The sequence below is a fragment of the Malania oleifera genome, chromosome 3 (genome assembly GCF_029873635.1).
Source record: "Malania oleifera isolate guangnan ecotype guangnan chromosome 3, ASM2987363v1, whole genome shotgun sequence".
NCBI lineage: Eukaryota > Viridiplantae > Streptophyta > Magnoliopsida > Santalales > Ximeniaceae > Malania > Malania oleifera.
The window spans coordinates 109,100,056-109,172,144 of NC_080419.1; the positions used below are offsets into that span (position 1 = coordinate 109,100,056).

At 37.8% G+C, this 72,089-nt stretch overlaps 1 protein-coding gene across 18 annotated transcripts; it reads right to left on the minus strand.

Moving 5' to 3' along the window:
* Window positions 1-7,679: 7,679 nt before the first annotated feature.
* Window positions 7,680-54,269, minus strand: LOC131152132 (putative RNA methyltransferase At5g10620). 18 transcript variants are annotated; one of them, XR_009135849.1, is made up of 9 exons: window positions 54,090-54,269; window positions 53,932-53,963; window positions 47,852-47,994; window positions 37,781-37,847; window positions 35,084-35,161; window positions 13,600-13,745; window positions 10,198-10,274; window positions 8,679-8,782; window positions 7,680-7,951 (listed from the first exon to the last, which is right to left on the minus strand). XR_009135849.1 is itself a non-coding variant. In XM_058103796.1 (8 exons), the coding sequence occupies exons 1-7, from the start codon at window positions 54,145-54,147 to the stop codon at window positions 10,235-10,237; spliced, it is 567 nt and encodes a 188-aa protein (XP_057959779.1). In that variant the 5' UTR covers window positions 54,148-54,269; the 3' UTR covers window positions 7,680-7,951; window positions 10,198-10,234. The 18 variants fall into 18 exon arrangements, 12 of the variants coding, with proteins under 12 accessions (XP_057959779.1, XP_057959782.1, XP_057959778.1 ...); XR_009135848.1 differs by having other exon boundaries at window positions 37,781-37,850; XR_009135852.1 differs by lacking the exon at window positions 13,600-13,745 and having other exon boundaries at window positions 37,781-37,850.
* Window positions 54,270-72,089: the final 17,820 nt, after the last annotated feature.

Here is a 72,089-nt window from a genome sequence, read left to right on the forward strand (position 1 = left end):
GAAACCCGAAGCTTCCTAGTGATTACGTTGCCAATATGAGCACCCAATACCCTATGGAAATTGAAGCCCCACAACGATACTATTGCCACTACAGTGTAGCGTACACCCATCGGTGACTAGCTAGAACACATAGGTGATATTTCACACCCTCGGATATAGAGCCGGACACTTTCGCCCACGGTAATGAACCGGTACATGGCGTAGCATACGGTAATTAGCCGCCACATAGTTGTTTTAGCGTACGGTAATTAGCTGCCACTAGCTGATTTCACAAAACCTGAAATCATTTTGGAACTCATGTTCCTATACTCATCAGCGTACGGTAATTAGACGCCACTAGCTATTTTACAAAATACCTTGAACAATTACATACAACCATACATTCCACACTTATTTGGTTTATGGCAAATTATATCATTTTCCAATTCAAGCATACAGTTTTATACAAATATGCATAACAGTCATCTCAATAATACAGTTTAAACAAAACAAACAGTTTTTCAAACAAAACAGAGATGATACCCGAAATCCCCAAATTTTCCCCGAAAACTGTAACCTGAAAATCTCATATTTTACCCGATAGATTTTCCCAAATAAGTAGTCAAAACATACATACGATTGTAGCCTACAAGCTTACCGACCCTGATTTCAAAAATAAACTGATATAAACAAAATCCCCTTACCTTAACCCGAATTCCAGCTACGAATTCTACGGTCTCCAAAACTACGTACCAAGACTCCAAAACCTATTAACCACCGTACAATACAAGCTTACAACTCGTACTACTATACATATATCGAATCAAAAAAGAAAATCGAGCCTTACCTCGATTTTAGCGCGGTACCCAAAACTACTCGAAATGAGATTCTGATCCGCTAAAAATGTAAAGAATCCTCCCTTGATCTACGCGATAACGTCAAATTTACGAATCAAGCAACGAACGATGAAGAAACCTAGAGAGAGAGAGTTCTTCAAGTTCTAGAGAGAGAGGGAGAGGATATTCTTGAGATAACTTAGTGATTAAGCAAAGGAAAGTGATATTTATAGCCCTTGACTCAGCCGCCCTCATCGACGAGCCTTTGAATTTCGTTGACGAGAACGAAAGGGATTTCGTCGACGAACTCTGCACAATTTACCAATTACCCTTCTTTTACATAACTAATCCATATGTCACGGTTCGGGTTCTTACAAATTAGATTATCATCAGTGTGTGGCTAACATGAGTTTTAGTGTGAATATTATATTTTCATTTATTTAACTGAACAGAAAATGACATTTGAAAACTGTACTCACCTGTATAACTGAAAATACATATACTTTCCTTCATAATATAATTCGGCACAATATAACCCATTTCTCATAAATTCACAAATATATGCATAGAAGAACCAACCCTCTTGGGCTAACGACATGCCTCCCCCCATGATAGGTTGTGTGGTTCGAAGACTGGACTTAGCATATGGTCGGCCGACCAACGCTAAGTTGAAACTGGTATGTCTGTTAGTACAATTTTCCTACCCTGTCCTAGAATGTCCTTTGGTAGGGTCTCCCTGAATGTTCTTTAGGAGGAGTCTCCCAGAATGTTCTTTAGAAGTAGTACTGTACCCAGGCCAAATCCACTATCCAACACCACACTATCATACCAGTGTGGTTACACTCCCTGCTAGACTATAACTACGGTACCGTGCTTTCTTTACATCTGATCCCTCAAGGTTCTTAAATCATATATTACAATTTACGTAATAAAAACTGTAACATGATTTCATTTTTGTAAAACTATATAAAACCTGACATGTTCATAATTCTGTATAAAATATGTCATTTCTTGTTTCGGTATAAAATCGACATATCATATCTTGGCATAAAGCCCTTATATTCTGTTTCGGTATAAAACTGACATATCATAACTCAGCATATAACCGTCATATCATTATATCATAACCGGAATATAGCCACCATATCATTATGCTTATAAAATCATCTGATAAAACTATCATGTTTAATTATGCCATAATACTCATTCTCATGTCGCACAATTTTGATTGATAAATCATAATATAATAAACTGCTCGAAGAATATATAATTTGCTAAAAAAAAGGATATGATCATCTCTAGGGTTTAATTTAACTTAAATTACATGTTTTACTGGAAGAAGGAGATGATCGATCCATTCACTTTAATTTTCCCCAAATACGTATAATAATCAAAACTATCATTTTCATTTGTCTGAGTCGTTCAGAAAAGCATATATACTGTTCCTATAATCATATACTTCAATTTAATCGGTTCATACTTAAAAAATAGCTAACATAATCTAATCCCTTTACCTGTTCCTGAAAAATTTGCCTAAAACCTTTGTAGAATCAAAACCCTAGCTTCTGACCGGCCGAGGAACATGGACCTGCAAGTCGAGAGGATCGGAGAGTGAGAGGGTGACCCGAGGAAGCTTATGAGAGAGAGTGACACGTGAGGGTTGAGAGAGGAAACCCTAGGAGAGATAAAGTATGAGTTGAAATGAAATATTATAACAAAAACCTAACTTATAAGCCCCAGCCCCGCAGAAAACCATCGAAGGTTTTTCCTAAAACCATCGACGGTTTGGTCACTTACCAAACCAAATTCTCCCGTGTACTATACATATGAGCTCTCAGAAGTTGAAACTGTCGACGGTTTTCCTGAACTCCTTGAAACCATCGACGATTTGGTCATGTGCCAAACCTTTCTCCTTCTCTTCTTTTTCTTTCTCCTTTTCTTTTCTTGGTTTGGGTTTCTACAAAATTACTTTGTGACATTTATCGATGATCATTCTCAGAAGGTATGAGTTTATTTTTTGAAATATAAATCAGATTTCTTTGATGCTTTCAAGATATGGAAAGCAATGGTTGAAAATAAAATTGGTTTAAAAATCAAGAAGCTGAGAACCGAAAACGGTGGTGAGTATGAAGACACCAAACTCAAAAAATTATACTATGAGCATGGTATCAGGATGAAAAAAAATTGTGCTAGGTACGCCCTAGCACAATGGCGTAGTCGAGTGAATGAACCAATCATTAACTAAGAGATTCAAAAGCATGCGCATGCAACCAGGCCTACCAAAGTAGTTCGAGGCAGAGGCAGTCAACACAGTAGCATACTTGATCAACAGGAGTCCATCAGTACCATTGGACCACGGACGACCAGAAGAAGTATGGAGCGGAAAAGAGGTAAGACTTTCAGATTTGAAAGTTTTCGGTTGTGTTGCATATGTGCATATTAGTGATCATGTCAGAAACAAGCTTGATCCAAAGTCTCCAAAATGTGCCTTTGTTGGCTACGGTGGAGATAAGTATGGGTATCGCATTTGGAACGATGAAAACAAGAAGGTAATCAGAAGTAGAGACGTGATCTTCAAAGAAAAAGTGATGTATAAGGACAAACACACAACAGAACCTACAAAACCAATTTAGAATGAAGCAACCTATGTAGACTTGGATGATATCCTATAAGGTGTCAAGACACAATAGCAAAACCCCGAGAATCCTCAGGTGGAGGAGACACAATAGCAAAACACTGAGAATTCTCAGGCAGAGGAACCTGTGGAGCAGATCGTCGCACCACCGCCTCCTACTCCAGCTCCAGAGCTTAGGAGATGTACCAAATAAAAGGTATTTGGATTATTTACTTCTTACAGGTGAGAAATGTTTTGCACAACAACCGTTAGAATGTGATACATCTGGCAAGGAATTTCGCATTTCATTCCAGAACAAAACACATTGAACTTCGTTATCACTTTGTCAAATCTCTATTAGAGGATGAAGTTGTGGCACTTAAAAAAAATCCAAGGTAGTAGGAATCCAGTAGACATGTTGACAAATGTGGTGACTATAGAGAAATTGAAGTTGTGCTCAACTTCAATTGGTCTTCATGCTTAAAGACATATTTAAGTACATCATTTACCTATATACTCGTTGAGATGGTTTCTCTGTCTCCAAGTGGGAGATTGTTGAGGTAAAATGGAAACGGAACCAGCTTTGATGAGTTGTAGAGAGCCAGCTTTTTTGTGCTGTAGTGTTGGTGCCAATCCCAACTCACCTCATTGAATCACCTCATTGAACCTCATTACCACCTTCCATTTCTATCCATCCCCATCCATCTATATAAATGGAGATGTATGTGCGTGAAAAATATGTATATGAGTGTATAATTGAGTTGAAGGTGTGAGAGAGAGGTGTGAGAAAGAGTGAGTTGAGTTGAGTGGAGTGTAGTTGCCTCCTCCTCCTCTTGTATTTTCTCCCAGTTTTTGTGAAGCTTGGTGTGCTCCGTGGAAGTAGGTCAGTTTGGGTCGAACCACATAAAATCTTGGTGTTCATTTTACTAGTTTATTTTATTTGTAGTGAGATTGTTGCTTCTAGATTCCCAACATATAAAAAGGGGGATATGCTACCTCCCAATGTGTAGCTCAATAAAGGTGTGTTTCAAATAAACAAGAAAAAAAAAAAAAAACAATACCAATTATAATATCATATAATATTTCTTATCTACATGCAAGGATTTAATAGTTATTTCCATTAAAATCCTTTTTTTAATTTTACATTGTTATGGCACTTTCATACCTTTACATTTAAAAAATTGTTGAGAATAGAATGCACAATGCAACTAAGTAACCACATGAGCATTGGTCAGGCTTATTTATAGTTAGTTTGCACATGTTATCATGAAGGATTCATCTTATTTTGCCTTTATTAGACACCATGATTCTAGTTTTGAAGGCTATAATTCTTTAGTTAAAATGCATTAATTGAATAGGTTGGGGAATATACACTCAAAGTATTCTAAAGCTTTGAGACACTATTGTACAAAAATAAATAAATAGACATGTTAAAATTAAAACTGTAACAAAGGATTTGTTTGCTCGTAGCCATGGCCGTGCTTCACCTTTTTCTTTTTTTCAATTAAGCTCTTAGTCTTATTTTTGGTACGATTTGAATAAAATAACCATAAAATTTTGTATCTATATGCAACACTAAATATGTGAACCAAGGAAAATCATACCATTAACAACCAAGAATTGCCTTGCCTTATAGTGTTCAAAGACTCTGCTGAAGCTATTTCTGGTTCCTCATTTTATGCCCTTCCCAATTATTGATTTTGCATCTGTTGTCTAAGAGGAGAAGTACTCTAATTTTTTCATATTATATTGAAGAGAGTTTCTCTTCGAGTTTCATTATTCGTGTGGTGCGTTGAAACATAAATGGATCGATCACCCCGATTAGTGCTTGATTGAAGAGAGTTTCTGTTTATTCCCTTTGCAGCTGTTTGATTTTTTCAATAATGGAATACCCAAATGAGCTTAGGGAATGGACATGATTCAAGTTGAATGGACTGATTGAAATTCTGGTTTTATATATTTCTCTTTTCTTATGATTGTTTACTATTGCATAGTCTTATCAAATTGAACTACACACTTGTTTGAAGAGTTCAGCAAGCTAATCCGTCCATTGTTGGGTGCTTATTGATTCAATATCATATCTACAAATTTAAATTATCAGCAACTTTTTGCAAAGCTTTCTCTTCAAATTTGAATTTAATTTTCTTAATAGTTGACAATTGTCATGTTTAATTTTTGAATGGCTATACTATTATAGATAATCCGAAAGAGTAATGCAAATGTAACCAAGTAAAAGATAGATTGAAGCCCAACCCAACGTAAACAAATATTTCAGATGCTATGTCAACACATTTGATTTGTTTTACTAAAGAAAATTCAAATATGAGTTTGAAGAAAACATAAGTTGATTGTAGCATTATAAATTTGAGTTTCGTATCTCTTATTATTGTTTTGATTGTACATATGATGTCTCTTGCATAATTTAAGATAATTCGAGGCACCTGATTGTTTAGAAGTTCAATAATCGATCCCTTTTTTTTTTTTGAGTAACGACGGGAGTCCTTCGCCGGCATCAACTAAAGCAAGCCCTGGGATGCACCATAACGTAGACTAATCCCACGTCCCACAGTTCCAACCCCAAGGCCTTGTAGGGAGGTAAAGCAGGATTTGCTCAGCAAAGCAGGAATCGAACCCGGGACGCCTACCTGGGTCACAGGCACGTCTGGGTCCGTCCTTGCCACCTGAGCCAACACCCGGGGGCATAATCAATCCCTTTTTGAGTGCCTAACAAGTAGACATCATGAACTATTACATATCTACAAATTTAAATTACTAGTCATTTTTTCGTAAAGTAATGTCTCTTAGTTTAAATTTAAATATAAATTCTCTATATGATTGCCTCGTATTTAAACTTAGTCGGCCATAATAATATGGTGAATCTAGAGTGTTAACACACCATTGCCCGAAGAGACTCTTCACGGGTTAAGTCCATAACTCACGAAATATAAAAAATAAACTTAGAAAACATATCGTTTTTCCTCAATAAACATGATGTGCAATTTTGAAACTCCATTATTTCTTTTATCAAATATTTAGATAACTCTTTTAACTTCTAGACATTTGTTCTGTGTGTAAAGCGTCAAGAAAAGCAACAAGAAATTAAGTGCCTTAAAATCACTTTCAATTATAAATTTAACGTTTTTGTTCACTTTTAAATTTTTATTCCTACAACATATGTGGTTGCAAATTGCTATATTTGATCTTGGGAAAAACCAACATCTATAAATAAAATTATAGTAATGGATAAAGTATTTGTAGCAAAAGTAGTTCCAAAGTATACTACTTTTTGTCAGAATCCTCAAATCTTTATTCACAAATTATTAGTGTAGATCGAATTCTAGTAAATATCTTGCATCAATTTGTGTTTGCCTAAATAAATAAAGGTGGACTTACTAAGATTCAACACTTAGAAATGATATTACCAAATTACTATGTTCATTTACTATGGTCTAAAGGAGAGATAAATAATAGGATTCTAGAATTTCTTTAGGCTTATTCACTGTGCAAAATGGTTCGTTATTTTCGTTTCCAATTTTTCATATAAAAATAAGTCACGGTACTTTCTAGTTTTTCAACTAGAAAATATGAAAAATAGTAAAAAAGATGTTTCTCATTTTCTATGCAAAGGTAAAAGAAAGTAATTTAGCATCCCCTTAAATCAAATAGTCTTACAACTCTTTCATCGATTTAGTGCCAATCACAATCCTTCACTTGTTTCAATTTTAAACTATATCAATCTATACCCAAAATTCATCCAGTAAAAACCCTTGGACACCCACACGCCTCAAATTTATTGAAACCCATAATATTGAAAGAAAATACTTTCAATATCATCACGGGTTCACATGATCACATGATAGGGACTATTTCGGTAAAATATTGTGGAGCCCTGTTATTTTATTCAGGCCCAAATATATTGGCAGATCGCTTGTCACTATATAGTGACATTTTAATGGACGAGTGATCTTTACTTTTCCATATTTTGAGTGAAGTTCATGAGTATTCTACAGTAAGATTGTAGTTGATTTGATGCAGCTGGGCTGCTCAGTTCTGAGCCACTGAGACTTGTACTAGATACACACTAACGGAGCTCTAAAGGAGATTAAAAAAAAAAACAAAGAAAACAAAACAACAAACCAATCCTCGGAACATCTTCAATAAATTCTATTGAAACAACAAGCAGACACTATCATAAGAAGACAAATATTGAATCATTTCCCAAACCAAAATTCAAGAATCCTATATTTGGAGAGTTTTAAAATTTAGATTTGTATTAAATTTAGATAAGATATAATATAAAATTGTATTAAAATTTGTTCAAATCCATTCAAATCTAAATTCAAAGCTTAAAAATCCGTGCTTCTAAATACAACAAAAGTCTTATTTTGTGTTCATTTCCATTCAAACACCACACAACGCAGGATCAGCTCATAACGCCATAGGATTGACTTGTCTTTGCTCCTTCCAAACCTCAAAAAGACATGGCTAGCATATCCTCTATCGATTCCGGACAAATACAATTCTGCTCAATAAATCCAAAAAGCTTGTTCCATATACTCCAAGAGAAAAAACAAGGCAAAATCTAATTAAAGCAAGGAAGACATATCCAAAGATAATACTTATAAGCCTCTTGGCAAAAGATTGCTAGCCTTTGCTTATGAATACTGAAAGCCTGAGGCAAGCAGAACATGGTGTCACTAGTCAAACTTGTTCAAGACCTCATAATTGTCTGTGAGTGCTTGTCTTGTACAAGTTAGCTATGCCACTCTTTTAAGTTTTGGCCATTAGGTAGAGAAATACCTTACTAAAAAGAGTAACTCCTGAACCATATTAATAATTTTTCATGTTAAAGTAGAAACTGTTAGAAAGCTCTTCAGAGAAGTACGAGTATCAATCATTAAGTCTAACTTTTGGAAATATGTTTATTCTACTTGTCTTCTAACTAAGTATGTGTTGCCTACTGAGATTTAATAATATGAATTTCATTGCTTTATGGTTTACCACTGATTCATGTCTACATCCATACTTGCTTACCAAATAATTTGCATTCAATGCTTATAAATTTGGTCATGATGAAACTATGGACCAGGGATCAGTTACCCATTCTGCACATAACATTCGTCTCTAACATGTGCTTAGAATTGTAAAATGGACCAGGGGATGGCATGGGGATGGAAAAAAGAAACAGGATGCGAAAAAGAACGGCCAAAAGAGGAAAACAAAAAGAACAGAGATGTGACATGACAAACCTCAGATTTTTTCTGTGAGCTACCCTTTTTCTTCCCCGTGTGTTTTGATTCAAGACTGATTCAAACTGTCACTTACATTGTGGCATAACAGTGCTTACATCAAACTGCACCAATCACCAGGCCCATTAATAATCTAGAAAACAGGTATTTTGATCCATGATGAGTATTATAGCCAGGAAGATTGGTGAGCTAAGCCTACTTTATGTAAACCTTGATATTACTACCTACAGCATCACATAGGAAACATATATCAAAACACACAACAGAATATAAAATTATCTAAGGCATAGCAAATGTTCGGTCTTAACTTTCATGAATTGAAAGAAACAGGTTGCATCCAAATTGATTGAATGGTAGTGAATTGTTTTAAGTAATTGTCAAGTGCAAGATGACGTGATTGCATTGTCCAGGTCAGTGGGAATGCCAAGATGTAGAGTGTGGACAAAATGTCCATCCATCAGACTCCCAGAATTCAGAATCCATCTTCTGGAGAGAAAAGAGACGAGCACCAAACTTGATCAGCCATGATAAAACAATTCGTTAAAAATTTGATTAGCTTAACTTGTTGGTCCCCATAAATTGGGAGTAGGCTTCAAATGCTTGCGTGCACCACCCAAAATTTTAGCTGGTGAATGCACATTTCCCATTTGAGTTTCCTAGATTCAAATTTATTTATCAACAATCAAGATTTGTCACCCTGTAACAGTATGAGTGAAGCTTGGCCTGCACATATGGATAATGAAGTGGCACCAGTTGTTCGTCTGATGTTTTTCAGTGTCTCAACTTCAGGCTGGGGATTCTCTATGCAATTCAAAGCTCTCCCATTCTTTCATGGATTCAAGACACAACACAGACTAACCAAATATCATATTTTTTATTTAAAAAAAAAAAAACATGCAGTTATTCCAAAACTAACAAAAGGAAATCAATAGATTCACCAAAATATTGTATTTGCATTAAATCAATAATAATTAGCAGCTAAAATAAAACCTGCATCAATAAATTTATATTAAGAAGAATCTTGATTTATAACTGAGGCAGTAGAAGCTATGTGAAATTTAGCGAGAAATTTTCTATAAAATAATTGGTGGGATATCTCTATCTCACTCTTGATTTCTTCTAGTGTTAGCCAGTTCTGTGAGAGAATGTGCCAACAATAGTTATTAATTTCCATAGCATTCCCTTGCAACTAACTCCATGCCATTACACCATCTAAATTCCCAGGCAAATATATTCATCTGAATTGGTAGATGGAGTCTGTCAACCCCTACCCTGGGTCTACCATATATATCGCAAGACTGGTATCCTTCTGGGGAAAGGAATTTCTCATATAGGAAGACTTAAGAGTTGTGCACATTAAGCAAACACTGCAATCCACAATACGATAAAACTATTTAGCTAGTCCAAAACTCAATTCTGCGATGACGTGAAACCAAAGAGCACAAAGCATTTGTTCTATTTTAGTGAGGGAGAAGGGGGAGGAGGCAGAAAATGAATTAAAAGTAACTGAAAGAAATACCTCTATAGCATGGTTGCAATAAATGAGGTGAAAATCTCTAGTGATGGTACTTCAACCCTTTAAGAATAGTCCAGGCCCTATCAATCAAACCACAGAGCAGCCATTTAAAACATTCCTTGTCTAGCAACAGTAAAGACTTCAAATTTCAATTCAAGAGTAGTAATATCAGAATGGAGTTTTCTCAGGAAAAAGAAAATGAAGATCATAAAATATCAACAGCTGAATATAAGTAAAAACGTCTAATACTATGCTCTTGCTTGGAACATTCCCTTTTAACCGGAATGAAAAACTATGTGATGCAGGGGCAACATCAAGGATATGCAACCATGGAAAGATTAGAAGAAATAGAAGAATCGAAGGGGAAGGGAGGAGAGAGGAGATACCAATGGGAACTCAAGTTCGCTTCTCAAATTCAAATTCAACAATAACTGTCTACCACATGGTTTTCACACACTAATTATAAAAATAAGAATGCCTCTAAACATGAAATTAAATTTACATCCTAAAACAACATGAATTACAAACAAACCCCTACATTACACAAATAATACAAGCAAGCCCACGATACACATGTTACACTAATTAATACTAGACACATAATAAATAACTAACTAAATCCAAACAATCCTCGATCCAGTTCTTCTCAAGTATTCTCCAACAAGGATCTTCCCAAGCCTTTGCTTCTTGTCCTACATCAACTCTCCCCCAGTTATGAAAAAATCCTCAAATTTGGAAATGTTGAAGGATTAGGAGCAAGAAGCAAACTTGGACTCTTCGAAAGTCAGCGCTTGAGTGATGCAAGAAACCACGATCCTTTGGAAGCATCATAGACTTGAATTAAGAATTGGCATCAATAAACATATCAAAAATGACAAACTCAATAATTGGAATGTTTGAAAGACTTTGGATGCCTTCAAACATTTGCATTTCCTTGCTCGTAGTGTCTTCAAGTTGAATAATTGTGATTGATTCTTTCTCTTGGTTGGCTGGTAAAGCAGGCTTCAAGATGTTCTTCTTACCATTATAGTGGAAGACATGTGTTCTCATGTCCTTGAGTCACACCCAAATCATGCCAACCAAGGAGAACCAAGGAGTACATGGCCAATCTTCATAGGTATGATATCACACCAAACATGACCAAAATAGTCACCCATTTGGATAGGAACCAAACATCTTTCATAAACATGTAATGTAATGTTATCAATCTAAGACATCTCATAAAGTTCTAGGTGAGGTTTTGGATGAAGTTGCATATGACTCCAAATTGTAGAAACCATATTCATAGGGCATCATCTGTTAAGGATGGTTTTGCAAACATTTCCTCCACGCTTGAGAAAGGTGTGGAAAAGCTTGATATTGTGCCCAAGGTATGATAAATGACATTCCTTTTTCCAATAATTTGTCACCATATTACTGGATTTATACATATGTACTGCAACTACATATCATCAAAAGACCTCAACACAATTTGACCATTATTCTCAATCTATGCATTTAAAACCCCAAGTTGACTCTCGATTTTCAAGGGATATCTTCAAGCCACCTTTAATCTTGAGTACCAGATAGAAATGAAACAAATTCACTCAGAGAACTCACAAATGCAGCAATAAAAACCTGATTTCCAATGTTGGCAGCAGTAATTTCTTGCTTCTTATATCAAATTATCACGTTTACTTGCAAAATAGAAGATCCAAAATCAAAACATCGTGCTGCAGATGAAAATATCATGGAAGAAACCCAAAATATCACAGCTGAAGGCAATTTCTCCCAATTCTGGAAGCAGGAAGAGATCTAGCAGAATCTCCCTCAGTCAGCGGTGCATGGGGTGCATGCATTACCAGCGAGTGTCCTCCAGTGATGATTTTCTGGAAGGTGGTAGATCAAAGGGTGGTGAGTTGAATCTCGAATAGTGATTATGGTGTGTCAAAACAACTCCGGCAAGGGTGGATTTTGAAGGGGTTGGCAGCTGGAAACTTTCAGGTGGCGCATGGGGCTTCAATTCCACTTAAGTATTCTCCAACAAGGATCTTCCCAAGGCCTTGCTTCTTGTCCTACATCACTATGCAAATAAAGGAATATGCTTTGTTACAGTTCAACCATCATTTAAGTTTCTGAAGTACCCTCTTATTAAGAGATAGATGAATCTCTTGCTTAACAAGAGGACACTCTCAGAAACTTATAACAGCAGAGGTGACTTATAAGAAAAAGATAAATGGTAAATTACAATCAGAGGGGTGGTGCAGCATGCAAGCAATAGCTATTTACTTTTCTAATATTTATTGTACTTCCATTTTTTTTTATTAAAGGTATTTTTATTTAGATGATACCTTCAAGATACGATGGTATTATTTTTTAGGAAGCAAGGTTTTTGGGTATTATTCTTTAGGAAATTAGCATTTTAGTTTATTTAGGTTTCTGAATATATTTCCTTATCTTCCAAGCATTGTAACCAAAGGTTGCTACGTATTAGTTTTATAAAAACTTGGAATGACAGTTAAAGTTGTCTGACATTCATTCCGCATCAAGTGGCGTTAGAGAATCAGGAACTGGAGATTGGAGACTACCCTGATTTTCTCCCAATAAAACCAAAGCTTCAGATTTTATTTATGGATTTAGGGATTCACATAACCACCCTAATGTTTGTTATTGTGGTCATATTGTGGGAGCATAAATCTAGTCTCTAGCAGGCAAATTTTGATTTACATATAAAGCCTTGTATTTTTTCAAAATTCTGGTAAGGGCAATTGCAATGAATGTGGGTCTGTGACTGATACCATTATTTGCGTCTTGATTATATTGTGCAACAAATATACAGTCCACAAATACATATCTATGAACATTTTGACTCTGTCAGAGTTGTTCATTTTGAACCCTTAACATGGTGTCTTATGGATATATCCCCAGAAACCTTCCAATGAGATTAGGTTTTTTATAATTTTGGTGTCCTTTAATGCAGAAAATGAGGCTTTATGTTTTCAAGCAAGTCTCTCAATACTTCAGGGCTTTATTAATCAGAGAGGAAACTAAATATTTTCAGTCAGCACTTGACACAACAACCAAACAGGCCCTAGCTTAACTCTAGCCAACTAAGTAAACCACAGCAAGATAGATGATGAGTACACACGTAATGCAATATAATGCATTCCATCTATATTTCAATTGTTTTGTGTACCAACCTCACAGTTTCTAATAATCATATTCTGGAAGTAAAGATCCTGTTATTGTTTTCATCTCTTAAAACAGTTGAAAAGGAAGAAATAATTACATGCTACATTATTACTGTCATAAACTGACAGACACATTTACCTAAACTAAATAATTAACATGATGCAGTGCTTATACTCTGTATAAGACCATATAACAGAAGAAAAATATATGATTGTTAAGTCATAATATCCTTACCTATAAAGTTGCTCTATCAGCACGACCAATGCAATTTGATGATTTAAGACCAAAGAGGACAACTTAATTGATATGTTTGCCCTTTCTCTCAGAAGTCTTCCATGACCATAAGGCCCACCGATGCAAAATGATAATCTTGAAGCTCCCTATAAAATGTAAAAAAAACAAGTAGCTATCTATATGATATCTGAGCCTTAGACCTAGAAGACCACAATAATATACAAAGAAAGCCATCCATATCAAACAAATCATCATTTTCAACTATCAAAAGTTGTATCTGTGAATGGAATTCGAATGATAAATTCAATAGAATAGAATTATAATTCAACTACTGTCATTGACATCTTCATTACATTGATCAGATATGAGAATGGGGAGCATAAAGTTGTCGAAAAATTAGATGATTTTTTCATACTATGCACCTATAAATTTTATGTTTGCTACCCCAAGGATGGAGATGTCATCAATACTGATTGCACTTTCAGACACTTAAACCCATATATATGCTTTAAAAATAAACAAGAGCTGCATCAAATAGAAGCTACAAAATGATCGAGCAGAGAAGTACAACAAACACATTTTTTCATAGTTTAAGCAATGTTAAAGCCATCATATTAAAATCCATTCTGTTTTCCCAAAAAGTACATAAAAGGAAAAGAAAGCAAAAGAGCATTTATAATTGCTACAGAGTTACACCATGTCACTAAGGGTACTATCGACCTTTTAATGTGCAAGGTATATTATAACTTACAAGTAGAGTGGGAAACCAAATTATTCAGTAGGTTATCTAATTACCAGAAACATTCTTCACTGGTATTTCTCTTCTATATAACTATATTCTTCAACAGGGAATAACGTCCTCTGCTGTTAACCGTTCAACCCTCATCCAAATCTGCATGGCTTATTCTCAACATTGCCATGTTGTAACCCTAAACAGCATAAACTTCATCTCAGTTCAGCTGCTATTGTCGGAATCCAAACCAGAAACCTCTCTCGTACATTCCATTCAGAGTGAAGGTAGTTTTGGGGCTATATAAAAAAAACCAACGTCATATGAATTCTTAGATGTGCCAATCTGACAGGCCCCAAAAGGCTGGTGCACTTTCCAGTGCAGCAGCTCAATGCCACGCGCTGACACATGAAACCTCTTTCAAACTTGTTTTTACCATGGTTTGCTATGTTCTGTTAGTCTTGACCCATAGAGAATGTTTTCAGGTTAATTAGCTCGTGAGTAACCCTGTTGTCTGTTTGGAAATCAAGCTTTGTGTACATGTTCGTTCACGATAGGATTCCTTGAACCTATGTGTAGTATTAACACTTCCTCTACCCGTGTGTTATTTGTTGCATGTTCTTGGTTGTTGGTGATATAGAGGCTTCTGTGTTTCTGTCCATTAAGCCATTGTGAATTTGTGATGGAATCCATAAATTCAAAAAGTTAGTCTCCTTCGCAATTCCACAAATTATGGTGAAGCTGAATAGAAATATTTTTTTTGCAGTGGTCTTCAGGTAGTCAGGATCTAATCGATTAACCTAGGTAAGTTTGGATGTGTTATTCAATCAGGACTTAGCAATGATAAGAAGGAGATATGAGTTCGTGGGGATGTCCTAATTGTTTCATTAGTGTTTTTGAGTCTATGGAACCTCCAATTGCTAGAATGCTTATGCAGGTTGACACTACTGAGGAGATATAGATTACGTCAAACTTTTCGGTAACGCCTAGTTCTTGACGTATCTAATCTTAGAATAGGATGTAATACAATGACAGTAAATATAAATTGTATAGAAGGGTGATTTTTAAAATAAGTCTGTCATATAAAAGTTTGTGTTATTCCATTCCACATAGAATAGGATGGGAATAGACATTCCTATGGTAAAATTTGGGAATAGCCATTCCTAATCTACTCCTAGTAATGGACTCATAAAAAAATGTTGCATTGCTATTTACTTATGGTGACAGCACATTTCTTGTGCAAAACTATCAAATCCTTGTATTATAACCACTATTTTTCTAGGAATACACATACAGGTGAACAAAACATAACCATATATTCTAGTAACCGAACTTGCATGTATGATCTTTACCTGGAGTATTTTCAATAGCAATGGGAAGACAAAGTGTCATTGAGTACTTTGCTAAGAAGCAGCACATTCATGAGGAGTTAAATATTGTGTAACCTATTAACTGCAGATGTTGGTCAGACGCAGAAATATAGGAACTAATTACAGTTCTTTCAGTCTTGGAAGGTTTGAAACCTGAACTTGGATCAGTTCCATCGCAGATTCTAGGAAGTGCAAAGTTAACATTCATTGACAGACTATTTCACAGGTGCTTAATGCCTTCTCTAGCACTCATACTTGAGGCACTACCAGTTCTATAATTCCTAATTCCTACAGATAGAGATCTGTCTTTAGCACCCAACGTGGTTAGTGCACAATCAAATGGCAATAAAGGGTTCCAGGATGGGCAGGCAACCCATTATGGTAGAGATGGCCATGGTAAAGGTACTCCACGAAAGTTTACTCATTGTTGATGTGGAAGTCACATGGTTGACCAATGCTGGAATCTTCATGGCAACCATTGACTCTTCTCCTATTCCTCCAATAGTTGGAGAATAGCCAACCATGTCAGTACAAGACGAAGAATATTCTAAGCTTCTGTAATATCAAGAGCAGGCATGTTTCCCCATTGCACCTCTTTCTCAAAACAATAAACCTACATCTTATTGTCATTCAGTACTTCTTCTTCAAGACCTTGGGTTATAAGTTCTATAGTTCTACTCTCACTGACTATATGACACGTATATCTATACTTTCTCTATTTTTTCTAAACTCCAGTATTCTGATGCATTATCCCATGTTATCCTTAAAAATGGCTCTACTACCACAGTTAGTGGGACAGAAATTTACTACTTAGATTCATTATCATCTTCCACTGTGCTTTGCTGCAGCCACACCTCTTCAGATTTGCTGCCACCTTAGTTATCCTTCCTTCAATAAATTGAATCAGCTAATTCCTAGTTTGAGTTTTATGTCTAATTAGAGTGAACGACATCAAGTGTCCCTTCGGTTTTCAAGTTAATACACAGGAGTAAGTCCTTTAGGGTTAGTCCATTCATACGCTTGGGATCCTAATCCTGTTCTCTCTAAGTTGGGTTTCAGTTTACCTTTATTGATAATTCAATAAGGATGACTTGACATTATGAATAACATTCTTAGTTATTTACTACTCTTTATGCCTTTGGTTCTGAGATTAAAACTTAGTTTAATTTAGCTGTTCAAATTTTTTAAAAATTAAATAAAAATACTTTAGCACCTCAAATCACTACCTACATGACTACAAGGATTTATTCACCAATCCTCCTGTGCTCACACTCTAAAACAAATGGAGTTACCTAAAGAAAAAACAGATGTATTCTAGAGTCATGAGTACTCTGTTACACCAAATGAAGGTGCCCAAAGTGTTCTAGGGTGATGCAGTTCTCACTGCTTGCTTTCTTACCAATAAAATGTCACGGTTTGTCCTTAGAGGTAAAATATCATACTCAGTTTTATTTCTTAAGAACCGTTGTTTTCCTTGCCCCTCGTGTATTTGGTCATGTGTCCTTTCATTAATTAATTCTTGGGCTTGATAAATTGGATCATTAAGCTCTCAAGTGTTCTTTTCTTTGGTACTCCTGTTGTCATAATAGGCATTGATGTTGTTGTCCTAACTTGCATCATTTTTTTGTCTCTTCAGATGTGACTATCTTAGAGTAACTCCATAATTCTCAGTCTTTAATTTGCAAAGATCTCAATGACTACTTTCCATTACCTACTCCTATTTCTCTTCCTGATTCAAGATTTCTTCGTCCTCACTGATCCTTCTAGTTGTCCTAATTTGCAAGTGCATGCAGAACAGTGATACAAGGTAGTTAAGACTCCTCCCGATCTAAGCACTAGGTTTTTGGTACCTTTGTCTACTGACCTTGTTTCTCATGATATAGATTTTTCCCATTTTTCATAAGGGAAAACGCACATGTGGCCAGCACCATGCCTCTTAACTTTGTGTCATGATCTTTTGTCTTCATATTATTTTTTAATACCTCTTTATCCATCTCCATACCCAAGTACGTGTTTGAAGCTTTGTCTCAGTCTGCATGGAGAGATGGATAAAGAGATGCATGCCTTGCGATTAATGATACTTGGGAACTTGTGAAACTTATCAAAGATAAGTTTGGTGTTGGTTGGGTGTATACTGTGAAGGTAACCCAGATGAACATGTTGAATGGTTGAAGGCAATATTAGTGGCCAAAGGCTGCCATGCATAGTTTTCAGAGTTAAGGCACCTTCTGCCAAGTGGCCAAACTTGCTTTTGTGTTCCATTTTATCTCCTTAGCTACAATTCACTGGCTTTTACACCAAATGGATGTTAAGAGACTTTTTTACATGGTTTATTTCCGGAAGAGGTTTACATGAAGAGACCTCCCATGTTTTGATGCTCAAGGAAAAGTCAGTTCGTGTGACATCTAGAAAAGTTTTTATACAGCTTTAAGCATTCTCCTAGGGAAGGCTTGGTAGATTTAGTGCAGCTGCTTGATTTTAGTCTTCAGAAATGCCAGGTAAAACTTTAATGATTTTTTATATGACTAATATTATAATAGCTATCCATGATAGTCGGGACATTTAAAATAGTTATTGCAAGCAAAGTTCCAAAGATTTGGGACCGTTGAAGCAATTCTTGGGAATTGAGTTAGCCAAGTGGCCCAAGTCTCATTTGGGGAACATTGTATCACAGAGGAAATATAAGCTTGACTTTTTTCTTTTTTTTTTGGGGGGGGAAAGAGAGGGCGGCACCTCTTATCTTTATTAGAAAACCCCTCACTTATGGCGGAGGAATACCGTGGTTCCAACCTTGAGACTTGGGGAAAACAAAACCAAACCCCAAGAATCTAAAACTGACTTAACCAACTTATTCAAAACCAATAAACCAATGACCAACAACCAAACAAATAAATAAGAACTAAACAACTATAAGTGGAAAACAAACAAAACTCCGAAAGATCTCGAGGAATAAACCAACCACTATAACCTTCACAAACACCAGCACAAAGCATTACGAGCGCAAGGAAGGAAATCCCAACAAATCCAATCGAATCATTCCCCTGACTTGCTATGGAAGCTCATCCTGGCAACTGTATGATCAATATATACCAGATTCACCCTGCTTGGCAAAGAAATCTGCACTTTGATTCGCCTCCCTATAAATATGTTCCACTTTGTAATGTATGCCTCTCAATGCTAACACAAGCTCTTCCCACAATTCCCATAAGTTCCAAGTCGAACACTTCCCAGAATTAATCCGCTAAACCAACAAAGCAAAGTCACAGGCAATCTCCACTTGATCAAATCTAAGATCTCTGCACAGATTAATCCCTATAATAATCGCTTTCAATTCAGTCATATTATTGGTTCCATAACCCAGTAATGAGGAAAAAGCTGCTTTAAATAATCCTCTTTCATCTCTTATCACGCCTCCACCACCACAATTACCTGGGTTACCTCTATAGCTTCCATCCACATTCAACTTAACCCAACCTATCCCAAGTTTACACCATCTAACTACACAAGGAAGACAAACCCTCACATTTTTTACTTGAATATCCAAAAGCACAAAAGATTGCAATATCCGTGTAAGAAGCAGGTGCACATTTAGTTAACTTGTCCGAAATGGATCTCAGCCAATATTTAATATCAAGCCACACAGTTCTCACCGAATCATGAATTGATTCCATCTTGGCTCTACATCGACGAGTCCAAAGTCTCCAAATGATGAGACTAGGTATGAGACCTACCAAAATGCCTAACTGTGAGGTCCGTCTTGCACAACTAAACCAAAAATTAACTCTAGCTTTCCATGTATTCGTTGCCATACAACTAACACCCAACGTCACTACTGCTTGTTTCCATACCTCCTGAGCAAAAGATCGCGTGCAAAAACACATGGTCTAGAGATTCAATCTTGGCATTTGAACAACAATCATACCGTGAGGCCATTTGAACACCTACTTCTTGAATACGAGTATCAACCGGAAGACAAGCGAACCAAGACTTCCACATACAAATTGACACCCGTTTTGGCAACATAGGATGCCGGATCCATTTTGAAACTAAGAATTCCTCTTTACGCTCCCTTATAATTTCCTAAGCACTTACCATGGTAAATTTCCCATCTGTTGAAGGTTCCCAAATCACTATATCTAGACCCTCCTTGCAAGAAATAGCAGAGTTCATTACTTCCTCAACCTATTCTTCACCCAACAGATCCACTAATAAATCAACATTCTACCCATCTCTATCCCAACAATCTCGTGTTCGTAGCTTATGGTTTCTAATTTCTTGAACCTTAGCACAAAAGAGACCGAAGGCTAACCATCGATCAAACCAGAAGAGGCCGACGCTTCTTTAATTTGAACACGAGCATGCTCTAATACTTCAAGTATCACACGAGCAATTGATCTCCAAAATCTGGTTCCTTTATCTGGCTTTATTTCTCTCAAATGGTGTCTATTATTCAAATACTTGGCTTTAAAGAATTGAGTCCACAGATTATCCATAGTTAACAATCTCCACACAAACTTTATATGCAATGATTTTTTTACTTCCTCAAAATCCCTAATACCCAAACCACCCTCACAAACAGGCTTACATATATTAGGTCAGGAACACCATTTCCTTTTTCTTTTATCATTTACTCCACTCCAAAAAAATTCGATAACATAGAATTTAACTTTGTGAAGACAATATTAGGAATGTCAATTACTGCCAATTGATGAACCGTCATTGATGATAATACATGCTTAATTAAAACTAAGCGGCCTCCTTGAGATAAAAGCTTAAATTTCCAACCCACTATCTTTTTCCTCAATTTAGCAACTAGAGGCTCTAAAATACGGGCCGTAAGATTACCCGATACCAAAGGAACACCCAAGTATGTAGCAGGGAACCCTCCTTCCGCAAAGCCAGTCATCCTTAACAAGGATCACTTTTGAGCATAAGCAATTCTCTTTGACAAAAAAATACTTGACTTGTCTTTATTTATCATTTGGCTAGACCAATTTTCATATTTCTTAAGAGTCTAGACAAGCATTCGAATGGGACTTCTCTTACCATTGGCAAAAATAAGAATGTCATCTGCATAGAGTAGGTGAGATACCAAAGGCACCCCACGAGGATGATAGCAAGCCTCTATCTTATTCTCCATAATTTTTTTCTTTAGAAGCCGAGAAAGAACTTCTTGTAAAATAATAAATAGATAAGGAGATAAGGGGTCTCCTTGGCGAAGCCCTCAAGACGGTTTAAAGAAACCCTTACAAGTGTCATTCATCGTAATGGAGAACCAAGGAGAGGAAACACGTTCCACCACTAAACCACAGAATCTCTGGGAGAATCCAAAGCTTTTCATAACCAAGTTTAAAAAATCCCAATCGACCCTATCATAAGCCTTAGTCATGTCTACTTTGATCATTACATTTCCACCATTAGACTTCTTATGCAGAGAATGAACCATTTCTTGTGCCAATGTAATATTTTCAAATATACTTCTATTGGGAACGAAAGCTCCCTACTTCGGAGAAATCAATGCAAACAATAAACCTGTCATCCTTGCAACAATAATTTTTGAAAAAAATTTGTAGATTACACTACAAAGACTAATAGGCCTGAACTTGTCAAAACTCTGGGGATTCTAAACTTTTGGGATTAGAACAATGTAAGATGCAGAATAAAATCTAAGAAGAGGAGATCCAGTAAAAAAATCTCTAGCTGCATCAATCACCTCTTCTTTTACAATATCCCAACAATCTAGGAAAAAAGCCGAACCAAAACAATCCAGACCTGGGCTACTATTTCTCGGGATAGAAAGAATAGCATCTCTTACCTCCAGCTCGGACGGAGCACAACAAAGAGCAATGTTCTCCTCTTCAGAAACCATGGGAGATATAATATCATCAAGGTAAGCTGTCCAACTGGGTCCTGCACCTATTAAGAAAGTTTGAAAATACCTTACTGCAACCTCATGAACTGCCTCCATAGAATCTAACACTTCTCCATTCGGAAGCTTCAATGAATGAATCATCGCCTTCTTCCGATTTTGGTTGACAAATGCATGAAAGAACTTTGTATTATTATCCTCCGCCTCCAACCACTTCTTTTTGGCTAGCTGAGAAATACGAATCTCCTCCCTCTTTTCCCAAGCTTCCAACTCGAGTTTAGAAAGAAAGAAATCTTCCTCAATTTCTGGCGAATACCCTTCCTGAAGTAGAGTCTCTAGAACCTCCGTACTTTCCTCCAGATTTGTAATGTACTGATGCACATGTCCAAATACCTGCTTGTTCCAATTTCAGATTGCAACTGTAGTATGCTTCAATTTAGCAGTAAGTCTAACTAAACCCATGCCATAGGATTCCTCCCTCCAGGCTTCCTCCACGCAAGACTTAAAAGACTGATGAGTGCTCCACATATTCTAATATCTGAAGGGAGAAGGACCATACCTATGCAAATTTCTATGAAACCAAATAATCAATGGGTTATGATTTGAAGTCCTCCTATTTCCATACTCAAAATAAATATTTGGCAAAGATTGAAGAAGAGTCGAATTATAAAGGACCCTATCCAATTTTTCCCAACTCCGAGAATTTCCACTATGACCATTACACCAAGACATGTTGCTGCCAGTAACAACCAAATCCATAAGACCACAGTTGTCCAAGCAAGTATTAAATTCCTCCATAGCCGATAACGGCCTCGTATGACCACCAATACGTTCCGAATCTAAATGAATGATATTAAAATTTCCTGCCACTAACCAAGGGAAATCATCCCTCTTAACAAACTCCAAATCATTCCAAAATTCCCAGCAATTTGTTCGACAACATTTAGCATAAATAAATGAATCCAAGAAATTATGGTCCACAGAATTAAAAATACCCGAAATAACTTGATCAGACATATGTTGTAACTCAAAGTGCACTTCCTCTTCCCAAAACATCCAAAGTTTACCCCCCACCGATGCATTCGCACAAAAATTCAGAAAATTTAGAAAGTTAGCCCATTGCGACATCAAACTTTCATCAGAAAATGGCTCTGAAAGAAGCAAAATAGAAGGCGAAAATTTCCTCATTAACTTTTGTAAATGGCTTTTAGACGTGCCTAAATCCCACACGTTCCACACTAGAATTGTATTAATCATAAATCAAGTTTCTTTGGACGGGTAATAACCCGTTAAAACTTCTTCTCACTTTGCCCATTAATATCCTTCGACTTAACAAGCGGAACATATAAATCATCATCCGAACAATAGCCTTTTTCCAATGGGAGTTTCTCCAAAGTATTTGTCTCCACCTCCCTATCCAATTCACAATTATGTACGACATACCTAGGCATGATTGTACACTCTTGTTCCAAGATTTCTAAAACCATGTTATAAGATGTCATCAACTGATCACGCACTACTATAACATCTTCCACTATCAACATATCAACGTCGGGAACACCCAAGACTGGTTCAACAATCTCCTCCCTTTGCTCAATCTCATACTGTTTTGTGTTCATCTACAAAATCTCCACTTTAGGCCTCGGTTCTTCAAGAAGAAACTCCCCCTCTTCTATCTCACTTTGCGTAACTGTCTCAACCATTGGCAAAATTTGCAATGTCATTGCACCCTCTTGAACATGATCCACCTCTAAAGGTTCTTCAACAATGCATGGATCTATCAATTCGCCCTGAACTTCTTTCCCTTTATCCAAATGCTTCACACGCCAAACTTCTTGTTGATTTTCTTGTCCAAAACTAATACACCCATAGATCCTGTTGAGATTTTGATTAAAATGAATGACCTAACTTGAAGATAGGTCTCTCCCTCTATTTATAATACAAATTAAATACATTCTAATTACATAAATACCCTTACTAACTCTCGCTAATTAACATGCTTACACAATAATAATAACAATAATACTAAAAGACATAAATAACCTCTAAAACTCCCCCTTAAGCTGAAGCATAAATTTCACATTCTCCTAGCTTGTTACAAATAAATTTAACACGAGCACCCCCCAACACTTTGCTAAACAAATCAACAAGCTACATATCAGACTTCACATAAGCGGTAGTAATGAGCTTCCGCACAAGTTTCTCCCGAACAAAGTGGTAATCAACTTCAATGTGCTTCATCCGCTCATGAAAGACCAAGTTGGAGGCAATATGAAGAGCAACATGATTGTCACACATCAACTTCATAAGCTAAGAATATGAAATACTCGATTCTTCCAAATTCTATTCAACCAAATAAGTTCACAAGTAGCGTGAGTCATAGCTCTATATTATGATTCAGCACTTGACCTGGCCACCACGGTTTGTTTCTTACTCTTCTAAGAAACTAAATTACCACCAACCAAGATACCCAATTGTGGATCTCCAGTCGGAAGGCAACCCAACCCAATCTGCATCTGTATATGGATATAAGTATGATCCTGATCACGATGTAAAAGACCTCTCCTAGGTTCACCTCTCAAGACACAAATTACTGCATCCCAATGACCTGTCCTTAAAGAATGTAGAAATTGACTCACAACATTTGTTGCAAAAGATATATTCGACTGAGTGACTGCGAGATAATTCAACTTTCCAACAAGTCTCCAGTATTGTCCAAAATTAGATAGAAAATCACCCATATTTGACACTAACTTGCTGTTGGGATCCATCACTGTATCAACCGATTTAGGTCCCAACAATCCAGTCTCATCCAACAGATCAAGAACATACTTCCTTTGTGACAAAACAGTTTTCATACGAGATATGGATACTTCTATACCCAAGAAGTATTTCAATGGTGCCAAATCTTTGGTTTGAAACTTAGTCTTTAGAAAAAGTTTGAGACTCTGAATACTTTTATCAACATCACCTGTAATGACAATATCATCCACATAAACAACAAGAAGGATCCTACCCAATGAAGTATGACGACAAAACACGGAATGATCCACTACACACCATCAAAGACCAAACTCAAGTACTACAGCACTAAAACGACCAAACCATACTTTGGAAGACTATTTTAAACTATATAAAGCCTTTTTGAGCCGACACACTAAGCTTGACTCCTCCTAAGCAACAAACCCAGGTGGTTGCTCCATATAAACCTCCTCCTCAAGGTCACCATGCAAGAAAGCATTCTTCACATCTAACTGAAGCAAAGGCCAGCGACAAGTAGTAGCCAAAGAGATAAGCAGAAATACTAATGTAAGTTTGGCAACCGAAAAAAAGTATTAGAATATTCCAAACCATACGCCGGAGCATACCCCTTAGCAATAAAATGAGCCTTTGGACGAACCACAAAACCATCAGTGTTGACTTTCACATTGTAAACCCAGCAATGACCAACCACAAACTTGTTACAAGAAAAAGGTACCAAGTCCCAACTGCCATTATCATGTAAAGCATTCATCTTTTCAACCATAGCATTCCTCCACCCAGAGTAGGCTAAGGCTTCTGAAACAGATTTAGGAAAGGTGGTAGATGATATAGAAGTAGCAAAACAATAATAGGAGGGAGTAAGAAGTCATAACAATCATAGTTGGAAATGGGATGTTGAGTATAAATGTGTGTTTACCTTTTCGAACAGCAATGGGAGGATGAACATATCATGGGGAATATGATCATTAAGCGAGGACCAAAGGCGTGGTAGTAGAATCTAGAGGGGACTCTCTTCCTTGGAGCTGCCCTCATGAATACACCTACAAACTAGGATGATCAAGACGATGAGAAGAACTTGAACTACATGGAGACTTAGATGGTTGATTGGGCAAGGACAACAAAGTAAAATCTGGAAGATTAGGCAAAGGAAGAGACTCACTAAGCTTAGAAGCACTCAAGGACTAGGTATAGTAAGGTGTAGACTCAAAGAACATCAGCAGAAACAAAGAAGCGATGCAGCATAGGACTATAACAACGATATCCCTTTTTAGTATGAGTCGCCTAGAAAGACACATTTTAAAGCACAAGGATCCAACTTATCCACCCTAGAATTAGTTGAAAAAAAAAAAGACACAAACCCAAATATACAAGGAGGGAGAGAGAATAAAGGTGAATTAGGAAAGAGAATGGAGGAGGGAATTTTATTTTTACCACTAAAAACAGAGTTGTCATGTTTATCAGATAACAAGCAGTAAGTACAGCATCACTCCAAAACACTTTAGGTACATGCATGTGATAAAGTATGGTGCAAGTGATTTCAAGAATATGTCTATTTTTCATCTCTATAACCCCATTTTGTTAAGGAGTGTGGGCACAGGATGATTGATGGTCAATACCAAACTGAGTCATATAAGTAGTGAACTGTGCAATGAAATACTCTTTAGCACTATCACTTTGAAGTATTCGAGCTGGAAAACCAAAACGAGTCTTTATTTCAAAACAGAAGGCATAAAATACATGAAACAACTCAGAACGATCTTTTATTAAATATAACCAAGTCATTCTTGAATAATTATCCACAAAGGTTACAAAGTAGCGGTAACCCAACTTGGACACAACTTTACTAGCACCCCAAACATCATAATGAACTAACATAAAAGGGCTTACAGCCCATTTATTGACTCAGGAAGCAAAAGGGACACGACGGTGCTTTCCCAATTGACAAGAGTCACAATCAAGACTAGACAAAAAACTCACACTAGGAACAAGAAATTTTAACTTTTCCAATGAAGGATGACCAAGGCAACAATGAATTTGTAAATGTGTGGCAGCAGCAGTGTAAGCGGTAGAAGGAGATAGCAGCTCAAAGTGATTGAGTCCACCAACTTCACGCCCTACACCAATCGTCTTCCTCATCTTCAAATCCTAAAAAACCACAAAATCCAAGAAGAATGTCACTGAACAATTCATGGATTTAGTAATCTTGCTAACTGACATAAGATTGAAAGGAAATTTGGGAATATACAAAACCGAAGGAAGAGAAATAGAAGAAATGGGATTTGCAGTCTCAATTCCCTTGATTGTAGTGGTGGATCCATCAGCAAGAGTAACACAAGGTAAATTTGCAGGATATTGAAGAGTGGGCAAGGAGCTAGGTACACCAATGATATGATCAATGGCAATGGAGTCTATGACCCAAGGACTAGGAAGAGAAGTATTAGATGACAGGATTACTATGGGATTACCAGTTTGGGCAAGAGATGCAACGGGAAGAGAAGCTTGTTCTGACGCTTGATACTACTAGAACTTGGAATACTCCCCCTTCGACATGGATGCAATAAGTTGACCGCCACTCGGGCCCAAAGGTGAGGAGTCAATGGTGGCAGCATTGGCTGCCCTCAAAGGTGTGAAGTCAGTTGTGGCTGCATTGGCAACACGTGAAGGTCTACCATAGAGATCCCAACACTGCTCAATAGTATGATTACTCCATCCATAATGAGTGCACTTGCAAGGAGTGCCTCTACCTTGTCCGTCTCTACCACCACGACCACTCGAGCCACCTTAATAACTTTTGCGGTTGTTTGGTAGAGAACTATCACCCTATATAGCAAAGGTTGTCCTCTCAGAGCTAGATGCAAAAGCCGGAGAATGTGTGCTAAAGGAAGCACGAAGGACACAAGAATAAACATTGGCAAATGATGGCACCTCGGCACTACTAAGTATCAAGGACCGGACTGCCTCAAACTTGGGTCTCAAGCCTGCTAGAACACGAAGGACTATCATCTGGTCCCTCTGCTTCTACATCTCACAAACATCGGCAGTTATAGGTTGCACAACGTTGAGCTCCTCATGAATACGCTTCATCTCTCCAAAATAATCTGCAATATTCCTATCTCCTCGTTGTAACTAAAAGTACTCCTAGGATAAATCATACATTCGTGTAATGTTACTAGAGTATAAGAGCTTGACAAAATCCCAAATCTCCTTGCATGTATCTAGATGCATATACATCCGTGCAATCCGTGGCTCCAACGAATTCCATAAGAGGGAAACAATCAAGGCACCTTCTTGAACCCATATTTCTTTTCTCTTCTCATCAAAAGGATCATATTGGAGCAAGTGGTCAAATTTTCCTAATCCTACTAAATAAACCCGAACAGCTTTAGACCATTGAACATAGTTCTTACCATCCAACTTTTGAGTCTTTATTTGTGGTAGTGATGTAGGAAACAGATTTTTGGGATTCATAGACTCCATCCCAACACTCACAAACCAGCAGCCACACCAATGTCAAACAAGAAGAACAATCAAACTAATTGGGGCAATCACAAACTACGTGAAGCACTGACACAACCATGGACGAGGTGAATGACTCACAGACTGATATAGCACTGCCACAGCCTCACAACTGGACAAACAAACACTGCAACTGCTCCAAGAAACTCACAAAGAAGCCTTCACAAACCCCAAACCAAGATTAACGGAGTACCGCCCGTGCATGGTCAAAAAAGGTTGGATTTTTTAGCAGAAAGGCCCAACAGCTTGATAATATTGTCTAGAGAAGGAATCAGAACATGGCAGAGGGGAAAAATAAAAATAAAAAGGTGGCCGGAAACTCACCCACGCACCGACGCATGGGGTCGGCACTGCCAGCAATTGGCTGGTGCGTGGAGGCATGTGGGAGCTTGTCCAGCAATGGGGTTTTGTGGGGTTAGGCTTCGGAGGGTTCTATGTTTGGGTATATGGTTGGTTCTGTGAAATAATGAGAGGTGGAGGTGGACCTGAGAAGGAAAGTGGCGGGAATGGCTTTTCCGGCGATGGCAAAGAAGAACAGGGTTTAGGTTGGATCACACTCTGATACCATGTTGAGATTTTCACTAAAATGAATGACCTAACTTGAAGATAGGTCTCCGTCTATTTATAATACAAATTAAATGCTTTCTAATGACAATAATACCCTTACTAACTCTCACTAATTAACATACACACTTAATAATATTAATAATACTAAAAAACATAAATAAACTCTAACAGATCCTAATGGGAAATTAAAGCTGAATGGGGGTGAATCATTAGTTGATCTTGTACAATGCCAAGGATTTGTTCGGAACTTGAATTATCTTCACTCACCATGCCAGATGTTTCTATGGTGTCAGTTCCTATATTCTCCTGAACTAGTTGCTGTTATGCTGTTATAGTAGACCAAGATATCTCAACGGATAACCTCAATCAGGCCTTTTGTATCAACTATCAAGGCACTATCATACTCTTAGTTAGGTGTACATGGATAAATATTGAGTTGGATCATCTTTGGGCAAAAGATCCATGGCTGAATTAGAAGAATAAGAAGCAAGCTGTAGTTGTGCAGTCAAGAAATAATTTATCATGGCTTTATTAGGTCCAGCCAACTGAACAAAGCATCCTAAATATATGCCTGCACCAGATAGCCTTAATTATGGTTCCAAATATACCCAAAGATATAGTATTTATGAACACAATGTTACAGCTCCGGAAAGTAAAGAATAAATGTAATTCTAAAGATAGGAACATAAAAATATTTCATTAGGAATGAGGATCCCATTATCCTGAACCCATCTTACCTGTGATTGCAAATCCCAAGTTTGTATCAAAACAAAATGGCATTGCTAGTTTGACACTTAGACTGTTAGACACTGCTATTGCACAGTGTTAGGGTGTGACAATGTAATGGGGAAAATGGGGGAGTGAGATACTCTGCTATAATTGTATTCTTCAGGGATTTAGAATGAATATATGAATATCTGTGTTATCGCTTGTATGGTGATTCTCTTGTAGATGAATAATACAAGTAGTTCTTTTCATTGTGGTGTTCTGTTGCCTTGGATTATGATGTCTCTGATTGTCATAGTCTTATTCGGTGTATAAGAATATATTGCTCATGTGAAATCCTATTGTTCCTTGTTTTCATTGAGTATTGAGACTCACCTGGTGCTCGTGCTTGCAGGCTTGAACGTGTGAGAGTTGGCTGACTTGTCGAGGGAGAGCTCTCAACGAGTGCCACACGGCCCTTACTTGAGTCCTATTTTGGGGGTCCGTGACAGTTGGTATCAGAGCACAGTGTGTGCGAGCACCATGCGTGGGATTATGAGAAATAAGTCAAGAAGAGTGAAGCACATTGAGGCGCTTGAGACAAAACTTGCAACCCTGGAGACAACGTGCGGTGACCTCCAAGGGTTGGTGGCAACGTTGATAAAAGAGAAAGGCGTGTCAACAGAGCTTGAGGCCGCCGAAGAAAACCCTAGAGAAAATCTCTATGGGGTATCAAAAGTCGTAGAGAGACTTGAGGAACTTGAAAAATTCATTCCAAGTGTGAAATCCCTGGAGAAACGGCAAAGAGAGCTTGAGGCCTTCCAGAAGAGTATCGAACAGTTGGAAGCCTTTGAGAGCAGGCTACAACATATTGAGGGCATATTGCCATCTCTTTCGTCCCAACGGGGAGAGCCAATAGAGCTTGAGGCCTCCTTACGGGAGCTAACGGATAATCTTGATTTCCTTACAGAAGATGTTAAAGTGTCCATTACTGCTTTGAAGGAAGATTTGAAGGAGTTGGGCAATGTCCAAAGTGCGGTGGTCCAAGTCCAGAGGGATTTACAAGAGATCACAGCGAAAGTGAATGCAGTGGCACAGTTAGCCCGATGGCCAGTTGCACATCCAAATGAGAGTTCTCGATGGAAGGTACCGGAACCTAAAAGTTTTGGGGGTACACGAGATGCAAAGGAGCTAGACAATTTCTTCTTTGATATGGAACACTACTTCACGTGCTCCCGAGTGGATTTAGAAGTGGACCGGGTCAATATGGCAACGGTATACCTGGTTGGGGATGCAAAATTGTGGTGGAGAACTAAATGGAATGATATTCAGCACAATAGATGTGTCATTAACACATGCGAGGGGTTGAAACAGGCGTTGAAGGCCCAATTCTATCCAGAAAATGTGGAGTATATAGCAAAGTGCAAAGTAATGGAATTGCAACAAACGGGCTCATTAAGGAGTTATGTAAGGGAATACCAAGCCTTGATGTTGGACATTGTAGACATGACTGAATCGGATAAACTGATTCATTTTCTTCGGGGTTTGAAGACATTACCAAGAAATGAAATATGTCGGCAAGGTGCTGGTTATCTCTCTTCTGCCCTCGCTGCTGCTGAACGGTTGGATGATTTTTCAGATACTTCTGGGAAGCGAAATTTCCCTACATCCGCCAATAATGATTCCCGTCCCAACAAAGTGTATAAGCCCACAAATGGGGGAAGGGATAAGGAGACAAATAGTTCTTGGAAAGATAAAAGAGCGCCCATGAATAGGGAGTGGAGGGGCGGACGAACAGGGGGTGGAGAGTGTCGACCGATCTCTTGTTTTCTTTGCAATGGACCACATCGAGTGGCGGAGTGCCCCGATCGTAAGGCTTTGAATGCTATGAAGGCCCTTCGAGGGGAAACCGAAACCTCGACAGCAATTCCAAAAGAACAACCGAATATGGTGGGAGCCTTGAGATTTTTGGGGGCATTAGAGCGTCAAGTAATTAACAACAAGTCTCACGAGAAGGGACTAACGTATGTGGATCTACTTTTGAATGGAAAGAAAATCAGGGCCATGATTGATACAGGGGCCACCCATAATTTCATTGCTGATTCTGAAGCTCAACGGTTAGAATTGCAAGTAGATAAAGATGTGGGCAAGATAAAAGCAGTGAATTCTCCAGCATTAACCACGGTGGGGGTGGTACCTAAAGTGGCATGCCAAATGGGATCATGGTCTGGAACAGTTGATTTGTGGCACCCCTTGACGACTTTGATGTGATATTGGGGATGGATTTTCTTAAAGTGACACGCTTAATGCCGATCCCAGCTGCGGATTGTCTTGTGATAATGGGAAGTGCACCTTGTGCGGTCCCCGCAGTATACAACAATTTCGATGAGAGGAAGTTGCTTTCAGCCCTCCAATTCAAAAAGGGAGTAAAAAGGGGAGAATCTTCTTTCGTGGTTCTACCAATAGTCTCAGAAGATGCAAAAGTAGGGAAATATCCACTTGAGATTAAGGAAGTTTTAGAAGAGTTCAAGGAGGTGATCCCGGAACAGCTACCGAGGGTCTTACCACCTCGACGACAAATTGACCACGAAATTGAACTTTTGCCAGGAGTAAAGCCGCCAGCACGTGCCCCTTATCGAATGGCGCCGCCTGAGTTAGCTGAACTTAAAAGGCAACTGAATGATCTTATTGCAGCAGGGTTCATCCGGCCTTCAAAAGCACCTTTTGGGGCCCCAGTGTTATTTCAGAAGAAACAAGATGGTAGTTTGCGCTTGTGTATAGATTATCGGGCTCTTAATAAGGTGACCGTGCACAACAAGTATCCTATTCCACTGATTGCTGATATTTTTGACCAGTTAAGTACAGCTAGATATTTCACGAAACTGGACTTGAGGTCGGGATATCATCAAGTGCGCATTGTTGAGGGAGATGAACCGAAGACCACTTGTGTCACACGGTATGGAGCATTTGAATTCCTTGTCATGCCTTTTGGGCTAACAAATGCACCCGCTACCTTTTGTTCTCTAATGAATCAGGTTTTTCGGGACTACCTTGATCAGTTTGTTGTTGTTTACCTTGATGACATACTGGTTTTCAGCGCATCCTTAGAAGAACATAAAGATCATCTTCGAAAGGTTTTTCGGAAACTCAAAGAAAATCATTTATATGTAAAAAAGGAGAAGTGTGCTTTCGCTCAAAAGCGTATTAAATTCTTGGGGCATATCATTGAGGCGGGCCAGATTCGGATGGATTCAGCTAAAGTAAAAACTATCAAGGAGTGGCGAGCTCCTACATCTGTTAGAGAACTGTGATCTTCCTTGGGTCTAGCCAACTACTACCGAAAGTTTATAGAGGGGTATTCTAGAAGAGTTGTATTGTTAACGAATTTACTGAGAAAGGGGGTACCATGGGGATGGTCAGAAGAGTGCCAATCAGCATTTGTTGAATTAAAAGAAAAGATTGTAGGAGATCCTGTACTAATCTTTCCTGATGTGACAAAACCATTTGAAGTGCAAGTAGATGCCTCAGACTTTGCATTAGGGGGAGTTCTCTTGCAGGAAGGGCATCCAGTTGCTTTTGAAAGTAGAAAATTGTCGGGTGCCGAACGGAACTATACAGCACAAGAAAAGGAGCTTCTCGCAGTGGTACACTGTCTTCGGGTGTGGTCGCACTATCTCTTGGGGTCCAAATTTGTGGTAAAAACCGATAATGTAGCAGTTACTCATTTTTTGTCACAACCTGGACTAACGTCAAAACAAGCTCGTTGGCAGGAGAAGCTAGCTGAATTTGATTTTGCTTTTGAATATAAAGTGGGGAAGACGAATGAAGTGGCTGACGCTTTAAGTAGAAAAACTGAATTGGCAGCATTGAAAATCATTAGTCATCTATCAACTAGTAGGGTGGCGCTACCTTTGAAGAATCTTATCAAGGAACATTTAAGTACAGACCAGCAGGCGCAGTCACTAAGCAAACTAATTGATGAAGGGAAGACACGACAATTCTGGGTAGAAGATGGACTGATAATGACTAAAGGCAGGAGAGTCTATGTGCCTAAAGCTGGAAACTTGAGGAAAACCTTACTGAAAGAGTGTCATGATACGTTGTGGGCTGGTCATCCGGAATGGCGAAGAACTAATGCTTTGATTACACAGGGGTACTATTGGCCGAATATGCAAGATGATGTGATGAGTTATACTAAAACGTGCTTGATCTGTCAACAAGACAAGGTAGAAAGAAAGAAGACCTCAGGTTTATTGGAGCCATTGCTAGTTCCTGCTAGGCCATGGGAGAGTGTCTCTTTGGATTTCATTTCCTCGTTGCCAAAAGTAGAGGAGTTTGACACAATTTTGGTGGTGATTGACCGGTTCTCAAAGTATGCAACTTTCGTACCGGTCTCGAAGCCGTGTTCAGCAGAGAAGACAGCTCAGTTATTCTTCAAGCATGTGGTGAAATATTGGGGTGTTCCAGAAAGCTTAATTAGTGATAGGGATATTAGATTCACGGGGGGATTTTGGGGTGAACTCTTTCGCTTGATGGGTTCAAACCTTAATCTTTCCACGAGCTATCACCCACAGACAGATGGTCAAACTGAACGTTTTAATGGGATGCTGGAAGAATACTTGCGACATTTTGTTCACTCCAATCAGAAGAATTGGGTTACTTTACTGGACACGGCACAATTCTGTTTTAACTTTATGAAATCTTCTGCAACTAATAAAAGCCCTTTTGAGATTGTGACAGGTCAACAACCGACTCTTCCACACACTCTGGATGGTCCATACAAAGGAAATTGCCCAAAAGCCTACCAATTCACGAAAAATTGGTTGCAAAACATCGAAGTCACCCGAGCTCAGTTAGAAAAAGCATCCAAGCGCATGAAGAAATGGGCTGACAAAGGGAGACGACCACAACAATTTGAAGCTGAAGATCTGGTTCTTGAAAAAGTGCCGCCGGAGACATTTCGCTTTCTTCGTGGCAAGGATAAAAGGCTGTTACGTCGTTACGAAGGTCCAATCAGAGTAATCGAAAAGGTGGGACATGCATCTTATCGGCTTGAGCAACCCGAGTGGATGAAAAGCCACAGACGTCCAGTCCATCCCGTGTTTCATGTAACCAATTTAAAGCCATTCCACACAGATGAAGCAGATCCGCACCGACAAAAATTAAGGAGATCAACAATTTCCAGAAGGCATCCTGTCACCAAAGAAGTCAAGGAGATCATTGCAAACAGAGTCGTCAATCTAGAAGGTCGTCAACAACAACAATTTCTGGTTCAGTGGTTAGGACTGGGGGAAGAAGAGAATAGTTGGGAAACAGCAGACAACCTTCAACATGCCATACAGAAGATTGAAGATTTCAAAAATTCGTAGTCAACGACATCTACATCGACATCAGAAGAGTGAGAAGACCGTCTACAGCACATCGACGAGGACGTCGATAAATTGAGTGGGGGAGGATGTTAGGGTGTGACAATGTAATGGGGAAAATGGGGGAGTGAGATACTCTGCTATAATTGTATTCTTCAGGGATTTAGAATGAATATATGAATATCTGTGTTATCGCTTGTATGGTGATTCTCTTGTAGATGAATAATACAAGTAGTTCTTTTCATTGTGGTGTTCTGTTGCCTTGGATTATGATGTCTCTGATTGTCATAGTCTTATTCGGTGTATAAGAACATATTGCTCATGTGAAATCCTATTGTTCCTTGTTTTCCTTGAGTATTGAGACTCACCTGGTGCTCGTGCTTGCAGGCTTGAACGTGTGAGAGTTGGCTGACTTGTCGAGGGAGAGCTCTCAACGAGTGCCACACGGCCCTCACTTGAGTCCCATTTTGGGGGTCCGTGACACACAGCTTATTAACCAATAGAAAAAAAAATTCTAGTCCTAACTGAATTAGTCCAATCCAACCAAGCATGCATGCATCATTCTAGAAAGACACTCAAATAGAGAGGTAGTCCATACTGTATTCCCAGCATCCCCCACCAGCTCTGCCATTTCCTCAGACCTGATGTCTAGGCCATGCTCATCCAACATCACAACCTACAGTAATGATCATAAAAATCATATGAATGGCAAGGCAACGCATTAACTATACACAACAAAATAAGTAATACTCTAGCATACAGTCTTATAAGTTGCATTCACACACACAGCTAAAGTAGTTCCACTCTGCTTTCTACAATATTTTGAGTAACAACTTGTTTATTATGATGAAACTAAAGAGTTCTACCCCTCCCCTTGTCCCCCCCCCCCCCCCCCCCCCAAAAAAAAAAAAGAATTGGTATTCTTTGATAACTAAAATTAGGAAGTATCCAATAAATTAAACTCATTTCAGATACATAATAAAAGATGAGCTCATTTCATACCCTACACATGTCAGCAAAGTGAAAGATGGAGCAGTAGAAGATGCACTCAATAAATGCATCAAAAAAAAAATTACAAAAAGTTACCAGAGTTATCCCCCTTCAAATTCACACGTCTGACGTCTTCCTGTATTAAGACTTTCCATCATGATAATTTCATTATGATATTCAAGGAAGACAATCAGATGTAATTTATACAAGGAAGAGTTTTTACAGTGGTTACTTTTACAGGCTACAGAACCAATAATAGATAAAAGCAAAACAACTTTGGTTTTTGAGCTTGGACTCAACCAAACTCTTCTCATATTGCATCTTAGTTCAGGCCACAGAATTTTAAATTTTTATCTGGTCAGTGTCCTAAAATTCAATTACTTGCCATTAAATATTGCTTGGATTGTCAATTGCACTTTAAAAATTAAGCAGCTTGTTGTTATTGTTAAATATTGCGTTTATAGGCTAAATTGATGATTATTTAAATGCTGCCACATCAATATTCAATAGCCTCATTCCAACAAGATCCAATGATCCAACATGGGCCCATGGACATGTGGTTGTGGGTGCCATAAATAGCACAATTTTTCTTTATAGCAACAAGCACATAAAAGGTGGAGGAATCACTTGACTGAAGTATCATATTGCTGGAATTCAAGGAAAAGTTGAAACTTGCAAGAAGGTAGCTGGAGATGTAAAATGCAAATGAACCAACCAATTGTATATTGAAAAGAAAGATAAGCAGAGAAAAAGAATGCACCAAAAGATTGAATTCTTTTTAAATCACCATTTCACCTAAAAGCTTAAGCAGGTTGTGAATTAAAGAATATATATCAAACCAAGCCTCAATACTCTCTCACATGTGCAGCTTAATTGTGTGTGGACGGTGAAGCAACTATGTTTGGAGCATTTAGTAAAGTGTATAATGGTCAATCTAGACATATTAGACTGAGACATGCATATGTTAGGCAGCTAATTTCAAAAGGTACAATTACCATTCTATATGCTAGGTCAAGTACTATCTCAGCCGATCCATTCACTAAAGGTCACTCAAAAGATATGATGAAAACCACATGGATTGGAATGGGTTTAAAACCATCCTCAAGCCAGTAATAGGAACCCAATCTTTTCTTATAACAAGGTATAACTACCATTCTATATGCTAGGTCAAGTACTATCTTGGCTGATCCATTCACTAAAGGTCACTCGAGAGACATGATGAAAACCACATGAATTGGAATGGGTTTAAAACACTTTTTAAGCCAGTAATAGGAACCCAATCTTTTCTGATTATTATTACTAGTTAATTAGTCTAGTGTGCAATAAAAAATTACTAATATGTGACTGACTGCAATGAAATTAATCATTTATTTCAATATCATTCCAAGATAACCAGTGTAACTATTACGTCAAGTTGTCAATGAGGGTGAGTAAAGTACTCTTATTGCAGTTCATTTCTGTCAATGTGCCCAGATTAATATACTTCTATTGATCACTTTACCAATGGTAGAGGGGTTGAGGATCACATCTTTGTAGGTCAACAGGAAAAGAGATTGCTCACTCCAGCTACCCCTAAGTTCCTATATGTGATATAGACCATATAGGATGTAATCACTGATATGCACACCGGCAAACAGCCATTTAACAGGGAAGCATATCAACGCTAAGATTTTCAGAACTATTTTGTGCATGCTTCATCATTGGAAGCAAAGTTCAAAGGCTTTACTCAATCATGACAAATATTGCTTTGCATTGACAATTTAAGCATTTATTATTGAAAATTGAATTCAATTTCTTTTTTATGGAAAATGAAATTTTATTAAGAGAGAAAGAAGTACAGGCTAGAGGAAGACAAGAAGTCCTCAAGACTAAGGAAAAAAATAGAATAAATGAAATAAATAAACAATAAAAAAAAAACAATGTTTTGGGCAATTGTCTATAGAGATCATGATGAAGGCTCCGCTTGTAGCCCATTTTTAACTTATATCTGAAATGAAAATTTTCTCAGGTGCTCTTTTTGCTGCTCATATGACAGGTTCACCTCCCAAAATAGATCATATCATCTCAGCCTTCTTTTGTTCTCATGTACCTGTTCTCTTCTACCAGCCATATAACACAATGTGTGCTTTCTCATCCTGCAATCTCTAGGAATTTGTAGTTCCAAGAACCCACCACCCACACAAAAAAGGAAAAAAAAAAAAAAACTTTTCCACACCTCTCATACTAAACTAGACCACAAATAATAATAAAAACTACTATGATTATCATTTTATTGACCTGAGATCATCACAGCGTAAGAACATACCCAATCATCAGACCTGATGAGGCTCATGACAGCCATGTCTTCATCTTCAATTTGAGCCTTCACATCACTGCTACATATGAGAAGAAACCAGGGAAAAAATAATATCACTTTATAGGAAAGCATTTTCAAATAAATTTATCATTTTATTAGACAAATTCTCCTATAGTTTATGATATCCACACCATTTAATTCACATCAAATCTAATCAATTGCATGGTTGCTTGCATTTCCTATTATGATGAACTATGCAAGGCATACAAATTCTCCTAGAGTTTATGATATCCACACCATTTAATTCACATAAAATCTAATATGGTTGCTTGCATTTCCTACTATGATGAACTATGCAAGGCATACGTATGCCTTCGTTTTTTTAAGTTGACATCAGCACACGTTATCTAATCAAATAAATATGAGATTGCTATTAAATTCAACTATGGTAGCAGGGATTTTTGGATGAGATTAGAGTAGGATGGGATAGGTTAAGTTTTGAAATAACACAAAAATTAGGGGTCGAAATATAAAAAACAGAAGAGCTGGATACCTGAGCAACCAGGAAAAAGACACCTAGCCCTGCACTCACAACTGCTTTATCCAGCAATGCTAACTTGTTCAGTTACTTCCAGCGAACACTCCAGTTATTGTTGTAATTGCTCTAAACCCTAGCTCTAGACAAAGCAGGAAGAGGAGGGGGAAGAGAGAGAGAGAGAGAGAGAGAGAGAGAGAGAGAGAGAGAGAGAGGGTGGAGAGGAAAAATTAGCAGAAAATTTAGGTAGCGTTTGGTTCATAACTGGGACTGGGATTGGAATAGAATGGAATTGGAATGCAATCAGAAACAGAATGCTAAATTCCCCTCTCATATATAAATTATTTAATATTTTTTTAGATAGCAGAAAATTCATTAATGAAAGAATATAGGTGAAGGGACTAAAGAGGATATGGCATCCTCCAAGAAAATGATAAATAATTACATCAATGCTGCTTTCCAGTCACTATGAGTATTGCACTGCAAAAAGACCCTCAAAAACCTCAAAAGAATGAGCACAAAAAGAAGCAAGAAAAGTAACTCTCTCCCAGAGCAAGTAGGGAGAAGTCTTCTGATCTTTAAATAATGTATATTATATAATTTTATAATAAACAATATGCTATGTTATGTTATGTATAAACGCGCACATGTTTGTATGTGCGTGTATGCATACATATTTGCATATGCATGTAAGATGAATAGAGCACATAGTGTTTCCAGGAAAAAAAAAAAGATTCCAAGCTAACAGGCAGGAATCAAAAAGAGGGCTAAAGGGGGGAATCTTATTCCTACATGGAACAGGAATCGAAATGATATTACTGCAAACTAAATGTGCTAGGAATTGAATCAACCATTCTGATTTGAAAATTCTCAAATACCAAACACCACTAAAAAAAATACGAGAGAGAGAGAGAGAGAGAGCACCAACACTAGTTAGAGAAGCTAATAATCAAGGTAAGTATCTTTAATCTTCATATTCATCTAAAGGATTTTGGGTAAAAATAGATTTCCTCAAGGGAAAGATAATAACCTATAATGTGATTGAATCCCTGTAGAAAGATATTCACAAGTTGTTTTTTTACAACAGACGAAAATTTAATAAATAAGACTAAACATGAGTACAATATGTGGGAAACAAGACATCCCCCATGAATCAGCGGGAATAGTTACAACAATCCTGCCCTCCAATCCTTTGAAGATTGAGCAGCAGAACAGCCCCCCAAAAAATCCCAAAAGAATGAGCTAAAAAAGAAGCAAGAAAGATAACTCTGTCAGAATTTGTTTGAGCTTTGAAAATTCTCACACTCTGCTTGAGCCAAAGAGTCTAAAGAGTAGCATGTACTGCACAAGTTCATAAAACCCGCCTTTTACAATTTTCCCCAAAACCCCACAATCTAACCAACAAGAAGTCTTTTGAGGAGCCACTCATGCTTCACTGAAACAAAAAAACAGGACGTTCCAAAGTTCAGTAGCCACCCAGCAATTTAGAGAAAATGTTGTTTGTATTAATCCTATAAGAGTCAAGGTCCACTCAAAAGCCCAAATCCTAAAAGGAATCATAGCCCCTTCCTAATGACATGATAGAGCTTGAAGATTCAAAGAGATGTAGGAAGAAAGTGTTAGCCCCACGGTTTCATTAACATTTCATTAACCTTGTTTTGATGATAACAAACTATTATGGACACTACAAATAAATGAATTAAAGTCTTTAGTAACATCTCTCAATTCTTCAACTTTTCTCCAACTTCAATGGCTTAAATCCTTTAGAACACATCTTAAGCACAGCACTAATGGACATTAACTGGACAAAAGGAGAACAAAAAGTAGACCGAACGCCAGCCTTGTGCTAGGGGACCAGTTGCCTTGTGCTAGGGGCAACTGGCCCCAAAAGGGAAGTTCAACCAGCCTAGGCAGAGGCCAAAGGAGGTCGTGGTCTAGCAAGTTTTGCCTGCAACGGTCTTCTTCTTGTCTCTAAAGGCTAGTAAGCAGTCGATCGGACCTTGTAAGTAGCCAACTGGTCTGACTAGTTAAAAGGCTCTAGTGGGCAAAAAACAGCTAGTTTCATCTAAACTCTATCTATACACCCTCCTAAGCCTTAAGAACGTTAAAAAACAGACTTATACTGAATAGCCAAGTGCTTTTACTTTTATTCTCTCAATCTCTCTTTGTGTTGTTTGTTGTCAATCTTTGAGAGAAAACTCATGAGCTTTCATTTGTTCACTTCTTGAGAGTTTATTTTTGTAAGCTCAAATTGTATATCTTCCTTGTGAGCAATTTTCTTTGTAAGTTTGATTGTATTTGGTTCCTTGGTCTTCGTAAAACAAAGATTGTTTTGGTTCCCTTGTTTCCAAAATCAAGGGGTGTAATTGGTGTCCTTGCCACTGTTAAAGCAAGGGGAGTTAGTTGAACCTAAAGACAGTTGCTTTTGAGAGAGTGGGTGTAGGCCGGTTGCCGAACCACTATAAAAGTGTTCGCAAATTTCTCTTCCCTTCTTTCTTTAAACTGCTCTCATATTGTGTGATTTGCTTGATTGTTTTTAATTTCTTTAAAATATGTAACAAACATTTAATTTTCAATAAACCCAATTCACCCCACCTCTTGGGTTGTCTTTGGGCCAACAGAAAAACATTGAAAAAAGGGAACCCAGCGAATTCCCTTTACCAAGTTTGAGGAACCAAAGAGTCCAACACACTCGCAAAGTGGTAAGCTCTCAACCTACCCTTCATGGGACTCCTAAAGAAATGGAAATCCTTTGAAAGAAAGCCTCCCTTTGAAGAAAAAAGGCGTTGTTATTGATGCATGATTTTAAAAAACAGTAACGGTTCCCATAACAATAACAACTGCAGTGTAAGGGTTGCAGCCATTGCGTTACACAACAAGTGACAGACATCGTGTCCATGAATTCATTTTTTGCATTAGCAAACTTGTTAAAAACATATAGATTCACATGCTTTGGTCCCGTAATCCTATATACTACAGCTTTAAATGATTTTTAGTAAACTATAATCAATTTAAATATAAGATATACTACAAGCACTGGTTATCATCTTGGTTGCTGTAGTTGGCAAGAAGAATCATGCATTGGCTGCTTTTCACTACCTCATTTATTTGGTGTAGCAATGGGGCAAGTAAAGGAAAGGAGATATAGAAATGGGATGATTTTTCAGATTCGGAAAGTGACAATATTATTGAGTTCGACTGTGGTGGGTGGTTGTCGGATGAGATTCAAGAACAATATGGTTAGGTTTCTGATTCTTGTGATGAACTATGGGATTTATCTTATGTTCATCCTTCCCCGCTCAATTGTTTGCAGAGAGTGTCTACCTTTGAAAATGATTAGCTGGTTAAATAAATTTCAGTGTAGGGATGAAATTTTGCCTACACTGTTGGAGGAGGTTCCTAAGAAGGTAGAAGCTCAAGATCTTTTGGATAAAATGGATTTGAAGTCGACTGATTTTAGAGGAAATGAAATGCAGTTAGATGGTGGCAAAAGTCAAAAATGGAGGGTCAAAGAGAATTAACAAATTTGAAGAGCTTGGTAAATTATGATGGAAAGGGTTTGAAAAGGGGTTCCTTGGTTAATTTTGTCCAGATTTAATTTGTGATCTTGAGTTTTTTGCTTTCTTTCTTTATTTATTTTTTCTTTGATGGTCTTTTGTTGTTATTTGGTGGATTTCTTGTCCCCACACAGTGTACCTTCACTTCTTTCTATCTAATATAGCTTCTTTTATTATCAAAAAAAAAAATGAAGTTTAAACTAAAAAATTATATATATAAAGAAACATAAAATACAGAGTGCCATATTTTGTACTCTTTTAGCCTTTAATGGAATTTTTCTTATTCCAAATATATATATGTATATTGAATGTTCACATGTTAAGCAAGAATAAAATTGCATAGCAATAGAATGTTTTTCTATCCCCCAAATTAGGGGTAAGAAAAGCATACACCAAAAAAAAAAAAACTTCAAATACGAACATATATAATTTACTGAGAGAAAAAATTGAGTTCATTTGAAAGTTAGAATTAAAAATATATATACTAAATGACAAAAAAAAAATGAAGTCAAAATTGATTTTTTTTTAAAAAAAATTACTAAATAAAGTAAATCTACTTAAAGTTGAGTTTCTAAGCTTCAAGAAAGGGAAAAAGATGGGGAAATGCAATATATATATATTTAAAAACTTATTTTAGTTTTTCACAACCACTGTGTCTGCAATGGACTGTAATGTCGTTTCGTTGTGAATTGGAGGACCTCTAAGATATCACCCTCGCGCCATGTAATAGTCTCAAAAGCTACCAATCCCTTTACATAATGTCCATAACAGCTCTTACACACCGATTTTTAAAACTATGTAATGGTGCATTATGAACAAAGATAACCTACCAAGACAAGGCTCCAATAGCTCCAAGAGAACCGCTCCACCAAATATCCTAATAAATCAAATCTTATTACCATTACTCACTTCAAAACAAGTATATGAAAAAAATAAATAAGTCACCTCAAAATAAACTTCTAGGGGCTCACATGAGAAATGTTGTCACTAGCATCCCATCCATTCTAAAGAACTACATACTTCTGTACACCTTGTGCCACATGGAATTAACCTCCAAGGGGAACCTCCATAACCATCTCCAATTAAAGAGACGTTTTTAGATACCACCTTACCAAGCCCTACAACTCCTCAAACTTAGGTCTTCTAACCAAATCCCAACCAACAAGGTGATATCTCTTATTTTCTCATGTATTGAACCAAAACAAATTCCTCTCCATAAACTCATAGGAACTCTAGAAGGGAATTAAAAAATATATGGGAATCATGGTTTTAAATTTCCACCAAATTGTTGAAATCAAATGCTAGTCAATTTCCGTCTTACATAATTTCCATCAAAATTTCAATGACTCATTCGAAATTTATTGAAATCTTTAAATTTTAACAAAACTTGTCAAAATTTTAACAATAGAATAAAATTTCCTTGCAATTCAAATGTGAGATTTAGAAACAAGATGAAATTTCTTTCAATTTATCCTTTTTTTTTAATTGCAAAAGATTATTATAGGGGCTTTTGGAATTATATGAAAAATTAAACTTATAACAACATTTTATTTAACCATTCATGCCTAAATTATCTTTGTTTGTATAAAAAATAATTAGTTAATTGATGAAATTCATTTATATTAACCAAATATGTTTAATACACCTATTAATGATAAAGAGATTGATGAGTTGTCTCTTTTAACTAGGTTGCTTGATTCTTTTCATGTCCATTTAGGAAATGATAAAGGATTTGGAGTTTAGATCCTTCTAGGGATTTCTCTTGTCAATCTTTTTTTCCCTATTTGATTCAGAGCCCTAATGCAAATCCTATTGGTTTTTGTACTCTTTTATATCGAAATTTAAAGCTCCCTAAAAAATAAAAGCTATTATTTGGACTGCAGTTCTTGATAGAATTAATACTAATGCTGTGTTTCAGAAGAGAAGGCCTAACAAGGCCCTATCACCAGATGTTTGTGTCCTTTGTTTGAGAAGTGTGGAGACTTGCTCACACTTGTTTCTTCATTGTCCCTTTACTTGGGCTGTTTGGAATAAATTATTTGGTATATGTTTGAAGATTGGATTTGTCCCTCCACCTTGAAGGCTTTTGCTCTATCACATTAAGAGGTTTTGGAAAAGGGAAGGATACGAAAGCCTTGTGGCGATGCACTATTATGTCTGTTATTTGGTGCGTTTGATTGGGGAGGAAAGCCTAAAATTTTCAAAGGGATGGCCATTGCTAATAATTGGGTTTGGCGTAGAGTGGTTTATCTTGAGTCACAGTGGGTGTCAGTTAATGGCTGTTTCGCATATTTCTTTGGAAGACCTGCAGCGGGACTGGTTTGTTCTACTTCATTGAGTTGGCATTCAAATTATCATGATTTTTGCTGTAATATTTTGTTATTGTTGTAAAAGGAGGATTTCTTATTCTCCTGATTTTTTTCTTTTTATTTTCCTCTTTCTTCTTCTGCTGTACATTCTTTCTCTTCCAATAAATTTCTTTGTTTATCAGAAAAATATATATTATACTGCAAATATGTTTAATACACATATTATATTACAACCATTCCACTTTATGCACAACATAGATGTAATTAGTTTGTGATATATTAGTCTAAACCTAACATCATCATGTCTATTAACCATTTCTAAAGTTTCCTAAGAGAACTCCATGCTTTACTACTAATTTCTATCATTATTTTAAAGTAAAAATCAAAATTGGCATCGAATTTCCATACTTTTGGAGCTTCGAAATTCTACTTGAAAATGAAATTTAAGACCTTGATGGGAATGTCAAAAAGGGAATTAGTAATGAGCAATTCGACCTCCTAAAGATCAATAAGCCCTTATCCACCCCTCTAATTTCCTACTCACTATCTCGACCATTGGATGAAGTAGAACACATAGGATTACCCCCTCAATAGAGACCTAGGTCCTAAAAAGGAAAGAGCCACTCAAAAGAGACACAATTAGCTAAAACCTTGAAGCCCTTTAAGGCATTACAATCCACATTAATGCCAGCTATTCCACTTTGGGACATGTTGATCTTCAATGTCAAAATCTTCTCAAAGTCCTCAAACAAGTATGAGCCTTTAGGAATTTCTCAACATTATCCTCTAGAAAAATATAGTATCAAAGTTGGGACACCTTCATATCTTCCCTTCCTACCAATAAACCTTGAATCACCCCTAAAGCCACAAGCCCGCAAAATCAATTTACTTAACACATCAAACATGAACACGAGTGCAGACAAGGGATCACCTTGCCTTAACCCTCGATAAGCCCTCAACCACTCCCTAGGATGTCCATTCACAATTAAAAACATATTTTTTGAACCCAGACACCCTTCTATCCAACTCTTCCATATTGGCCAAACCCTTATCAACCATTACTTTCCTAGAGAAACCCCATTCACCATATCATATGCTTTTTCAAGATCCAATTTGAGACTTACACCCCTCTAGCCCCTCCATTTTACATCCTCAACCACTTCATTAGCCACCAAAATAGCATCTAAAATTTTTCTATCTTCAATAAAAGCAGCCACCATCACTGTATCCTTATCAACCATTACTTTCCTAAGGAAACCCCATTCACCATATCGTATGCTTTTTCAAGATCCAATTTGAGACTTACACCCCTCTAGCCCCTCCATTTTACATCCTCGACCACTTCATTAGCCACCACAATAGCATCTAAAATTTTTCTATCTTCAATAAAAGCAGCCACCATCACTGTAATTCCCCTCAACCTCTAAGCCTCTCAGACAAGACCTTAGCTAAAACCTTGTAAAGGCTGTCATTGAATTAATAAACCTAAAATACCTCACTCTTTTGGACATATGCTTAAGAAGTACAACTACAAAGGTAGAATTCATGCTATATTCCACCACCTCATTACCAGGAATTTCCCAAAAAACCTCATAGTACACTCTTGAATGACCTCCCAATTGTCCTTGAAAAATGCCACCATAAAACCATTAAGGGGTATTTGATTCACAATGTCTTTCAACATTCTTGAGAATGTGCTGTCCATAGCATTGAATTCAAATATTTGTTTTGGGATTGAAATTTGGCATGGCCGAAATCTAACATTCCTTAGGAATGAAGAATTCCCATAAAACATGGGAACCACATTCCCATGAAACATGCGAAAACAATTACCATGCTCTTTGAACAAAATTGCCCTCATTAGTCATTACATTGGCCACCTTGAAATTGCTACCCCTGTACCATAATATTATTGTCATGATTATATTTATAATAAAGAATTGTTATAATAACAAAATATAAATTAAAAACAATTATATTATTTTGTTATAATAATATAACACAATAACTGAAATTTTGAAATCATATTGCACTCTTCCCTAGTCTAACTCCAACTCCCAAATATTTTTTTCCAATGCCTTCCATTAGCCACCCTATGAAATTGTTGCTTAATAAACTCCAATACAAGTGTTTTACTAATGTTTATATAGCAGTGTATTTTTCTAAGGTTGGGAGAGTTTATTTCCTATATCTATTGGTTTTGTAAGGAATATAGTTACGCTAATGTCTATATATTTTGGGAATGACTAAATAATATATTTTAGGTCAATTAAGCTTGAATATAATCGTAAGTGCAAAAGGCATAGTTTTATACCTAGTTTGACCAACAATAATCCAATACTCAAGGTGATGCATAACTATTAATTATTGTTGTGTGAATAATTTGGAAATATGAAAACTATGTAGTAACTACTTGTATAGTGTGTCTGAGATGTAGAAGTCAAACAAGTAAGGATTGTGGCTCCCTTTGATGAAAGGCCCTAAACCAGTAGAGAATATTCCATCTTTATGATGTCGTTGGCCAAGCTGAAAATTATAACTCAATGGAAATGTTCATGCCATGTCGAGATGGGCGTGCTACTTGAATAATTCGTGAAAGCTAAAGAGATCTTAGAATGATGATTATATTCATGACCATGGTTATACACATGTACGACTAATTCTTAAAGTGTTCATACAAACAAGGATAGATTAAGAAGCTTGCAGATGCTAACCCTATTTGTAATAAATCCAGTCCAAGAAATATGTAGCAGGACTAGTCTAACACATGGAAAATGAATTGTATTGAGGATGTTTTGTACTTTGTACATAAGGTGCGTAAGTACAAGGTAAAGAAGCTTGGTGAATGCATATTTTCTCTTAATCATATTACAGAACATTTGTGATTTTTGGTTTCTTTCTAAACAAACTGAAGGCCCTTTCTCTTTTGGCTTATTATTCTTTTGACCTCCTCGCATTGATCTAAGAAACCAAAAGTTGGTTTCTCAAAAGAAAAAGTTTCTAGAAAAACAACTATGATATTTGTAATTAAGGTCAATTTTCAATACTATTTTCTTCCTAAGCCTGGTGAGTATATCAGATTTACCCAAATGGAGTCACTGCCAATCGCATAAAAGAAATTAGAATGTGACATGGATGGTATGATATTGTTCTCACACCTTGAATTCCTCATCTCAAATAAGGGCAAACTATTGGACTAAATCTAATATTCACAAAATAAGGGACCGCGCAGTCCACCTCATAATAGGATACAATTAAGATGATAACCTGAAAATAAGGTTAAATATGTGAATGAGGATTAACAAGACCTGTTAGAGAGCTCAATGGGTGTTAGATTGTATCCCTTTAGCCACGATGTGAATTTCTCATAGATTAGCACAATGTATGCAGCGCAGGGTAAGACGCTATTATTATTATAATTATTATTATTATTATTATTATTATTATTATTATTATTACAAAGGGGTTTCCCCTATTTGGTGTCACCTTTCAAAAATATCAAATTTATCCCTGTAACTATTCATAATTATTTTAAAAGATTCCTATAACTATCTACAACATTTCCAAAATACCCTTTTACTATTTAATTTTTTAAAAGTTTTAAAGAATAAAAAGCCGTGGAGCACACACATAGTGCGCCCATTGGTAGTTACTATCAAGTTGAATGAAATCTACTTACCGAGCATTCTTAGGATTTGAGCGGACTTGAACATCCTCAACAGCGCAGTAACATCTCAACTTCTCAATGTACTCGTCCACTAATAGCTGCACACCGCTTAACCTCTTTTTCCCAACTGTTAAAAAGCGTACCGGGAGCGCTCTCTGCCCAAATAAAATAAAATAAAATCTGTTAGGATTGCTAGTGTGGAGCCGTCGGCAGCCGCACTAGCCCAGCCGCCGACAGTCGCACCAACCCAGCCACCACCTTTGACACTGGAGATGGACGGCCACCTGCTCTGCAGGCTTTGCTGAAATTGCAAACCACCGTCTTTGAATTTAGCTCCCCCTTGTATATATATATATATATGGGCTGGGAGTGTGCGTGGATGTGTGTGGGTTGCAGAAGTGTGTATGTGCAGCGGTGTTGCTGTGAGTGCAGAAAGGTGGTGTGTGTGTAATGAGTTGTGTGTGCAGCAGAGAGTTGTGAGAGGTGTGCAGTGTGTGAGAGTGCTGTGCTGTGTGCAGACAGCAGTGAGTTGTGGTGAGTAGAGCAGTGAGGCTCCTCTGTATTTTTCCTCCCAATTTATAGTGCAGTGGTGTGCTCCCGTGGACGTAGGTCAGTTTGGACCGAACCACGTAAATCCGGTGTTCCTTGTGGATGTGCATAATTTTTCTTCGTGTGTGATTGTTACTCCAGGTATAATCCCCTTCCTAACAAATTGGTATCAGAGCTTTGGTCGGAGTAAAATCGCCAAATCGAGAAAAATTCCGGATTTTGAGCCCCTGTCCAGTAGCTCAAAATTTAATTTTGAGGCTACCATCGAACTCCTCTCGCCGAGACAAAGCCAAAGAAGGTAACCGGAGCTAAAACAGAACTCGGAAGAAGCCGCACGCGCTCACACGCGCCACCGGCGAAATTACCGCCCAGCCACGCGCGCTCACACGCCGGTGACAGGACGGGAGAGTCCTCACGCGCCCCCATCCGGCGACCAGCGGAAGGTTGAAGACGCTGACGTCAACGCCCACGTCAGCCAGATCCCGTCCACGTCAGTGCCTAGCCAGCCGCCACGTCAGCGCCACGTGGCGCCAAGCAAGCTGCCACGTCAGCGCTGCTACGTCACCGGCAAGTCAGCCGGGCCCCCACGCCACATCAGCGCCACGTCATTAGTGGGCCACAGTGCCACGTCAGCAGTGGGTCCCACGTGCCACGTCAGACTGCCACGTCAGCAGGGTTGACCATTTTGACTGAATTTGACCGAAAGTTTGACCGGGCTTTTTAAAGCCATTTCGGGTCCGTTTTTCGAGCGACTTAAGCCATTTCTAGGGTTTTCGACCGTTCCGGATCCAACCGTGCTGTCCAATTGAGCTAATTCCATCTCTAGATCAGTAAATCGAGATGTCAAACGAAAAAGGCTCTCACATCGAGATGTTTGACGGCACAAACTTCGGTTTCTGGAAAATGCAGATCGAGGATTTCTTGTTTGGTAAGGAGTTACACTTACCACTGATGGAGAAGCCAGAATCCATGAAGGAGAGCGAGTGGGAGTTACTTGACCGAAAAGCCCTCAGAGTTGTGAGGATGACGTTGGCAAAGTCTGTTGCCTTCAACATCAAGCACTTGGCAACCACCAAGTCCCTTATGGATGCACTATCGAACATGTACGAGCAACCATCAGCCGCGAACAAGGTACATCTCATGAAAAGACTGTTTACAATGAGCATGTTTGCAGGAGAAAGTTTCAACAGGCATTTGAATAATTTCAACGAGTTGTCGGATCAACTCGCCTCGGTCGGGATTACCTTCGACAGTGAGATCCGTGCCCTATTAATTCTCAGCCAGCTGCCTGAGAGTTGGAAAGGTATTGTAACTGCGATCAGTAGCTCTGCAGGAAAATCGAAACTGAAATACGACGAGGTTATCAGCATGATTTTGACAGAGGAGATCAGAATGCAGTCGAACAATGCCTCCACTTCAAGTTCAGCTTTGAATGTGGAAAGCCGAGGAAAGGGAAGCGGGCATGGACGATCTAACAATACTGGCAGATCCAGGATCAGGAGGTCCAAATCCAGAGATTCCAGAGGTACTCAGGACACAGGTTCTCAGAGCAGAAAAGTTATTGAGTGCTGGAACTGTGGAAAGACTGGTCATTACAAGAACTAGTGCAGAAGTCAGAAGAAAGATACGAGGGCAAAGACAGAAGCAAATATTGCTTCCGAGAACGATGATTTGTTGATCTGCTCTTTGGAGAGCAAAAAGGAGTCTTGGGTGTTAGACTCTGGAGTTTCATTCCATGCCACTTGCAGCAGAGATTGCCTGGAGGAGTATACATCAGGTAATTTCGGTAAAGTATATCTGGGTAATGATCAACCTTGCGACATTGCCGGTAAGGGGACAGTGAAGATCAAAATAAATGGGTCAGTATGGAAACTGAGAGGTGTCAGGTATATTCCAGACCTAAGGAAGAATTTGATCTCAGTCGGACAATTGGCAGATGAGGGTTATAATACTTCTTTCATTGGTGATGAATGGAAGATTTCGAAGGGAGCATTGACAATTGCTCGAGGTAAGAAAAGTGGTACTCTTTATGTAACTCCTGATACATGTATGTCTATTACAGTTGCTACAGGAAATGATGATAGCAACTTATGGCATTAACGACTCGGACACCTAAGTGAGAAGGGACTCAGGGTGATGCACTCAAAGGGTAAATTGAGTGATTTACAGTCGGTGAAGATTGACACATGTGAGGACTGCATATTTGGGAAACAGAAGAGAGTTAGTTTCCAGACAAATATCAGTACCCCGAAGAAGGAGAAACTTGAGCTAGTCCATTCAGATGTATGGGGACCAACAACCATTTCGTCTACAGGAGGAAAGCATTACTTCGTCACGTTTATTGATGATCATTCACGGAAGGTATGGGTTTACTTACTAAAGTATAAATCTGATGTTTTCAATGCTTTTAAAAATTGGAAAGCGATGGTAGAAAACAAAACTGGTTTGAAAATCAAAAGGCTGAGAACTGATAACGGTGGAGAATATGTTGACACCGAGTTCAAGAAATTCTGCTATGAGCACGGCATCAGAATGGAAAGGACTGTGCCAGGTACGCCTCAACACAACGGCGTAGCCGAGCGGATGAACAGAACGTTGACAGAAAAAGCCAGAAGCATGCGTATGCAGTCAGGCTTGCCAAAGATGTTTTGGGCACATGCAGTCAACACAGCAGCTTATTTGATTAATAGAAGTCCTTCAGTACCATTGGACTATTGCCTACCAGAAGAAGTTTGGAGTAACAAAGAGGTAAGACTTTCACATTTGAAAGTTTTTGGTTGTGTTGCATATGTACATATCAATGATCATGTCAGGGATAAGCTGGATCCGAAATCCCGAAAATGCACTTTCATCGGTTATGGTGGAGATGAATTTGGATACCGCATTTGGGATGATGAAAACAAAAGGGTGATCAAAAGCAAAGATGTGATTTTTGATGAAAAGGTGATGTACAAAGATAGGCACACAGCCGAATCCACCGAACCAGTTCAGAGAGAATCAACCCATGTAAATATGGATAATGTCCCAGAATGTGTGGGGACACAACAGCAGAATGCCGAGAATCCTCAGGTGGAGGAACCAGTGGAGCAATTCGTCGCACCACCGCCTCCTACTCCAGCTCCGGAGCTTAGGAGATCTACTCGGCCCCATGTACCAAACAGAAGGTATATAGATTATTTACTTCTTACAGATGGAGGAGAGCCCGAATGCTATGATGAAGCATGTCAGGCAGGAGATGCGAGCAAGTGGGAGCTTGCGATGAAGGATGAGATGAAGTCCCTCACCTCCAACAGAATGTGGGAACTAGCTGAGTTACCCAAAGGTAAGAAGGCCCTTCACAACAAGTGGGTGTACAGAATCAAAGAGGAGCATGACGGCTCCAGGAGATACAAGGTTCGGTTAGTAGTTAAAGGCTTCGAGCAGAAGGAAGGAATTGATTACACCGACATTTTTGCACCAGTTGTGAAGTTGACAACCATCAGATCTGTTCTGAGTATTGTTGCCTCAGAGGGTTTACATCTTGAGCAGTTAGATGTAAAGACGGCGTTTCTTCACGGTGATCTTGATGAGGAAATCTACATGCATCAACCAGAAGGATTCTCAGAGAAAGGTAAAGAGAATTTGGTGTGCAGGTTAAAAAAGAGCTTGTACGGTCTCAAACAAGCTCCCAGACAATGGTACCGAAAATTTGACGGCTTTATGCACAGGAATGATTTTACAAAGTGCAACGCCGACCACTGCTGCTACTTCAAGAGGTATCAGTCTAGCTATATCATCCTGTTGTTATATGTGGATGACATGTTGATCGCAGGACCAGATATAGAAGAGATCAGGAAATTGAAGCAGCAATTGTCAATGGAATTTGACATGAAGGACTTACGCTCAGCGAAGCAGATACTTGGGATGCGAATCTCCAGAGATAAGCGACAGGGAACATTGCAGCTATCTCAGTCGGAGTACATTGGCCGTGTTCTACAGAGGTTTAACATGAGCAACGCCAAAGCAGTAAATACACCTTTGGCAGGACACTTTTGCCTCTCCAAGGATCAGGTTCCCCAGACTGATGAAGAGAAGGACTTCATGGCTAAGGTACCTTACGCCTCAGCCATTGGAAGTCTCATGTACGCTATGGTTTGTACCAGACCAGATATTGGCCAAGCAGTGGGAGCAGTCAGTAGATTCATGTCTAATCCAGGAAAGACTCACTGGGAAGTAGTGAAGTGGATCTTCAGGTACCTCAGAGGCACTACTGATAAGTGCTTATGTTTCGGCAAAGGAGACTTGAAAGTCAAAGGATATGTAGATGCCGATTTTGCTGGTGAAATTGATCACCGCAGGAGCACCACCGGATACGTATTCACTGTTGGCACAACAGCTGTTAGTTGGATGTCGCAGATACAAAAGATTGTTGCCCTATCCACTACAGAAGCTGAGTATGTAGCAGTGACAGAAGCCAGCAAAGAAATGATTTGGCTTCAGGGTTTGTTAACAGAGCTTGGGTTAAAGCAGGAAAGGAATGTTTTGTACAGTGACAGTCAGAGTGCGATACATCTGGCAAAGAACTCTGCATTTCATTCCAGAACCAAACATATTGGATTGCGTTATCACTTCATCAAATCTCTATTAGAGGATGGAGTACTGACACTTGAAAAGATTCAAGGCAGCAGAAATCCAGCTGACATGTTGACAAAGGTGGTAACTACAGAGAAACTGAAGTTGTGCTCAACTTCAGTTGGTCTTTATGCTTGAAGACAGACATGAGCACATCATTCGTCTATACACTGGTTGAGATGCTGCCTCCGTCTCCAAGTAGGAGATTGTTAGGATTGCTAGTGTGGAGCCGTCGGCAGCCGCACCAGCCCAGCCGCCGACAGTCGCACCAACCCAGCCACCACCTTTGACACTGGAGATGGACGGCCACCTGCTCTGCAGGCTTTACTGAAATTGCAAGCCACCGTCTTTGAATTTAGCTCCCCCTTGTATATATATATATATGGGCTGGGAGTGTGCGTGGATGTGTGTGGGTTGCAGAAGTGTGTATGTGCAGCAGTGTTGCTGTGAGTGCAGAAAGGTGGTGTGTGTGTAATGAGTTGTGTGTGCAGCAGAGAGTTGTGAGAGGTGTGCAGTGTGTGAGAGTGCTGTGCTGTGTGCAGACAGCAGTGAGTTGTGGTGAGTAGAGCAGTGAGGCTCCTCTGTATTTTTCCTCCCAATTTATAGTGCAGTGGTGTGCTCCCGTGAACGTAGGTCAGTTTGGACCGAACCACGTAAATCCGGTGTTCCTTGTGGATGTGCATAATTTTTCTTCGTGTGTGATTGTTACTCCAGGTATAATCCCCTTCCCAACAAAATCTTCCATCACAATCTAAGCAATTCATATCCAAAACCCAGACACTGATGAGCCGAGTCTACTCATCCAAACCAGTCCACCATAACGAAACAACTACTCCTAAATTGACATAAATCATAAACAATCATCAATTGCCATGCTTCCAGACTCCATATATAATAATAATACTAAAAATTTAGTGGATGAAGATGTTTACCACGGATTGACCGGTGTATTTGCAGAGCCTACCTGTTGGAATGTATCAGAGACTGATAGAGTGAGATTTTTGAGATGGCAATGCTGCCTCTAGGACTTAGTAGCGTCATAGTAGAGGACGGATGGAAGAAACACAAGTGAGAGTGAAGGAAAAGAAACCTGGAGATTGAGGAGACACACAACTCGGAGAGAAGCTGGCACGGAGCGAGATTGCCATTTTGCACGCACTGAAACAAAACGAAATGGGGAAGGTGTCTCTCGAGACGAACAATAGAGAGAGAGAGAGAGAGAGAGAGATACAATTTTTTTATTTAGATATTTTATTTTTCTAGTAAAAGCGTTACAAAAGTTACGGTGAAATATGTTATATGTAAAATATTTTTATAAATTTTAATAAATTATATGTATTCACTGATATAATTTAGCTTGCAAATAATAAATTTATAAATATTCAAAAATATTTACAAAAAATTATATTTTATTTAAAAATCATTAACATCACACATACTATTATGATTTGATTGGATTGATATGATACAAATTTATTAATATTTTTATTATTTTGTAAAAAAATCTCAGTGTTCAGATTCTTCTTCCAATTAAAAAAATAAAATTTATTGTAATTTATATTTTTTTTTGCTACATAAATTATTTATAACTATTACTTTTTTATTCACTTAATAATCAATTAATGTATTTTTAAAATTTCAACTAAATTTATATTTTATTATTTATTGTTACTTGCAAATCTATAATTTTATTTCTCAATTTTATTTTTATAAATTATACTATTATTTAAATAACTTCACAACAATTTTAGAGAAATTTAAAAAGTTATCTATTTTACTTTTAAAAAATGGTAGTTATAATATAATTATATTTATTTTATTTTTTAATTCATAGTTCAAATATTAACCTTTTAAATAATTTTAAATATAAAATTTATTTAATTTTGCTTGAACATAATCTTTTAGAGATTATTTTTCTTACTTTTTCAAAAAATATATATATATTTTGTCTACAAAAATACACTATTCGTGCTTTTTATGTAATGATATACTCATAGTTTGTTAGGTTATATTTTTTTTTGCCAAATTAGTTTTTTTTTTTTTAGCTTGAACATTTAACTTGTTATTTTTGTTAAATTACTTTGTAATATGTCAATTTTTAAATAAAATATTAAGTCTTACTTTCAAAAGATAAGTATATTTTATACACAAGACTTACATAACTTATTTTTCTATATTGAGTATAAAATTTTACTTAAATATAAGTATTTGATCTTACTTTTAAAACATTAGGAGTTGCGATATATTATCAAACTAAATGAAATTTAAATTTTGAATTTTAAATTTTTAAAGAAATAATTAAAAATAATATGTTTCCATAATCTATTTTTTTATTATATATAAATAAAAATAAAAAATAAAAGTGATACCGTAAACATAATTACATATAACAAAATGAGTCATTGCTCAATTAGTGACTCATGGCTTGCCTGTTTAAATCAATTTCAATGAATGACTCGTTTATAATGAAAACCCAATTCATTTACTTAATAGGTTAAGTAGGTTCAGGTCAAATTCTCAATAGCTACCCAAATAACCCATAAATGTTGTTTTAAATATATATATATATATATATATATATATATATATAGCAATGTTTATTTAGATATTAAATAAAGAAATATTTTTAAAAAAAGTTTGACTCATATTTGTTGATATAATATAGAAAAACAATGAATATGTACCTTTAATGTTGCATATTTTCATAAAATTATAGCATTCTATTCTTTTTAAAAAAAAAAATTACATTTTTCATATTTCTTATTTGGAAAAATTGTCTAAAAAAAAATTATGAAGTAAAGGACCCTATGTAGTGACCCGAAGAATAATAGCATTTCAAATATTAGAGGGAGAGAAAATAGAAACAGAAACAAAAGGAGGCCGTAGACTTTTGCATTTTGAAGATAATATTAAATAATAATAATTTCAAGGAAGTTGCTCAACTTCGTAGACGAACACAGAGTCTCGTAGATGAAAGTCTTCAGAATTTCACCGACGAACACAGGGCTTCGTCGACGAGAAAATACCGAGAGGTGGTTCGGGCTGCTCTGAATTTCGTCGACGAACACAGGGTCTCGTCAACGAATTTTGTGAAGGGCTCGTCGACGAACCTGACCCTATAAATAGTGGAAACCCGGGATTTTATCACATTTCTCTCGCCGCTCTCTCTCTCCCTTCTCTCTTCATTTTCGGCCCCACCAGTCGCCGAATCGACGATCCGAAGCTACCACGACGCTCCTGGCGGAGTTCTCTACGCATCTACCGGAGCGAATCGTCAGGAAATCGGAGTTGGAAATCATCCTAAATTCAGGGTAAGGTCTTTTAGTCTCCTTTTGGTCTTATGGTAGTTATAAGAAATGATATAAACAGAAAAATACTGATATTTAGTTCTGGCAAATATTGGTTTCAGGGTGTTTTGTAGGAAGCCCTGCGGGTGTTAGACTTGTATTCCCTAGGGCTTTCCACTAGTCAGGTAAGGGAAATATGCTATGTTAGGATATTTCTAAATATTATACAGTTTATTTATTTACGAAAATTATGTATTAAAGTATGGTGTGGCTTGTGAATATGTATGTAGTACGGGGATATGTTTTACGAATGCTAGCTTCATGATTTTTACGAATTTCAGTACCATGATTTTACGGATTTACGTATTATGATTATGTGAACTTTAGTACCATAATTTTACGGATTTTAGTACCAAGATTATACGAATCTCAGTACCATGATTATATGAATTCCAGTATTATGAATATGCAGTTCCATGTTATGAGTATTTAGACCTCGGTACATTATGCAGCATCATGGTTACTTCAGTACTTCAGAATCATGGTAAATCAGAAAGACATGTATATAGAAATATATTATACGATATCAGACCCTATTGGACTTGCAACTACAGAGCATGGTACCATTGCTACAGATACTATTTTACTTTATAAGTGCAACCACCTATTCAGATAATACGTGGTACGGTCGACCACCTAGGCCCTTAAAAAGGTTAGGCTCCCCATCCAGATATGGGTTGAGGTGGGCAGGTCGACTGACGGAGTTTGTGATTTATTCCTGGTTGGCCAGCTAAGGTAAATCCAGCCTACAAACCGCACAACCTCGTCATGAGGGGCATGTCATGACACAGATAACCACAGGGAACAGTTTCAGTTATTATTACATACGTACGGATTTATAGAAACAGGGATCCTATTATATACACTAGAAGTATTTTGAAGTATAACCATAATACTGATATGTTAAGCAATAGGGAAAATGGGTGGTGTGCTTTATTATTTGTACTGTACTTTTGTACTCAATTATTCATGTTTATATGAAACAAATTTCATGATATATAGTAGCTCATTTTCCACACACTAGCAATAGCATATTTTCTCTTACTGAGCTTTGGCTCATCCCAGTGTTGAAATATTTTTTAGGTGATCCGGGTAGGCGAGCAGATCAGGCTCGCAAATAGAGGGCGTCTGTAGTGCCCCAGCAAAGAGTGAGTATCATTTTTTGGAATGATTTTGTATAGCCCTAGCTAGTTGATGGCATTTTTGGGGATACAATTATCTTTGTATATTTTGAAAACATTTCAGCACTCTATTATTGGTTCTGGTATTGTATATAGTGGTTTATGGTTATGTTTGTATGATTTCTGCTTCCTGCTGTTTAGGTTAATACTATGGTATCAGAGTATGTTTAAAAAAAAAATCAGATAATTAGGCAGGTCGTTACAGTTTGGTATCAGAGCCAAGTTTTGCTAGGTTTTGTAGACTTTAGAATGCAGTAGAAGTCATACCAGAGTATAGGAAAAGGATTTAAGGTTTGTTCTGTGTCTGGGTACAGGATTACCGTAGTGGTTTATGTGTTTTTCCTAGGGTGACGATTTCAGGAAAACCATAGTAAACTATTGTCGGGTCGTGTGTCTAGATGATAGGACTGGATATTGGGTAGAGATAGGGAAGATAGTTAATTGTGAGTTGGTATAAGATAGGTCCTTATAGGGGATAAGATGCTTAAGAGTGTTTCTTGTTTTCAGGATGGATCCAGGAAGTAGCGGTACGAACGCTGGGAGGGATAGAGCAGGTCCTTCCAGCATGGGTGGAGGAGACTCAGATGCTGTACTGCACAGTGTCACTCAGAAGGTGATGGCTGAGATGGTTAGGAGCTCTGGGGAGCGTGGTTGTTCGATAGAGCAGTTTATGGGTATGAAGCCCCCATCCTTTGTTGGAGGTGATGACCCGAGCGTAGCTGAGAATTGGGTCTAGGATATCGAGGAGACGTTGGTAGTGCTTCCATGTACAAATGAGAAGAAGGTAGCATTTGCCACATTTAAGCTGACAAGGGAGGCAAAGCACTGGTGGAGAGCAGCGCATCTGATAGAGGACTGGAGGCCGATTCAGTTCCAATGACGTGGGACCGATTCAAGGAGTTGTTCTTCGAGCGGTATTTCCCTGCTATCGTTCTGAGTGCGAAAGCTGCAAAGTTTCTGCATTTGGTACAGGGGCAGATGACTGTATCTCAGTACGCGGCTCGGTTTGTCAAGTTGTCGCGTTTCGCTCCGCATTTAGCGCCTGATGAAGAGAAGAAGGTGAGAAAGTTTAAAGAAGGGCTGAGACAGAATTTGTTTGAGCAAGTGATTAGTTTCAGGGCTTAGACATTTACAGAGGTGGTAGACAGAGTTGTGATCATTAAGAGTGGTATTCAGAGGGGTGTGGCAGCTCAGAGTTAGAGGAAGAGGCCTGCGCCTCAAGATTTCTAGGCTGGCACTAGTAGGGGTCCATGGAGAGGTGGTCATGATAGGGGTGACCAGAGGCAAATGGCAGGACCTCGTGGGAACCTGGGTGCGCAGACATACCCGGTTTGTCAGACATGTGGGAAACATCATTTGGGAGAGTGCCGGGCAGGCAGAGGTGTATGTTATCGTTGTGGGAGACCAAGTCATGTTATATGCATGATTGCCCAGGACAACAGGACCAGGTCCTAGCACCCAGGCCTTATCAGGGAGAACATCAGGCAACTCGGGGAGGATACCAGGCGCCCCAGGGTGGCCAGCAGAGGAATATGGCCCCAGCACGGGTATATGCTTTGATGCAAGGAGATGCAGAGGCTGCTACGGATATAGTGACAGGTACGTTTATTGATTCATCATATCCAATTATTGTTCTCTTTGACTCGGGTGCTACTCATTCTTTTATTTCTGCATCTTATGTTAAATTATGTGAGAGTGAGACTCAGTTATTAGATATAGCACTGTTGGTAGCTACACCATCAGGATCAATGATCAAATATCAGAGGGTACTTAAAGGCTACCCGATAGAAATTCAGGAGAAAGTGCTACCGGCAGATCTGATTGTGTTTGATATGTGTAGGTTCGATATAATACTGGGTATGGACTGGTTGGCTGCCAATCATGCTAGCATTGATTGTGTCCAGAAAGAAGTAATTTTCATACCTCTTAGAGAGCAGGAATTCAGATTCATTGGTTCACGGGTACGTGCTCCAACACAGCTGGTATCCGCCGTGCAGGCGGGCAGATTACTCTTAGATGGAGGTCAGGGGTTTATCGCATTTGTGAAAGAAGCATCTGAAAATGAATTGAAGATTGACAGCACTCCAGTAGTACGAGAATTTTCAGATGTTTTTCCAGAGGAGCTACCAGGGTTACCTCCTGTGCGTGAGGTAGATTTTCTTATAGACTTACCTCCAGGTACGGCGCTGATCTCTAAGGTCCCGTATCATAGGGCTCTAGCTGAATTTAGGGAATTAAAGGGGCAGTTGCAGGATTTGTTGAACAAGGGGTTTATACGACTCAGTGTATCACCATGGGGAGCTCTAGTGTTGTTCGTAAAGAAGAAAGACGGGTCCATGAGGATGTGCATTGATTACAGGGAAATAAACAAGGTTACTATTAAGAATAAATATCCTCTACCCCATATAGACGATTTGTTTGATCAACTCCAGGGTACACGGGTATATTCCAAGATCGACCTTAGATCTGGGTATCATCAAGTGAGAGTAAAAGCGGAGGACGTCGCGAAGACAGCCTTCAGGACCAGGTACGGGCACTATGAATTTCTCGTTATGCCTTTTGGTTTAATGAATGCCCCAGCCGTGTTTATGGATTCAATTAACAGAGTTTTCCACCAGTATCTAGATCAGTTTGTAGTAGTTTTCATTGATGATATACTAGTATACTCGAGGAGTTTTGAGGATCATGAGGTACATTTGAGATAGGTGTTGCAGACTCTCAGGGAGGAGAAGCTTTATGCTAAGTTTAGCAAGTGTGAGTTTTGGCTAGAAAAGGTGGCATTTTTAGGCCACATAATCTCAGGGAATGGTATTGCAGTGGATCCCAATAAGATTACCGCTGTAGTAAATTATGCTAGGTCGAGAAATATGCAGGAAGTCAGAGTTTCTTAGGACTGGCAAGTTATTACCATCGTTTTGTTAAGGGGTTTTTAGCCTTGTCAGGTCCTCTTACACGGTTGACTAGGAAAAAGGCCAGGTTTGTGTGGGATGAAGAGTGCGAGCAGAGCTTTCAGGAATTAAAGCAGCGGCTCATCACTGCACCAGTTCTTACGATTCCATCTAGTGGCGATGGTTATGTTATCTACAGTGACGTGTCCTTGAAAGGGCTCGGTTGTGTACTGATGCAGCATGGTAGGGTAGTGGCATATGCATCCAGGCAGTTGAAAGAATACGAGAAGAACTATCCTACCCACGATCTAGAATTGGCTGCGGTGGTGCATGCATTGAAGATCTAGAGGCATTACCTTTATGGTGAAAGGTGCGAGATATTTTCTGATCATAAAAGCTTAAAGTATATCTTTACATAGAAAGAATTGAATATGCGGCAGAGGAGGTGGTTGGAGCTCATTAAGGATTACGACTGCACCATCAGTTACCACCCAGGTAAAGCAAATGTGGTAGCTGATGTGTTGAGCCGTAAGTCAGGAGATACAGCACAGTCAGTAGCAATAGTTCAGCATCTGATTCAGATGGACTTAAAGAGACTTGGTGTGGAGTTAGTGGAGGATGATCCTCAGGCATTTATGGCCAGTTTGGTTGTACAGCCCAGGTTATATGAGAAGATTAAAGTTGCTCAGAGAGATGATCTAGAGTTAGTGGAGGTGTTTGCCAGAGTACAGGATGGCCAGGGGGAGGAGTTTAGTATTTCTGATGATGGTGTCCTGAGATTTCGCACCAGATTGTGTGTGCTTGCAGATGATAGCATCAGGAGGACGATTCTAGAGGAGGCACACAGGTCTCTATACACTGTTCATCCTGGCAGTACGAAAATGTATAGGGATCTGCGAGATTCTTTTTGGTAGAGTGGCATGAAGAGGGCGATAGCAAAGTTTGTGTAGTAGTGTTTGATGTGCCAGCAGGTTAAGGCTGAGCACCAGAGGCCGGCTGGTCAGTTGCAGCCACTTTTCATTCCCGAGTGAAAGTGGGACCACATATTTATAAATTTTGTTACTGGGCTACCACCGGCGTTGCATGGTCAGAATGCCATCTGGGTGATAATTGATAGATTGACGAAGACAGCGCATTTTTTGCCTATTAAGGTCAGCTACCCTATGAGCAGGTTAGCAGAGAGATATATATACAAGAGATTGTTCGATTCCATGGAGTGTCGATATCCATAGTCTTGGACCGTGATCCACGGTTTACATCGCGGTTCTAGAGGAGTCTACAGGAGGCACTAGGGACTCAGCTAGCATTCAGCACAGCTTTCCACCTACAGACCAATGGTTAGACTGAGAGAACCATCCAGGTATTAGAAGATATGCTTCGTGTTTGTGTGCTAGACATTGGAGGTAGTTGGATTCAGTTTTTGCCGTAAGTTGAATTTGCTTATAATAACAGTTATCAGGCTAGCATCGGCATGGCACTCTATGAGGCATTATATGGTAGGAGATGTAGATCTCCTCTTTTCTGGGATGAAGTGGGCGAAAGGCGAGTCTTGGGTCTAAAGATAATTCAGCAGGCATGTGATAAAGTTTGACTTATTCGTGACAGGATCAGTGCAACGCAGAGTTGGCAGAAAAGTTATGCAGATACTCACCTCCGGGAACTGGAATTTGGAGTAGGTGATCATGTTTTTTCTGAAGATAGCTCATTTGAAAGGAGTTATGAGGTTTGGAAAGAAGAGCAAGTTGAGCCCTAGGTATATTAGCCCTTTTGAGATAAGCTTGTATTCCCTAGGGCTTTCCACTAGTCAGGTAAGGGAAATATGCTATGCTAGGATATTTCTAAATATTATACAGTTTATTTATTTACGAAAATTATGTATTAAAGTATGGTGTGGCTTGTGAATATGTATGTAGTACGAGGATATGTTTAACAAATGTTAGCTTCATGATTTTTATGAATTTCTGAACCATGATTTTACGGATTTACATATTATGATTATGTGAACTTCAGTACCATGATTTTACGGATTTTAGTACCAAGATTATACGAATCTCAATACCATGATTATACGAATTCCAGTATTATGAATATGCAGTTCCATGTTATGAGTATTCAGACCTCAGTACATTATGCAGCATCATGGTTATTTCAGTACTTCAGAATCATGGTAAATCAGATAGACATGTATATAGAAATATATTATACGATATTAGACCCTATTGAACTTGCAGCTACAGAGCATGGTATCATTGCTACAGATACTATGTTACTTTATAAGTGCAACCACCTATTCAGATAATACGTGGTACGGTCGACCACCTAGGCCCTTGAAAAGGTTAGGCTCCCCATCCAGATTTGGGTTGAGGTGGGCAAGTCGACTGACGGAGTTCGTGATTTATTCCTGGTTGGCCAGCTAAGGTAAATCCAGCCTACGGGCCACACAACCTCATCATGAGGGGCATGTCATGACACAGATAGCCACAGGGAACAGTTTCAGTTATTATTACATACGTACGGATTTACAGAAACAGGGATCCTACTATATACACTAGAAGTATTTTGAAGTATAACCATAATACTGATATGTTAAGCAATAGGGAAAATGGGTGGTGTGCTTTATTATTTGTACTGTACTTTTGTACTCAGTTATTCATGTTTATATGAAACAGATTTCATGATATATAGTAGCTCATTTGCCACACACTAGCAAATAGCATATTTTCTCTTATTGAGCGTTGGCTCATCCCAGTGTTGAAATATTTTTTAGGTGATCCGGGTAGGCGAGCAGATCAGGCTCGCAAATAGAGGGCGTCTGTAGTGCCCCAGCAGAGAGTGAGTATCATTTTTGGGAATGATTTTGTGTAGCCCTAGCTAGTTGATGGCATTTTTGGGGATACAATTATCTTTGTATATTTTGGAAACATTTCAGCACTCTAATATTGGTTCTGGTATTGTATATAGTGGTTTATGGTTATGTTTGTATGATTTCTGCTTCCTACTGTTTAGGTTAATACTATGGTATCAGAGTATGTTTAAAAAAAAAATCAGATAATTAGGCAAGTCGTTACACCCTAATTCTATTTTAAAATTCCGACACTATACTAAATTTGTTAAGGAAATTGCTAAAAAAAAGGCAATTTCATCGGAAGCAAATAAATGTAGGAAATCATGCTTGGAATTTGTCAAAACAACTCAAAATGAATACTCACTAGACACAGACTAATTTGTAATTATTCAAATTTGAGTTAAGCAATTTATCTGTAAATCTATGTGAATAAATACCCTTATAATGCATTGTAATATTCATACCGAGAAGTACATGATATACATTTTTCTTCCTCTCTTCTTCTTTTTCTCTATATTATTCACATTATGAATTTCTTCATGGTATTAGAGCGTGAAATTTCTTTTAGATAGATTTCTTTTCTCTTCTCAATTCCTTTATGTTCTTACTTAGAAAAATCAAAGTTTTTTTCTTCTTTCGATTGGGCATCAATGTGACCATCACATGCTGATTGGCATTTATTTTCCCCTTCACCTCATAAAAATGAGAATTTTTTTTTTCTTTCGATTGACCATCAACGTGACTGTCACGCGCTGATTGGTATTCATTTTCCCCTTCATATATTGGGGCTTCTTTTATTTCTACAAGTCAAAGTAAAGGCGTCTCCTTAACATCTTTGCCCATATATTTTTCTTTCTCTCGGTCCTTTTGTTGAACAGGTGAAATATGTCATTTGAAATTCACTATTCAAGGCTATTGAAGAAGAAGATCATGTGACCAAACCATGATTCACAAAAAAAAAAAATAATAAAATAAGTACTCCTCTGATTCCTTTTTTCCCAATGGCTTCCAATGTTGAAAGCACACAAAGTTCTCTATATTTTGATGATCAAAGTCATGCCTTGTATCTCCACAATTCTAACAATTATGGTGTTACTTTGGTCTCTCGTCCATTGACTGAAATTGTTAGCTTTGGTACAATCCCAAGAGGGGGATGAATTGGTATTTAAAAATTGTTCCTAGGTTTAGCTAATCAAACATGATGTATTTCACAAACCTAGGGTCTTTCTATGTATTCACAATCCCAAACAAATATTCAAATAATAAATATAAATATACAGGTGCAGAATGTAAATTGCAGAAAATAAAATCAACACTGGATATGTTATCAGGGTTCGGCCAATCCTGTCTACGTCCTCGCCTTGGCTACACTAACACAAGGATTCCACTACGGCTCACTTAAACAGGTGGAGCGGCACCTAATACAACACGCCTTACCAAGATGCCACACCTAACTTTCCTAACCAGGTCTAAGTCAATCCGAGACTATTCCACATGGTTAGTCTCCCTCTTCAGACCCATGCTTGGACTACAATGAATATGAGAATTTTGCATGCAAGAAAATGCTTCTTACACATGCAGATATGTACCACTATGCACAATATATCAAATCAATGTGCACTACCAAATGATAAGATACGATAAGCTCAGTATAGTCTTAATGCCTACTCTCAAAGATTAATGCAAATATGACAATCAGTTCATGAGAATGTATATGAAAGGATCTTTGTGTCAAAATAATAGTATCAATTACAATGTAACAACAAAAATCACAAGCACACTTCAAATATCTCAACAAATAATTTTCTCAAAATAAGCGACACAAGATATTTAAAAATGGTTTGTAAAAAATTATTTGATTTTAGTGTCAAGATGATAATATCAATCAAGAGATGTAGCAACAAAGATCCTCACAACGCAAGCAAATATCCTAAAAATATTTTTCTCAAAAAACAAGCACAAGGGATATTTGAAAACGATTCGTAAAAATTTATTTCACAAACAAAAAACAATACGAACTCTTGAGTATTGCAATGATGATGCAAAACTCACAAGCTCTACGAAGTTTTCCTACGGAAGACTTATTTATGAAGTCACCTAAAAAAACTCAAGCTTACTCTCGGATAAAAATTTATCTCAATCAACTAGAACTAACAAGAGTGTAAGCTTAACTAGAAACTCACACTAGCACTCTTACTTAGCAAGGTTTGCAATGAGGATGAGTATGAATGAAGAAATGAAGCTTGAATGTGAGAAATATAGCTTTTGAAAATCAGAGAGAATTTGCTAATTGTTATGTTAATCTCACTCTAATTTTTGCAAATGAGGGGATATATATAGAGTTCCCCAAAATTATAACCGTTCAGGACATGTAGAGTATTATTATGATTGTTTTAAAACATTTTAGTAAAGTTAACCCTATTTAAAAATCCTTAACCTCGGTAAAAAATTGTCCAACCCGAGAGCACCGGTTGACCGAACTTAAGGTTCGGTTGACCAAGTGACAAAGTTCGGTTAACCATGCAAGAAATGAACTAAGAGTTCGGTTGACTGTATTGAGGGTTTCAAAGGCGATTTTTCCAATTTCGCACGGTTTGGTCGACCAGGTGATTTTGAACTAGGTAGTTTTGTAACGACCCAGCCCTTTATATGGACCTAGGTGTCACTCACTTATACCAAATACTTGTACCTGTTCAAGATACATAAACAACCCGCCCTAAACAGGGACATACGGGTATAAATCATACATAATTACGATGTAAAAGTTGCATAAAAACATAAACATCAATTGGAATTTCTATAAGTCTTATACCAGAGTTTACTAATACATCCACACAATTTACATAAATTCAATCTTAGAATGAATCTTGTTATTACAACCATCCAAAAAGGAACTTCATTAAAGTTTAATATAAGATTCAAATGCTTACGTAAGCTAAACCAAAAATAACCTCCTCAGTCCCTGTAGCTATTATGACCAACGTACTGATGGACCTGAAAACAAAGGTTGTATGATAGGGTGAGACACCTCTCAGTTAGGAAGAAAGTGTTACAACAGTGTGTGACTGCATATATGCACATTTTCATACCAACTCATACATTTGAAACATTTGTTTATAATATTGTATCATATAACATATATCTGCTCATCAAGTATTTAATTCATGCATATGATTATTAGAACACCTACAACTTGATATGACAATTTGCCTATTTACCCCGTGGCACGGGTTGTGCACTGATTGCCTCTGACAATGTCCTATTCGTGCAGACAAAGCCGAGCATCTTTATAGTCCGACCGCCCCCTAGTTTATTTTTTCCAGCAACTTACTAACTCCTCGCAGGTCAACCATCTAATATACCCATACTAATTTTCTCATGTATGGTTGCACTGCTAGCGTCGGTACCTAACCCTAGGAGTTTATTTCAACCCCCGAACTGGAGTATCTTTCAACCCTTTTTTCTGAAATTTCTTTCAACTTCTTTTAGTCACAAGTTGTGGTTCCAGTATCATATATACAATTTATAGCAAAATTTAGTAACCTGTGCAATTCCAGTATTTTCACAAATTAAGATCATCACATTAAGTTCAAACCGGCACCTTTCCACTCAGTTTACCCCTTTTTGTTTACTGATTCAGCTCGGTGTCTCACCGCCTCCATTCATCACATTCTCAGTATAACAAATTGGAACTTCGTTCCCATATCTATATCAATAGTATAGAAAATTCATACATTTCCATTTGAACATACTCAGTATAACAAATTGGAACTTTGTTCCCATCATCTATATCAATAGTACAGAAAATTCATACATTTCCATTTCAACATATATCACACAAGTTTAATCCAAAACCCGTTAAATGATAGAAATCCAGTAAACATCATTTAAATGGTTAAGTAAAGGATTCGAGCATCTCCTACTATAGTATAAAAACAAATAAATGATTTTTGTAAAGTTTGAAGATCATACGTCAAAATTCTCGTTTTTGCCAAAATCGTAAAATCATAAAATCGGTATTTCTACTTGGTAGAATTTAACAAGTAAGCAGTTAAATCATACATAATAACATAAACTAGCTTTTTAGCGGGGTTTAGTTTTTCAAAAAATGTTGTTGTAATCAAATTCCCCTTATCTTAAACTTGAAACGAACTATGTTCGGAAATGATCCAAATCGACAACCCGGGATCCTGAAAACCTAAAAACCACATAATATAATCTTACTATATTTTCTACTACTATCCAAATATCCAATCAAAACTAAGATCAGATCCCTACCTCGATTTTTGAGGAAAACCCAAAAATCTTTAAAACTACGGTCTGATCAGTTTAATTTGTAGAGTTTCCTCTTCTAATCCACGTAGTACCCTCCGTTTTTGGAAACGGACGACGAACGGCGAAGAATCTTAAGGAGAGGGAGAGGGAGAGAGAATTGTAGGTTAGAGAGAGAGAGAGCTTTTGGGAAGCAACCTTAGCCCTTAAGCAACCAAAATGATATTTATAGGGCCTTTGACCAAGTCCAACTCGTTGACGAGGCGGCGTCTTCGCCGACGAATCCACCACACAGCTCGTCGACGAGGCCATCCCTTTGTTGCCGAGCCCAAGTTTGGGATATTCTCTGATCCGCTCGGTATCTGCTCGTCAATGAGGCTCTGAATTTTGTTAATGAGGATCTGAAGGACTTCGTCAACGAATGTGACCCCATCGACAAACCCAGCTTATACAAGTTTAGGTCTCTACAAGTTCAGTCGACCAGGCAGTTGGAATTTCCTACGTGGGGGTTCGGTCGACCAGGGCGTTGCCTATATATTTCTGGTTGGTCGACCGAAGGGTCAAACTATTGACCTGATGGGAGTTCAATCGACCAAGTTGTATGAACTTGGCAAGGTACGGTCGACCGTGCTATGGTCAAAATGTTGACCTCTGACAAGTTTGGTCGACTGAATGTTTTTATACATTCTTCTTCGGTCGACCAAACATGCCTTTTCAATGCATTTCGGTTCTAATGTCCTTATACAATGACCCTAGTCATATAAGCATATTTGTTTATGCATGCATGTGGGTTCTAAGGTCATTCTAGGTCTTTTTGATTATATACCCTAAAAATCTGGCGTCGGTTGACCGAAGGGTGATCCCTAAGGTCCATCTATGTCATGAACTTATCTATCCTACCATGCAGGTGAGATATTAATTATTACAGACCATTTTCCTATGTTACTATTACAAACCCAAAATGATAAATATAAATTACAATAAACAAATATGTATATATGTCGGGTCTTCATAATCCTTCAAGTTGCTGCATGCTATCAATATGATCCAGTTTGTATAATCCTGCACACAAACTTGAAAGTCATCAAATATAAAGAGTATTTGTCATTATCAAAATCGAGTATGACCTATAAGGTCAATAGAAACCAATTACACCACATGGAGTCAATCCATGCTCATTGAACTCGGCACCAAAAACAAGGTCGCCTTCATTGATGGCACCATTCCCAAGCCTTCAAAATCCTCAACTACAGAATACCACCGATGGTTACGCTACAACAATATGGTAAAAGCATGGTTGATTAATGATCTTTCAAAGGATATTTTTCTAGTGTTATTTTTTGTGATTTTGCTTAATATATTTGGGTTGATTTGAAATACTGCTTCTCATAAGTCAATGACCCTCGAATGTATCACCTTGAAAAAGAAATTCATAACCTTGTCTAAGGCAATACATCAATAGCCACCTACTTTACTAAGCTAAAGTTCTTATGGGATGAACTTGCATCACTTCAATCTCATATGTTCGAATGAGATATAATTCAATACCAATAGTACCAATGAACCATGAAGTTCCTCATGGGCCTTAATGAATCCTATAGTGCCATCCGTGGTCAGATCTTGTTGATAGATCCCTTTCCCACAATCAATTGTATCTATGATTTGGTCCTTTGAGAGGAGTGTTAACTAAACATTCAACTTCCTCCATGTTGACTTTATGAGTCATATCCCGTTTTGATTATGACAAATTTAAAGTATCTCACTTGTGCATCTAGTGCTTGAACATAAATTTCTTTTGGAAGGCACGTATAGTCAAGGTACAATGAAAGCCGTAAGGAAATGAAAGCTCACATCACATAGCTTGCAGCATGGCAAAATGAAGAACAAGGAATGAAGATATCTTATTTGAATTGTAATGCATTAAGTTTGGTCTCTAATATTACATATCTTGCATGATGAGATTGTATGCTCAACATGGACCATAGACTCACCTTAGGGAACCAAAACTTTTCTAGAAAAACTTTTCATAAAATGTCACACTCATACACAAAATATTGAAACGTTTTAAAGTAAAAAACAGAGCCAAAATCATATTTTATATAAGCCCAATTGATCGGGCCTTATATATTCTATAAGCCTTAGTCGACCGACCCTACCCTTAGGCCAGAAATCAAAGTTTTCAAAGCATCAGTCAACCGGTCCTTTAATGCTTAATAAGCCCCAGTCGACTGACCCTTTAATGCTTAATAAGCCCGAGTCAACTGACCCTTTATTGCTTAATAGGCCCCAGTTGACCAGCTTGCTCTTTTGACCTAATTCATAAAGCCCTAGCCAACCGACCCAATTTATACTTGAAAAGGCTAGTCGACGTCCTCTTGATACAGCAAGCCGGATCTTAAGCCCTAGCCGACCATTTCTCGGTGATTTGAAAATCAGGTACGGCCAGCCAACCGATGCTTTGCCAGTCGACCGGACCTCTCGAGAATTTGGAAATCACTTAAGGCCAGTTGACCGGCGCCTTCACCAGTCAACCAGATCTCTTGGGTTGGGCTTGTTTTAAGCCAAAAAAGGTCATTAATTTTTAATTAAACAAATTTAATAATGCCCAACAGGTCTCTTACTAGTCATTTTTTTAAAGAAGTCTATAAACAGCCCACTCAAAGCTCATTTGTCAACTTTTGATTATCTTGAAAATTCTCTCAAATTATTTTGTGCTCTATTTCTTTCATCCTTACATATACAAGCAATCATTTTTATCTCTCTCTCATTCTTTTGATAAATCTTTTTGAAAGAGAGTTTTGATTTTCTTTCACTCCCTTCACTTGCAAAGTTATAGCATTTGAGAGTTGTTGAAGAATAATTTATTTGGGCATTTATTCTGTCATCTAAATATCATTTACTCTCGTTCAATCTTTATATTGAAAATTATTTTTGAGAGTAAGCTTAGAGTTTCCCCCACTTATTTTCTTGATAAATATTTTTGGAGAAGCTTCTTATAGCTTGTGAATCTTTGTACATCTCCATTGCAAGATTCAAAAGCTCACATTGTCTTTATTTCAAAAATCATTTTGAGCAAAAACCCTACTTCCCTTGAACAAAATTTTTGAATATCATTTTTGAAAGAAATCACTTAGGGTTTTAAAGATCTTTAAAAGCATCTATTGCATATTTCTTATTCGAATCAAAGATCATTTAATTTCTTTTTCTCTTGCATATTTCATATACATATATATATTTGAGAGAAAAGTCAAACAAACTCTTTTGAGCATAAATCCTATCGTACAAAAATGCATTTAGAACTTCAGGGTCCATCATAAATAGAACAACATGATCTTAGAATCTTAACTTCATAACGTGACTAATACATTAATCTAACTAAAAACCTCATATAAATCATTAACCTAATGTCCTTGTTCTCAATTTAAAATTCAATCCTGCAATTTAGAAACAAAACCCGACGATAGTTTACCATAGTTTTCCTAAAATCGTCATTCCAAGAAAATCACAGACACCACCATGAAGTTCCTACCTCTAGACTGCAGAACAAAACCCTAAATTCTTATCTTAACTTACAACATTGAGTCACTAAAATCCCAATCTACTCATTTCCTGTTTTCTTCAAGATCTATTCCTATACTCTGATATTGTTTTTCACTGTGTACTAAAGTCTACAGAATCTAACAACCTATGCTCTGATACCATAATGTAACGCCCCGAAAATTCTGGCTATATTATTTTTTTTCCATTTTACTTGATAAACTTTAATACCACAAATTGTAAACAAAGTCAACCTGGACCCAAAATGGGGTACCAAGGATATACCTGTTCATAAATATATATCAACTGTGCAGCGGAAAACATGATATACCTGAACCTTATACACAATACCAGAGTCCTACTAACTTCATAATTATACATATACATTCCCAAAAATCCATAGAAATATTCTAGGGACTCACACAAAATCCCTCTTCCAACTTAAGCACTTACCCTATAGTTAGGGCAGTACTAAAACCTCCTATATCTCAGAGCTCGCTCCGCTCGTCTATTTGGGTTTCCTGAAATGTTTGAATTATGGGGTGAGACACCTCTCAGTAAGTGGGATAGATTAGCATTAGTGTGTGTCACATGAGTTCTGTTGTGTTATAAACATATATAGTACATAATAAACTGTAACATAATTTACTGTACTGATAAGTTAGGGAAAAATCTATTCTGTATAAGTCTGAAAAAATCTTATTTCAACATAAACATACCGTGTCATAATAAATTTATGTATGCATATAAATCGTCCGCTATATCTGTATAATACTGAAATCATCCCCTAGATGGATAACTAGTTCATATCATGTATTACCCCCACATGATTAGGTTGTGCAGCCTGTAGGCGGGACCTAGCAATGGTTGGTCTACCATGCTAAGCCAAAACTAACTCATCTGTAAGTATGATTGGCCTGTCTAGCCTGGTCTAGACTGTCAGGGGGGCACACTACTACACTAGGCTCAATCGACTATCCATTCACCGACACTTTATCTGAGACATGTGGTGGCACTAAT

Bases quoted from the DNA above. Each gene is read 5' to 3' on its own strand.
- LOC131152132 (XM_058103792.1), bottom strand. From the start codon at position 54,147: ATGGCAATCTCGCTCCGTGCCAGCTTCTCTCCGAGTTGTGTGTCTCCT. The intron at 47,995-53,931 runs GTAAACATCTTC...TTATTTGGGCAG, and splicing joins AATACACCGGTCAATCCGTG to AGAGCGCTCCCGGTACGCTT. The intron at 35,162-37,780 runs GTATGTTCTTAC...TCATTACTGTAG, and splicing joins TCATCAGGTCTGATGATTGG to GTTGTGATGTTGGATGAGCA.